This window comes from Ixodes scapularis, unplaced genomic scaffold (genome assembly GCF_016920785.2).
Source record: "Ixodes scapularis isolate PalLabHiFi unplaced genomic scaffold, ASM1692078v2 PGA_scaffold6__148_contigs__length_123643588, whole genome shotgun sequence".
Lineage (NCBI taxonomy): Eukaryota > Metazoa > Arthropoda > Arachnida > Ixodida > Ixodidae > Ixodes > Ixodes scapularis.
The window spans coordinates 98,215,358-98,287,446 of record NW_024609881.1 but is presented as its reverse complement, the minus strand read 5'-3'; the positions used below and the strand labels follow the sequence as shown (position 1 = coordinate 98,287,446).

The 72,089-nt window shown below is 44.9% G+C and overlaps 2 protein-coding genes and 1 pseudogene across 2 annotated transcripts in view; 1 reads left to right on the top strand and 2 right to left on the bottom strand.

Moving 5' to 3' along the window:
- LOC121838544 (Golgi-associated plant pathogenesis-related protein 1-like) overlaps positions 1 to 2,134 on the bottom strand; it is a 20,502-nt gene extending 18,368 nt beyond the window's left edge. The window contains exon 1 of the mRNA XM_042294859.1: positions 2,068 to 2,134. Within this exon, the coding sequence (XP_042150793.1) occupies positions 2,068 to 2,134 (67 nt within the window). The remainder of the gene's footprint in view (positions 1 to 2,067) is intronic.
- A 30,348-nt stretch (positions 2,135 to 32,482) lies between these two features.
- LOC115313254 (cytochrome P450 3A16-like) lies at positions 32,483 to 46,471 on the bottom strand. The gene is made up of 6 exons (XM_042294512.1): positions 46,398 to 46,471; positions 45,388 to 45,496; positions 42,627 to 42,715; positions 37,326 to 37,466; positions 34,349 to 34,514; positions 32,483 to 32,583 (listed from the first exon to the last, which is right to left on the bottom strand). The coding sequence occupies exons 1-6, from the start codon at positions 46,445 to 46,447 to the stop codon at positions 32,506 to 32,508; spliced, it is 633 nt and encodes a 210-aa protein (XP_042150446.1). The 5' UTR covers positions 46,448 to 46,471; the 3' UTR covers positions 32,483 to 32,505.
- Positions 46,472 to 63,485: 17,014 nt separating this feature from the next.
- On the top strand, positions 63,486 to 67,549 carry LOC121838543 (annotated as a pseudogene).
- The last annotated feature ends 4,540 nt before the right edge of the window (positions 67,550 to 72,089 follow it).

The following is a 72,089-nucleotide window of genomic DNA, read 5'->3' as shown; positions in this document are numbered from 1 at the left end:
AAAAAAAGAAAAGCATGAAGGATTGTTTAAGATTATATATTGTCCACGATAATATACATTGATTGGATGGCACTGTATGCTAGAGCGCATCACAATAGGGTTCCGTGTTTTCGGTATCTATTTTTCGTCAAATGGGGGCGGGGGGATTATCAATGGGTGTTTATTTTTTTTTTATTTGAATCGGTATTTCACGATGTCTAATTTCAATGCCAGAGAGAAGTCGGCATTTATCGAGCTTGTGTCGTAAAGCGACTATATATTTACTGGAGAAAATATTATAATTTATGAGTTATAAATTGTAATATTTTCTCTAGTAAAGCTGCTAAAGATAAGAGAAGGGAACAGGGCAAGGAATGTAGTTTCGACAAAGATAAACAACTACAAGGACAGGTCAGTGCAGGTGTGTTCCGGTGAAAGGAAAAAACAAAATAGGGTAAACAAATACTTCCCGTAAAGCTGGCGTTTTTTTTTTTTCTCCTTATATGACAGTTGAAATTTAGGCTTTTTGGTTTTCACCGATTAAGAAAACAAAGTCCTTGTGGGTTAATGTTCGATGTATATCGGTATATACCGAACACACGGAAGCCTAAAGGCTAAACCCAATATCACGGTTGCGAAAAACGTGCTCGCGTATAAGGTTTAATGCAGCGTTATAGAATGGAGGGGGGGGGGGGGGGGGGGGGGGCGGAGGGCAACAACACTTGGGTTCCCGGGAGCAGCCTGGGGGTGTCAGATTGCGCATGCGGTCAAGTTCTGCACATGCTACGTGTGAAATGGTATAGAAGAGCGAGGAAATGAATCAAACATTTGGTTTCTAGGCTAGATGGCGCAAGCTACCGCCCCTTATAAAGAATACAGCCATCAACATCCATCCGCCCGCCCACCTAAAACTCTCTAATAACTGTTACATTCGGCTTAGCGTACTTTTACTTTAAGCTATATATATATATATATATATATATATATATTCTTTTCGTTCGAGTTTTCCTCGTAAGTTGTAACAATAGTTTTTAAAGGAACGCTGAACCAAACATTTCACTGTCCATAATAAGGGGCGCGCTCTCTTTCCATTAGCCAGCGGCCGCCAGTATGCGCGAGCACACCCACCGAATTTGACGTCAACATATCCCCCATTCAAGCTTAATAAGCTTGAATGGGGGATACGATGACGTCAATTTCGTTGCCTGTGCTCGCGCACACCGGCGACTGCTGGCTCATGGAAACAGATTGCGCCACTTATTATATAGAGTGAAAAATTTGGTTCAGCATCCCTTTAAGCGCTACCGGACACACCTTAGTTTATTCAACAGTTAGAAAGAAAAATAAAAGACGCAACCGATCATTAGCTTAAACCCTCCACTGCTACCTTGGGTAAATTATAAAAGAAAAGGCTAAAAGCACCTTTACGGCTGTGTATACTCTCTTCCACTTTCAGTCCGACCAAGCAGACGTCGCCTTGATCCGATGGAGGCAATCAAGGAGCCCCAAGAGTGCAACGGCATGGCGCTCATTGAAGAGTTTTAGTAGATCGTGTTTTCGGGCCACGCTGTTCGTAGCGGGAGCTCGCGCTGCCACTTCGATGCTTGCTCCGAAGCGCGCGCCCGTAGCGGTAGCGGGCCTTTGAAAACGATCTGCTAAAACTCCCTATTATCTCTTGAGCGTTTCGTATCGCGAACTAAACCGATCAAGCGCAGAAAAAAAAAAGCTGGATTGCGCTGCATTTCTTGTGCGTGATTGTTTTAGGCCATGGTGGCAAACGCACAAAAGCGACGGGCGCCGTGACGGTGTACTTTCAGCGCCGCTTAATTGATCATTTCGGTTCGTATAGCGCCAGCTGCGTGGTCGGACTAGATAGAGAGTTTTAGCAGATCGTTACGGTATACCTCCCTCTGATAATGATACTCGATAACGAAAAACGTCAACGCGTTTGCAAAAGGCGTCGCCGCCGGGGTATGCAGGGTGACGTTATCGCAACGCTCTACTAAATCTCCCTAACGTAAAACGGACCAAGGTAGGCTATATTTTTATCTTCAATTTTTCGGATTCGAACGTTTGAGCAGCACGTACGGGGTCTCATAACAGCAGCCGCAAGGTAGAGCGTCGAAAGAGCAGCATTCAGCAGGAACCTGTTCATGGTGATGGTTCTTCGGAGCAGGCCGTTGCAGTACATCACGGCTCAAAAACAGGTGAGCTATTTATACCCTTACCGTGGCTTCCCGGAATGGAAGTCGACACCGGGGAGCAATCAGAAGGTTCCGTGTCAGTTGAAAAAAGTTTGCATCACGTGTAGCAGTGGCATCGCAGCGTGTGCACGACTCATCGCCAGAGCGTAGGTAGATATCAAATGTGGAACTAGGACGCCTCTTGCCGTAACTTGGCACACGGCCAAGGCTGCGGTCCAGGTGAGCCAATGAGAGCATAGTAGGCAAACACGTGGCTTAGTCCATCTCGCAATTGTGGATGACAGAGAGGCTGGGACAAGCCCCTCCCGCGAAGCCCTCCCCCCCTCTCCACCTTAGCAGGGTGAACGCTATAGAGGAGGCGAGATCCTTCTTGCCTTCTCTCCAGCGTTCTCTCTGCGAAGTGCAAAGAGTGGGCGGCTTCGCAGGAGTTGCTTGTCCCGCATAGTTGCGCGAAGTACTGTTTAAGCCACGGGCGGGACTAAGAGGAAAGCCGCTTTCTTGAGTGCTGTTAGTGAGAGGCTAATCTCCGAAGGGGGAAAAAACGAAGTCTGGGACACGCAAAAGTTGGCCCGGGTAAGAGGAGACTTTCGCCTTCAATCTTCTCGAAGCGCTTAGGTGACGCTGTCGCCCGTGTACCTTTGATAAGGCCTGTCACGTGATTTGCATCCGTCGCTCTGATTGGTTCGAGGTGGTCGAAACGTTTACTTTTTGCCAAGCTTTGGTGAAACGAGTGCTGTTGTTAGCTTACGTGATAAAAAAAAAAAGAAACGCGCAAACCAATGTGTTTGCGTTAGTTTTGGAAGCTGAAGGACATGTACGCCTCCTTTTTCTAACGAACAACAAGGTTTAATATCGCGCGCACGTGTGGAAAGATAACCTAAATAAGCGAAAGTTCCGAATGGAGCACAACACAATGAATGCAAAATTAGAAAGAAAGTAAGCAGAACAGGTGCACTATTATTTATTTATTTTAATTACCATACCACAGCCACGAGGAAAATACAGAGGGAAGTTACAAGTGCAAGGACTGTCTTTTTTTTTTATTTCTGATAAAACAAATTTTGGGTAAAAAAACAACACGATCGTCAGTCGCCACATAGTTCTTCCCTGAGCCCTCATCAAGAACGTCTGTTCGTCTTTTCCAAAACTTTATGCAGTTTCCTCCATACATATGACGTCAGTGGCGAGTGATGTGATGGCCTTGTCGCCGGATGTCATGACTGAGAGCGCGGGCGGCCATCTACATTTGTGGAGAGCATCCAAAAGCTTGTCCTACGTCATAACTGCCTGAAAGTGTACATTTGTACATTGAATATGTGGAGAAGTAGGAGCACCTAATTGAAGTACATTCCGCGCTTATTAAAAGCCTTTTCATCAATCTCACCTTATGTTTTCCTCAGTTTATCGGGAGTTAAAGCAAAAAAAGAAAAAAAAAGCGCTCGTAACACACAACTCGTACTAGAATGTCAGATATGGCCCTGATATATTTTATATACGGCCATATATGATAATATAAGCAGTCATATAGGCCATATGCCGTCATATATGGGAGCAAATACGACCATATTTTGCCATATAAGTTGGCAAATACTGCCAGATATGGTCATATAAGTGCGTAAATATGGCCATATATCGCCATATACGCGGGCAAATATAGCCCCTGATAATCATATATGGGCTCGTTTCGGTCGAGCAAGCAATAAGTCATATGCTAAGACACTAGTTGATTGATCTATATTGCGTGAGACTCATGCAATTGGTTAACTATTGTTAACATTCTTAAAGTGAAGTTATTCCAGGTATTTGGACCAATTAATCAATTGCGTATTTTGAAGATTGAAAGAAAAATAAAATTTGGTTGTATGTTTGACGTGTGGCAATATGACGAAGTGCGATCGGAAAGCGAGTTAATCAGATAATGGATTTTAGATCGCAGCTTGTAGGCACCCGTTTCCAAGTTAAGCGGTGTCGGCGTCAAGATCGGTGTGACCGCCACACTAAATTTAGCGAGAAATTAAATTGGTACGTATGTGACGTGACGTCAATTTTCCCACTAAATCTAGCAGTGAAACTAATTTTGTTCATGTTTCCCCGCTAAATTAAGCGGGTAAACACGAACCGTTAGCTTACTGAAAATGCAAGACGCTACTTCGTCGTCTCAAATCCTTTTCCATTCGAACGGCCGCGAAGCCGTTGCGCCCGGAGTACAATACGCAGCATCTTTCAAAAACCGTTCGCGCAGCATCGCATCCGTTCTTTTGCGAGCGTCGGCGATTCATCCTGTGTTGAAAGTCGGAAGATATGCTGTCCGTGGTGTCCTTTTTACGTAACTCTTTCGTAAAGAAATGTGAAATTTAAAAAAAGCGAATCTAACAGTGTACACATAATTTTCAATTTATTTGTGGACATCGTGCACAAAACAATAGTCGCGTTTATTAGTTTATTTAAAATTATAATGTGGGTTACACAGCAAAAAACATAGTATCTTCAAACTCGCATGTTTTGGGTCACTTTCGAGCTGGACAGCTTCTTTGGAAGTTCAAAAGCTGGACTTCATAGAGCTGTATGTTCACATGATATTCACAGCAGGGTAGACGCTACGCGTGTTTTAGGCCAATCGTGTCTCCGGTTAGGGTCACGTCACTACAGTCTAGAAGCTGGTGATAAAGCAGGACATGGCACCTGCCAGGAGCCCAAGGCCACACATAGCATTCACTACACTGTCAACCTTCGGTACAAGTGACAAATCCCCTCATTGTGGCCCCACAAGATAAGCCTTTTGTTCGTACACTCCCGTTTTGGTCTTTCTCTTCTTTGCTCTCTCTCCCTAAGCTGAAAGCGTGGTAGAGGGCAGGGCCGTACCCACAAAAAAATTTCGGGGGGGGGGGGGGGGGGGGTGTTTCGGGGACAACGGCGGCCATTTTGAAAATGTCTATTGTATTATTTGCGCCTATGAATCATATGCATCTGTGGCATATAATGGAGAGTTATAGCAAGCCGGAGAACCGGTCCCGGTTTGGTACCCGGTAGCCGACCGGCGCCACTGCGCGTGCGCAGAGGTGGAGATTAAAATTGGCTGGCTGCAAGTACACCGACCGTACGCAGAAAAAAATTTCGGGGGGGGGGGGGGGGGGTCAGAACCCCCTGATGGGACGTACGTGCAAGACATGGATACCGTTTTTTTTTTTTTTTGGTTCTTGAAGATTTGCTTTAAAAGAAGCTATGAAAGCTACACTTATGCGGTTTATGCGAGTGAGTTATACGCCAAGGGGGACATTATGTAGTTTGCTAATCTTCGCGATAAGTAGGCTAATTAATTAAAATTCATTAATTAACTTTCACTTAGTGAAAATAAACATATGATTTCAATTAGAAACTTGCTGAGCGTCGTCGAGAACCCCTAAACCCGTAAATTTCAGAAAGATATTGAGCGCGTGTGAAGCGCAGTAGTGCGCCGAAGTTACCACTCGTGGACCAGGTACAATTAAGGCTGGGGATAAGAGACGGAGAAATTGCGAGGCCGCCTTAACGACACCGCTAGCCTTTCTGAAAATGACTGATATAGGGATTTTGGTCGACGCTCAGCAAGTTTCTTATTGGAGCGATATGTCTGTTTTCACTAATTGAAAAGTTAAGTAGTGAATTTCAAATAATTAACCGACTTATCGCAAAGATTAGCCATCCACATAATGTCCCTCTGGGGGTATAACTCACTCGCAAAAACCGCATAAGCGTAGCTTTCCATGGCATTTTTTTAAAAACAAATCTGCAAGAATAAGCAAAAAAAAAAACACCCTGTTTATGAAGGTTGGCCTATTTGATTGGGGCATATCTGCCCTGATATGCAAGTCAGATATACACCTATTTGGCAGACCCAGATATGAATATATAAAAAACTGGGCAGATCTGGCTAGATAAGGCTTATATAAACTGATGTGCTTGATATGGCCAGATATGCCCAATTTTTTATATAACCATATTTGTTTTAATATAAGTCCAGATCTGCAATTTTCGTAAGGGTAGTCTCTTCCTCCCTTGCGTAATCTCGCATATGTTTCTGGAACATTCAGCGTAGAACGTTCGGCGCGTCGAACATTCATACCTCAATCGTACGACAAGGTTCTTGAACTTACGAGAAAACTAAATTTAAAGAATAAATGAAAGATGCGTCGCTCCCAGGACTCGAACCGGTGGCCTCCGCACGATAGCCATACACGGTAGCCACTCGGCCACGCACGCGCTCATTCGGCTACGCGCGTGGCATTATCGCATGCTGAAAACACAGCTGCTGGAGTTGTTTGGACGAACGGAACAGCATTAAGACTTCCTAAACTACTTCGAGGCTACCTGGTTCGGACGACCCCATAAGGATCCCGGAATCGCAAGAGACATGTATACAAGCGGCGGGCGGAAGTCAGCCTTCCAAGAACGAGCAACAGCGTAGGAAGCTGTCACTGGGTATTCCAAAGTTATAGCGGTGTATTACATCCTACAGTATTAAAGCTGCTAGATGGGCTTCTCTCCGAGCAAGTCCGTACGAACGTGATGGCGATCCAGCTCGACGTGGGTCATGACTCATGAGCCACCGTTGTACCTGAAGAAAAAGTGCGATCGTTCAAACAAGCGTCTATGCCAGGTCCTGGAGGACTACAGCAATCAAGACCCATACAGCTTTCTCAAGGCGTGCTCGTGTTATTTTTATAACGATTGCTAATTGGTGGCATTCTTACCGAATTGTGTGCTATGAAGAGTTTATTAGCCTGAATTGATGTTCTGTGCAGGTGTGTTAAGTTAGTGTTTATATAAGTGGGTACCTGTAAAATAAACATTTCAATACTTTTTTTTTTAAATTTCTGGTGAACTTAGTTTTGGCAGGAAGTTTTCCGGAAGGGTTTCACGTGACATCGATTCCCGGTATTGTGGTTCTTTGTGGTTTGAAGCTTTACGAATAAGTAAATCGGACTATTAGAGCACCACTTTGGAACAACCACTCCAAGTAGGGTTCCAAGAATGAGAGGGGATATATAAAGAGGGAAATTAATGACTCTGAGCGGAATGGACTAACTTGCGTTGAAATCCAATATGGAGCCGTCTGTGGTCACTGCGATGCAAAATCCAAGCTGACGTTAGTTTAAATAAAAGGCGTCTTATTGGAGTGCAATATGGGCCTGTATCAGATATCAAAGAGTTGCCACTGGTGAAATGTGCCTGTTTTGCATGAACGTGATTAGGTTCGGATGCAGGTATTTCCAGAGAGGGGGGTGGGTTGTCAGCATATCACATGTGAGAGAAAACATATGCCCCCCGCCCTTTCCCCACCTTAAAAATTTACACATGTGATAATCAAAAGCGCAGTCTGGAAATCCGGAACCCCATCTGAATTAGCCACTGAACGTGACGCAGGAACGTAGCCAGTATTTTATTTCGGGGAAGGGGGGGGGGGGGGGGGGGGGGGAGTGCGGTCCCCAGCTGAAAGCGCTGCAAAGACCAGGAGTCCTGACCCTGAGCTTCAACATTTAATAGGACTGCGCAGCATTGGCAGCGCAGCTCACCGCAGCCTGTTCCCTTCTGCCCAATGAAGACCGACCTATTACGATGATTGGCATACGGCGAAGGCTATGGTCCCAGTTGGCCAATGAGCGCCTCGTAGGGTGACTCGCGGCTTACTCCATCTCCATGTAGTGGATGACAGGGAGGCCAGGACAAGCTCCTGTCGCAAAGCTCTCCACTCTCTCCACCTTAGCAGAGTGAAGGCTGTAAAGGAGGCGAGATTTTTCTTGCATCCTCTCCAGCGTTTTTACTGCGAAAGTGTAAAGGGTGGGCGGCTTCGCCGGAAAAGCTTGTCCCGCTTAGTTGCGCGCAGTGCTGCCCAAGCCACGGGCCAGGAAAAGAGGAAAGCCGCTTTTTCGAGTATTTTTAGTGAGACAAATCTTCGAAGGGGGCAAAAGGGACGTCTGGGGCACGCAAAAGATGGCCCGGGTAAGAGGGGAGTTTTTCCTTCCCTTCTTCTTCAAGCGCTTAGGTGACACTCTCGCCCGTGTACCTTTGATAAGGGTTGTCACGTGATTCACATCCCTCGCTCTGATTGGCTCGTGGTGGTTGAAGGGTTCGCTCTTTGTCAAGCTTTGGTGAAACGAGGGCTGACGTTAGGTTACACAATAAAAAAAAGAAACGCGGAAACCAAAGTGTTTGCGTTAGTTTTGGAAGGTGGAGGACATGTACACCTCCGTTTCCGTAGCAGCGAACAACTGTTGTTTCGAGGTTTATTTTTTGCACGCGTGTGGAAAGATAACCTAAATAAGGGAAAGTTCCGAACGGGGCAAAACACGATGAATGCTAAATTAGAAAGAAAGAAAGCAGAACAGGAGCATTATGTTTTATTTATTTATTTATTTTAAATACCATATCACGGCCAAGACGGACATACAGAGGGAAGTTACAGGCACGAGGACTTTTTTTTTATTTCTGATAAAACATGTTTTGGATAAACAAACAACACGATCGTCAGTTCCTCCCTGAGGCCTATCATCAAGGACGTCTCTCGTCTTTTCCAAAACCTTATGGAGTTTCCTGCGTACATATGACGTCAGTGGCGAGTGATGGCCTTGTCGCCTGATGTCATGACTGAGAGCTTCTACATTCGTGGAGAGCATCTAAAAGCTTGTCCTACGTCATAATAGCCTAAACCTGTACGATGAATACGTGGATAATTATGAGCAGGTATCTACAGTACAATCTGTGCATAATAAAAACCTTTTCATCAGTCTGTTTTTTTTCTCAATTTATCGGAAGCTAAAAAAAATAAGAAAAAAAAACTGCCCTCGTAACGAAAAAAAATTTGCCTTTTTGAAATAAGAATCGGAGAAACAGAAAAAAATGACACGCACATCACACAGAGCCTCAAGCACAGCTACGGTTTATTTGCCAGCCACACAGGTATGCTAAGTCGAAATTGAAAGTTTAAAAAAATAATGGCCGAACGATCTTCCGGGTTGGTACAGTACTGAAAGATGCGATTCGTACAGGCAAATGATGATCGCAATATTACGTTTGTTTGAACGGAGTTCTCTGATCGCGCCAACTGGGTGAACCTATAGCCTTAAGCAAACAGTGCGAGCGAAGCCTCCTGGGCGTAGCCGTGGCGGAGATGACTGACGTGTGCTTACCTCCACTCCCTCCCTCTCGTTCTCGCTTTTCGTTCTCAAGGAACGACAGTTTATTAGACGCCATTCTGTTGGACGTTATTCGCAGTGCATCCTCATGATTGGCTCTTACTTATTGTCTTCCATGAACAAAGCTCCCAATTGTGTGGATCGGATGTTCGGCATGCATCCGCGTGCATTTCACGCAGCTAGGGAAGCCAAAGCTATGTGTACGGCCCCCAAACTTCATCACAAAATCACTTCATCCCATGACACTTCATCCCAGACATTTCGTAGCAAAGTCGATTCGTCCCAAGGTGTTTTATCCCCCGACAGTTTATCTCATGAATATTTTATACCACCACATTCCACTCCGGAATAGTTCATGCAGTATCCACTGATTTTCAGATGCCTTTGATGGGCCACTCACTTCAGTGGATGTCACTTCATCGCAGGACACTTTATCCCAGACACTTTGCGCCAAAGTCGTTTTGTCTCAAGAAGTCTCAGCCCGAGACGCTTCATACCAAGCACATTCTATACCTTGATATTTCATACTAGAAAGCCTCCTGCCTTGAATATAAAGTTATGAAATCGGCTTTTCGCGTGCGGAGCGCGCATATGCGCTTGGTCCTTGCCAAGGCCTTCCTGCACACGGCATTGAGAATCCATCAGTCGAACAGCACAGCTGCAGCCCGACTGATTGATTGTCATTGAGTTGTTTATAGAACATGGCTGCCTTTTGGGCCTCTCATCCAGGTTTGCCGAAGCTCTGCTTCGAAGGCTACATCTACACGAAGCATTAAAGCGATGACCAGAAGACATGTAGATGCAAGAAATTCCGAGAGAGTTGCCGGGGACGCGCTGTAATAGCTGGTGAGACCACGACTTTGACGAAAGGCCACACATGCCATCTACCGAGTCCCAAAAATGACGCTGCGGCACGTTTACGAGATGAACACTTTGTCCAAGCGTTCCAACGACAGCCCCCGGAACGTTGTAGCCGCCTGCCTTTAAGGGGCAAGACCGTCGACTATTGCGAAGCTCCTCAAGCTATCATAACTAGAAAGGACAGTGAAAAAAGTCCAACTCAATACACACGGCGCTGTTCAAATTTCTCACAGAATCGAAAACGTAGGTATATCAAAACACCTGCGCTTGACAAGAATACTGTCTTCTGAAGGATTTCTGAAGAGTTTATTACCCTGAATTTGTGTTCTCTAAAGGTATGTTAAGTTTTAGCATTTATGTGTGCGGAACTGCAAAATAAACATTTCAAATTTTGTTATTTCTGGTGAATGTTTTCTTCGCACGATGCTTTTCGGAAGGGTTTCAAGTCACAACAATTCCCGGGATTGTGGTCCTTCTTGGTTTGAGGATCTTAAATATGTAAATCAGACTATATCGGCACCCCTTGAAGCAGCAGTCCAAATCGGGTTCGGAGAACGAGAAGGGTATATATAGAAGGAAGGTAATGACTCCAGACGGATTATTTTGACTTTCGCTAAAGTTCAATACGAAGCCGTCTGTGGTCACTGCGATGCAAAATTCAAAAGGACGTTAATTTATGTAAAAGGGCTTATTATCGTGGTTTAATCTGGTTCCGTATTGGATAGCACGAAGTTACATCTAGTGAAATATGCTTGTTTTGCACGAATGTTACCAGGAGCGAATGCAGGTATTTCTAAAGAGGGGAGGCGGGGGGGGGGGGGGGGGTCACCATATCATATGTTTGAGAAAACATAGGCCGCCCCTTCTCCCTAGCCTAGAAGTTTACAGTTGCTGAAATTAAAAGTTGGGTCAGGACGTCCGAACCCCCCCTCTGGATCCGCCACTGAACGTGGCGCGGGCACGAAGCCAGAATTTTATTTCGGAGGGGGAGAGGGGGGCGGTAGGAGTGGATGGGCGGAAGAGGGGGGACGCTCATGGGAAAACGCTATAGATTGGGAAGGTGGGAGAGGAAATCTCAGCAAAACCAAGGATTTCGGGTGGGGTCGGACCTCCCCCATTGGCTACGCGCCTTATGTGACAGCTATGGTGGTCCGCAACGAATAGTCTGGAAGATCTCTCCTTGCACAAGCTCAGCAAGTCGTGGGTGCACCGAATTCATGTGGTTCGAAATGTCTAGGTATTAGATGCCGCTGGCATAGAACGTCTTGTAAGAAATGTCTTGGGATGAAATGTCTTTGGTATGAAGAATCTAGGATTAACTGCCCTTGAATGAAGTGAGGCAGAGCCAATCCAAAGTATGAAGCTTCGTGGCATGTGATGACCATGGGATGAAACATCCGGGAATAAAACAATTTTGGTTTGAAGTGTCGGTGTCAAGTGGGAAAGAGCCCATCCAAAGTATGAACCATTCTGGCATGTAATGTCCATAGGACGAAACGCATTGAAATGAAACACTTTGGGGTCAAACGTCCTCAAATGAAACGATCTTGGGCTAAAGTGTCTGGGATGAAGAGTCTTAAAATAAAGCGTCTTGGGATAAAGTGAGCTCACCCCATTGGTATCCGTGCGCTCGCGGACCTTGAGCACCGATTACTGCTGCGATCGCGGTGATCCCTTCCTCTGAAATGCCAGAAAACGTTGCCAAGCATCGTTGCTCTGGGCATCGTTGCTCTGCGCAACGACACGACGACGACCCGTACGTGTCCCAGGTAAAAAAGGCCCTCGATATTTTACGTTTGTCGTGCAAGTAGTGTCAAATGCGCCAGTTGACGAGGCCCGTTTCTTGAACAACCCTTGGAAGCAAATGGCGACGCAGCGCTGAAACAAGCGGACCTTGCAGGGCCCTTTGAAGCGAATAGTGGTGAAGCACTCGTTCATGAGATTTCGACCACCAATTTGTACCCGAAATATCGGTTCAGTATCCCTTTAAATAGCTATCCCTCCTTTCCACTTCTGTACACCACTTCTTCGAAAACCAGGTTTTTCAAAAAAGAATTCTCAGCAGCAAGCGTGTGGTTTCAGTATTTTGACAGTTCCTGTGGACAAATTTTGTTATACTTTCAAGGCGCGTAGATATAAAGCTTTGCACCTCGCAGTATACTACTAACCGTACACACACACAAATTTCAATTAAATTCTTTAGTTGTAGACAAATGGGAAAGCACAATTAAGTTGACGACATGTGCAGAATGGTGTGCAAATCAAAGTGGACGAACTTCGGCATATGTTGAGCTGCAATATTCATTATTGACTACCTTTACGCGGCCGTGTTAATTGGGTATTAGACGTGCAGTGGTCCTGCTCTATATCTGCATTTTTTTTATTTTTTGCATGCTTGTCGTTGACTAGCGTTAGGGGCCCGAAGACCTGTCAAGCTGCGCGCTGCAGCTTTCTTCCTTGAGGCTCCATCACGATCAATGAAATAGTTATTATTATTATTATTATTATTATTATTATACTTCAATTTACACCTATTTCTCCCCTCTTTTACTTGTCCAGCTGGGTGTGATGGACGAAATTCGACATAGAACGTGAGAACGAGGCAAAACGGCATAGGGTATCCATTTTGACTGAAACCTTTGAGGACCCTAAATAAAGCACTCCAGGGTGACTAAGCTTTTTTATTTTCAGAACACTCCTTCGGATGCAATGTATGCTTCTGTGAGTAACACAAACTAAGACACTCAAAAACATTTTTTTTAAAAATAACAGTGTTCTTGTTGTTTCTTTACAAAAGGCATATTTGTGTTCACTTCCTTACAGATGGTTCTGTGTATACACGTTTGCAAGCATGGACCCTGGGCGCCGCCAACCTGCCTGCTGGGCTGCACATTAGACGCACCATAATTTGATTACAATGCCTTGCTAAGGCGTCGTAATCAGACTATGGTGCACCCCAGAGCGCACCCCAGCTAGCAAGATGGCGGAATTCAGGGGCCGTGCTTTCAACTAATTAAGGACTGTTTTCCGTTATGCCTTTACGAAAGATCTGGTTTCGTCCGTCTTTTAGCGGACAGTTCCACAAAGCCAAATACGGAAATTCTCCAATTAAGGAGCATATTCCGTTCTAACCTTTACAGAAAATCTTGTTTATCACTTACTGTGTCCGTACTTTAGCGGACCCCTCACTAAGTTGGATTACGGATGAATTCTTTGGCAGCACTTTTCGCCAGAGAAGTTCTCCGTAAAAGGGAGCCGATTAATTTACGATGTAGCAGGCGGGGAAAGCAATGGCGCTACATGCTTAAGATACAGCGACTTTAAAACGCGTAAACATCGTCCGCTGCAGTATGAAACATCTTTTGGCAAGCAGTAATGAACGAACCTGATTAAACGTATTGAAATGCTTACACTTTGAGCTGCTGCTAAAGTTGTCTGTCTACTTGTGTAGTTTTCTGGTATTTTTTGCTGGTTTGGCTAGGATTTTTGAATAAACATTGAGAGAGGCCGTAGTTTTTAAGAAAGCTTTCACTCAACATCTTTAAGATGTATGGTATGATATCCTAAGAATGTAGAATCTGATGTTACGTTTTAGAACGTATCTCCGTTTTGAGAACTGTAAATACGGCGTGTATGATCCCAAATTTACCGCTCAAACTGAGATATTGCAAAAAGCTCGAACATCCGGCACGCCAACATCTCAATCTCTTGAGGATGACGACTTTACTTTATCAGCAGTAATCCTACATCTCCCACAACAAGACGTTATTCTTGAGAAATATCAGCTGTTTATTCCAAATGTTCGAGAAACGCGAGCAAGCATAGTGACTAGATAAAAAATAAACACACACGCATGCAGGATGTCTTCTTTCCTTCGTATTATCTCACTTCCGCTAGATAATGCACAGGATGCGAGGCACCTCTGAAGACTCGGTATTGTGTGCGTTTTCGCGTTCAGTATAAATAAAGCTTACCCCAAGGAAAACTTTTGAAGGGATTCCAAAACCTCACCCAGCCGCAGTCATGAGGGTTCTTTTCACAGCCGTTCTTCTTCTCTTGCTGGGATCATGCTTTGCTAGAGGTAAGGAGCGTGATAATTCGATTTGTCCCTTGGCAACAATTCTACAGGTTAGTGATAAAATTATGCACAGCAGTAACCAATATAAGCTGGCTCAACCACTGCATAACTCTGGTGTTTGATTTTGCGTGGAATATTCCTTCGACCTTCTAAGGCATGTCGGAAATTTCTGTAATTGAACAACTTTTACAAACTACAATTTTTTTTCAAGCCGTCTGACATCAGAAGCACTCGAGGCTTCTCGGATGATATTGGTATAACTTTGGCTAAAACTCAATTAAGCCAGCTTATTGCAAGCGTGCAAAAAGACAGTAGCGCCGTAGTTCGGATATTGCAGTAGCATCTCGCATGGATATCCTGTGTAGGAGACGACCTTATTTTCTAATCAATGTTAACTTCCTTGAGCACAACTATATCAAAATATAAGGGACCAAAGTTGGCGCAAAAGTTTTTTTACACATGACCTGAACATTTAGAACACAGATTCACTCTCTGCACTGGCGAAAATAGCCGCGATCACCTGAATCCAAGTAGGTCGATTCAAACCTACAGCGGACGAGTAGCAAGCTAGCAATAAGAGGATCAAAAATACTCATGTGGATTTTATCAATTACTGGCCCTGGGGATTGTTGCCCGCTAGTGATTTTTGGACCGTAAAACACAGAATGCTTTGTAAAGGCAGATTCTAGTGCAGATACGCAAAAAACATGGAGTTTTATTGGCGTCGTTCCTGCTTACCTCTGCCGGGACGAGATTGAACCAGAGTTTTGAGCTACGCCTGCGGGTCGAATAACACGAGAAAACAAACAGAGCAACGCTGGGTGCAGATAGGTTTTCGAACGTTGTGCCAAAGCTTTACACAGGAGGGAGAACGATAGACGCGGCCAATGGAAGATGCAGACCCGGCCAAATAGCTGCCAACGCATTAGAAGAGGTCGGAGTGGGCAGCGCTTCACTATGCTACGCGACATGAATGCTGTTGTTGGTGGCACCGCCAAGGCGGCGTGGCGCGCCCCCTTTAGGCGCAGCACGCGCCCAATACTGCTGCCTAATACAGTACTTCGTTGCGAAGTTCTATGCTACGAAAACGGCGCCTTCTGAAGAAGTGAGAGGAAAGAGCATGATAATTCGCAATGTGGATGTCTAGACAGCGTTAAATTGCTACGGCGCTTTGAGGGTTGAAGTGAAATTTACTCAAGTTAGTTCGACTACTATCCTGGCGTCTTTAATATACAGTGCTCCCCACTATTTATATTAAACACGCAAACTGTGTGTTTGTGTGTGTTTCACGGGGACGCTGTCATGGAGGCAGCACAACAAGTGCTACGTTACGTAGTAATCTCAGATGTTCCACTAAGTGTTACGTCCCTCAGAGATAAGCTTTGCTACCGCCACGATAGCACTCCCACGATAAAAAAGAGATTTCGCGTGTTTCTACAAGTTTGGTGAGCTGTGTACATTATGAATTAGTGATGCACAAACTCACACCAGCACGATGCTCATGCAAATTGGAACGAAAGAGGACGGAAGCAGATGCAACTAAATTTCTAACAGTATAACTAGCGGTGCAACTTTTAAAAATGTAGCGTTCAAAGAGTTGCTTTATTACATTTATCAACTTTGTCACCAACGATTAATACATTAGTTCAGTCACATAAGAGACAAACGTACTTTGGAAACAATTTCTTAACGGATGTTTTAGGCGCATCAAATTTATAATGATAAATGGCGGTAAAATCAACTAACGATGTCTTAGATACGTGCTTCGGTACTACTCCATTTAGCACCTTCTTTTTAGTGCGCAGCTTTTAGGCGCCCGTTTCCGCATATAGCGCCATCGCCGTCGCCGTCGACGTAACCCTACTAAATTTAGTGGTGAGACAGACGTCACATGACCTCTACACCTATTCAGTTACGCACTCTAAATTTAGCGGAAAATTGAATTGGTGTTGAGGTCACGTGACGTCAATTTTCCCGCTTAATCTAGCGGAGAAACTGAATTTGTTCGTGGGTAACGGGACACGAAGTCATGTGACGTCATTCTGTTCGCTAGATTTTGCGGGAAAATTAACGCGTACGCGACCTCAACATCAATTCAATTTCCCGCTAAATTTATCAGAGATACTTTATTTGTGCTGAGGTCACGTGGCGAAACTTTTCCAGTTAAATTTAGCGGGGAAACTGTGGGAGGAGGGGAGGGTATGGAGGAGGAGGATGGGAGGGTACGCAGGAGGAGGAGTGGGTACGGAGGAGAAGACATCTATAAATTGTGAGGACGAGGGGAGAAGCAGGAGGACGAGGAGGGGAGGAGAATGGGAAGAGGAGGGAAGAAGGAATAAAAGGGAAGAGAAGAAGAGGATGGGAGGAGGAGGAGGGGAGAAGGAGGAGGAGCGGGGAAGTGTCTTCCATACCCTCCCTTCCTCCTGTCCTCCCCTACTCCTTCTTCTTCGCCCCTCCTCCGTATCCTTCCCCTCCTTTTCTCAATACCCTCCTCATCCTCTGTACCCTTCCCTGCTCCTGCGTACGTTCCCGTAACGTCATATCGCAAAATCAATATACCTCAAGAGCTGCGATCTAATTTCGTATTACAGAGATTTGTAAACGTATTTCAAGCTTTTTTCTCTTAAATTAGTGCATTATCATTCAATACAGTGCTCTTCACGTTGCCGTGTTCTGTAAACCACCCGCCATACACAACACTCACAGTGTGGTCGTTCAATGATGCAGTAGACCACGGTCACGGCCCCTGCGGTCCAAATGAGGTCTTCAAGAGATGCGTGGGGAGCAGCTGCGCAGAACACAAGTGCCATGGCCCTGAACGTCTTTTTTGCACCAAGGACTGCGCCACCGGTTGCTTCTGCGCACCTGGATACTATCGCAGAAACGACCGTCGGTGCGTCTTGAAGAGCCGCTGCTGAATGGACGCCAGCTACTGTAACCTACAAGAAAAAATATATTTTAAATTAAAATTATGTTCCATAATTATAAGGACAGACGATAAATAAATATTTATGTTGCAAAGCATGAGATATCAGGTTATGCTTGTCAATCATTTCGAATACGTTACCTACGACTTTTAAATCTAACCTGGTTATGACGGATGTGCAAACGTGGCCCCCAAAACAACAAAACAAGACCGATCTAGAATGAAGGTGAAGCACAACACAGAGCAAGTAGAGAAGCTGGTTATGAGAACCCTAATCTACAATTTACACTTGCGTCTTAATATAACGATTTTTTAACAACAATAACAACAAAAACTTTTGAAGCATTTGTGGCTGTTGAGGCAAAGTAAGGCGAATTTGTTTCAACTTGAGCTGCTTTTTGGTGTTGCCTGCCTACGTATCGTGCAAGAACGATGGGTAGGCAGGCAACATGCTTGGAAGAGCACCCGATTTAAGGAATCGCTTCGTTGCCGCTGGATTATAAGCGGAGTCCACAAAATGCAGACTGCAAGTGGCACTGCTGCGGGATCTGTCATTTACCACAAAATCGTATTGTGCAACGGCTTCTAGCTACGCCTAGCAGTGACCCTTATCAACAAAAAATTTATTAAAACTAAACTAAATTTTTTTTTCTTTTGTAAATTGTGCAGTTTGGGACACAGCAGGACGTGATTGCACTGAAAAATAACATTCAGTAGAAGTTGTAATCTCAACTATAACAAAATAAGAAACACACTCACCCAACTCATCTATGGACCACAGAAAATAAATTATTCGTAAGTACGCTATTGCTTCAGTGTCAAAAGTAGCGATGAGAAAACGAATTGGTATTGATGATAAATACGCTTACAAAGGCGCTCCAAAATATAAGGAACCTGGAAAAAGCAACATCAGTTTAAAGAATTAATGTTGAGAGCTGGGCTAGTTGGTATTCGCTGATCATAATGTAAAAACAGCGCAAACAAACACGGACGAAGGAGAAGGAACACGCAGACGTGGCAGCGTTTGTCCCGTCTGGGTGTCTTTTCTCCTTCGTCCGTGTTTGTTTGCGCTGTTTTTACATTATGATGATCAGTTTAAAGGTCTACACACACGACGCGTACTTGCAAACACCACGTTCCTCTATAAGGCGATTCTATATTTTGCAGCTTTTATAAAATTTGCAAGACGCACATTTTTAGCCTACTAACGAAACCCACGCCCCATTTCCCTTAACTATACACAATGGCCGGGTCATTTGAAAACACTAGAAACACAATCAAATACGACAACGGGCCAAGTGCTTCCCAAATTCGCGATTTAAAATGTAGTCATCATCGAGTTGCAATAAAAACAACCTCATCACTGGACGACGCGCCCAACTCCGAAGGCAAAAGAAACAAAGTAAACGATAGGTTACGCAATCCAAACATGTTCATGATCATGCTACTCTAGCTCCGTCGTCGGCTGACCAACTCGGCGCGCTTCTGAGACCCACCAAATCCAAAACCACTGCGGACAAACCACTGTTTATGTGCAAAATAGAGCGAATAGAAAAAATAATACACCAACGGGTTAAAAGCGCCGTGAACTTTCGCGAAACCGGCCTATCGTGACGGCGTTTGCAGAGACACCGTTTTGGCTAGCTTAAACGTTGATTTGTTCTTAGGACACAGCTTATTTTCAGTCCATGCTCAAGAGGCCGCCAGAAACCTTGGTCGCGTTTCTCTCACATTCCTCGACGAGGAGATTGTAGAACGGTAGAATGTGGGCAGAAATAGCCCACGTGCCCACGTCTCTTTGTTTGAGACTGGAAACTCGCACAGCCATCACGCCGGTGTGGTGAACACGGCTTCGAGTTTCGATCCAGAACGTCTTTATTGATCCAAAATATTACAGCGTATAGCTTCAAATAGCCTAAAGCGGCTGCCCTCTTCTACGACGCCCCGACAATGAATTTGCTGCTCCTGGTAGAGCTTGATATTTTGTACTAACGATGCAGATGCATAGGAAGGGTAATGATGGGAAGATTACCCTTGCTTGACTGGGTTCATGAAGTCACTTGCAGAGAACGGAGGAGTTAGCATGATACGCTCCTCCTGCTGGGGACTGAGTCGAATGAAATGGCTGGTGGAAAATCACAGAGGCCATGCACTCACGGCCACCGCACGGCACTCCTCCCCATTCTAGATCCGCTCAGTAGACTTAAAGTCACTGCGTCCAGAGCCGTGTATACAGAGTTTGGTCAATGGGATGCTTGCCCTGGCTCTGCGCGGGCAGAGCCAGGGCAAGCATCAGGCACAGAAAATGGTGCTGGCATGCTCTCTTGGCCAACCAGAAGCTGAAAACAAACCCCCAGCAGCGGTAGCGAGAAACTGTATTATTCAAAGGTTCGTATATAGGCTCCTTGCACTGACGTCACATCGCATACTTTTGAACACCAAGTAAAAGGAGGAGAGGGAAGCTGCTTTTGTAAGAGTTTTGAGTGGCAGGTTAATCTTCTATAATCTTCTGGGAGAAGAATAGCGACGCCTATGTCAATCCGGGAGGCACAAAGGGGGATCCTGATAAGAGGGGAGCTCCCCTTCCCCTTTTCTTTGGAGCTCATCGGAAATGACGTCATGTGCAAGGCACATATAGTTTTAATAAGCGCGTAAGAGTGAAGTGTTGTAAGTCTTCGTAGCTGAAAATGTGGTGCCCGTGATGTTTCGATCATGATCATGCAGAAAGATGTAAGAAATGAATGCGCCATTCAACCCTGTTTTTTCTCAGACAGAGTGTGACTGCTCGGGTGGCACATTCCCGGTTTTCGGCGCTTGGCGTACGGATTATGTCGATCGTTCCGCTAGTCGCACTCTTCCACCATGATTTTGGATGACCGTGATTGAATATTACATGCACCCTATTTTCAGTCACCGAGAGTTACTCCGATGCACTTATCAAGTTTGCTTCTCGCGACTACCGTAAGGGTATTACTTCCAGCTTCTGGTTGGCCACATTCGGATTTCTGAAGACGCCCTGGAACGCGCCCAGCCCGCTTTCGTCCAATGGCGCCTCCTCATTTGTCTCCTGTACGTCCCAACGAATGGCCAAAAACTCTCTACATATACGGCTCTGACTGGATCCTGGGAAAGTAGCGCCATTACCTTCCCTACCTGCTAGCCGGACACAAACATATACTAACATACAGCCAATCAAAACCTCGCAAGGCGACTACCTAATCTGTCTACGTTGCCATGGAAATCGCTATTTCGGTTTATTTAAATCTTCTAAGCTTCCAGAGCTTCGTTCTAAACCAGTCGCTCCAAGATCGCCATGGAGCATCATCGTACTGGAAGCGTTCCTCGCCAATATAAGCGTCTTTGGCACTGTGTACGTAATCAACTTGTCGATTATGCCCATCTCTACGGATATCTTACAATTTTGCTGTTCTTATTGCGTATTTCAAAACAGTACAATTATTTTTCAGTGCCTCCATGCACCGACCTAGCATGTGGTGGTGGTACAAAGATGTACGCTTGTTTCGCCGGTGTGTCGATAGCAAAATCTCGGTCATAGCCTCCTCTATACTGACAAAGCATGGCAGATCGTCACTTGACGCCGCCGCCGAAAGTGAAAAGGTAAAGCGGCAAACAAGAGTCATGTAACAGGCGCCCCACCGCGGCGAGAAACCGAAACACACTACTCCCGAGCGATGGAATGTCCGCTCGTGCTTCTCGCGTCCTCGCGCTACCGCTTCTTTTCTCGTCGGGTTTGAAAACCATGTTTCGGGTCCTCACCGCTGCAAAAGCTGTGCGCTGAATACCGGACTCTCCGAGAAATGCTCTGTGCTACCAGATACTCGCGCTCCAAATCAGCGACCGGGCACTCTATGGCTCCGACATCGAACTGCGAGGCTTTGCGAGTATAGAGGAGGCTATGTATCGGTATACATGAAACGTCCCCATAAAGCTACCCGTCACAAGCAAATTTAGATCGGCTCACCAAGAACGGAAGGGCAAGGAGAAGGTGCTCATTTCACAGACTAAGGTGGCGACCGTACGGGGAGCTTGGAGCTACTAAGCTTGGATCCAGTTACTTTAAGACCAATCCCACTAAGCGGTCCACGCATGCGTGACACCACCATAACTGTTGCCCGCAGGAGGCAGGCTACAGTGTACTAGAATACTTGGGTAGTGTTGGGACCGAAGGGGCTCGCCTGAAGCGCGTGGTATTGATCGCGACAGGTGTCGCGTCCGGCGCCTTATCCGGAAGGTGTGCGCATGCGCGGCTGCACGCGCGAAAATATGAATCTTTGGTGCCGCTTTGGTGGAGTGCACATAGGATTTCTGATACAGCTACGACCTGACAGCGGTCGTACCGCGGCATCAATTACGCTGCGGCACGATCGTTAGCAACATGATGCTTCAATGTATTACACGGTACAAGCTACATTACCCTTCCTTTACATAAAAACAATTGCGACTTTAAAGAAGAGGTTTCGGTTTGTCGGATGGTGAGCATTTTAAATGAAATGCCCATTTCCTTGGTCGCAAATGCCGAACATTAGATATTTGAAAGGGATATCTAAAACTCGGAAGCAGTTTATTTTTTTTTCTATCTAAATTTATAACGGAACGAAACGGCACATACTAAAGTTCGAGATTGTTTTAGTATGTTTTTAATACCCCAGGTTAACTTATCTGTCTTCTTTTCTGCCCGTCTTCTTTTTCTTGACCTTAATCAGCTCGCTTCACTTGTCACTCATTCTTGTGTCCATTAATGCGACGAACCACCCAACCGACGGTCGCAAAGGGGTGAGAATCTTCTATTTCTTCGTGGCTGCCACGACCATCCGGGAATCACCAGACGTTCACTTGTAAGAAATGGCTTATAAGCCGTGACAATTTTTATCACGCGTTTTAACATTTAACTTAAGTCCAAAAACTGAGACAATGTGGGCTGAACAAGTAATGCTTTATAAGATTCAAAGAAAACAAGAAACTATTTCACATCATTTTGAGCAGAAAACATGAGCACACGTAGATCACGCAAGGAAAACGTTGTAATAGTTTACAGCACGGCATTGAAATAATGGCTACAATGTGCAGCGCATACATGGTTACAATATGCAGCGCATTATCCTCTTGAGGGTAAACCATCTGAAACCTACACGCTCACAACAATACATTTAACCGACAGCTGCTTCCTGACAACCAGGTAAGTCTCGCCTGAGCTGGGTATTTGAAGGGAAACACCCATGGTTCACGCACACATTCAGGGTGTTTTTGTTTTATTCTTTACAGAACTTTACATATTTTACAAAAAAAGGATGTGGCAGATATGTGGATGCCGTCTTTCGTTATATCTGTAGGGCTCGGTGGACAGTGAATGGGTGAATAACCGTTGCAATATTTAATAATGAACCAAGATCTGTTAGTTAACTTGTTTATTAACGGCTTAATTGGCCATGGTGCAATTGCAGTTTTAAAAGGAGTCATTATTAAAGGCAAACACAATTTCGACAATTCGCAAAAAGGCAACGAGGTTCGCAAAATTAATCCTAAAAGTTTACCTTTCTTCGCTTGATTCAGAAACCGCGTTATGAAAATGATACGTAGAATAGTAACTTAGTCGTCTTGATGTGTGGCGCCGGCGAGTCCAGCGAAGAAACGCTGTCGAGTTAGTGACGAGGGGACAGAAACAACTGCGTCATTCTTCTACGCATCAATATCGGCACAACCTCATTCGCGCTTTCAGCGCGCAGTTTTTTTAATTAAGTGAAGAAAGGCAAAAGTTTAGCGATGAATATCTCAGGACAGAACGAGCGGGTTGGTAGAGATAATTAAGCTTGAGGAAGAAACGAAAATAGACGGACAAACACAGCAAAAACGAACGCCTTGTTACTTTCGCTCAAAACTCGTTGTTTGTTCGCGAACTTTTTAAATTAGGTTGGCCTTTAATGATGGCTCCCTTTAAAGCTGCAATTGCAACATGGCCCATCAAACATTTCATTAACCCTTTGCCTACCGCAAAAATTAAAAAAAAAAAGGTTTGAAAATACCGATTTTTTTTTACGTGCCCTATACTCTGTTTCACCTTGTGTTGTACCGCAGGAAAGGCTACAAGCGCGAGCTCCTTGCTCTAGGGCACATCTCGGCGGCACGAGCTCCCGTGCACCAAGGGCAGCTGCCAACGCTGTGAGCTCACGCTCCTAGCTTTCGATACATGCACCGCTCAAAGTTAAAAAAGAAAAAAAAGAAAAAAAAGGCGGGCTGCGCGAGCCGGATAACTCGACTACAGCGCCGCCACGAACTGTAAATACACGCGCCCTCACGAGCTCCCGTTGCTGAGCCGCTCCGGTCCCAACACTACCCAAGTATTCTAGTACACTGTAGGCAGGCGGTACAAGACAGCTTGCGCCGTCTCGTGCTCTGATCATGCAGATTTGCAAAAAGGTCGTCGCGCATGCCGAAAGAAAGCGGGCACGTGATTTTGAGGCGATTTATTTCTGCCCATGTTTAACATAGCCTCGCGCTAGTCTTGACAAACCACACGGGGCGCGATGAGTTTCACGCATTGTTAAGGCTGCGGTCCCACGGCAGCCATCTTGAACAAGGCGTTAGTTCAACTAATAGATGGCGACACGCACCCGTGGGGTGGCTGAAAGTTTGAAACATTGGTTCACAGTGGGATGGCTCGAGCACCATCACGTTCCCCTCGTGGCCTTGCTCGCGCCGCTGCCAGCTGTGCTCAGCTAGCTAAAGTAGCGTGGCCCAGCAAACGGATGTATGCGAGAATGTCAGGCTGGGTATAAATTGTTCTCTGATATAGGGACATGCGGTTCGGCGGTTGTAACGGGCTTTCGCAATAAATCTTACCAAGAAATAATCAAATCTTGATTGACGGGTCAATATTCTATCACTGAAAATTTCCTCTGCAGGAATGCACGCTCAGTAGACTCAATCTTCCAAGACACCAGTGGAAGCAGACGTCAAGTAAACTGCTTCGCGATTCACGGTACCTACCTCACCATTTTAATGACGACTAAAAAAAGGTGACCAAATATTATGTTTCACGGGGTCCGGAAGATGTTGCAAAAGTTGTTCCCAGAAAAAAAAAAAAAAAAAAAAAAAAAAAAAAAAAACGCCGTTGCAATATTTTTGGAAGTACCGACACACATCATGTTGTAAGTACAGCTTAGGAGGAATATGATGAAAACCAGCAGACGAAATAGGAAGACGTTTATTTGCAATGAAGACGCTATGAATGAACGGCGTTTAGCGACGGCAAGTTATGAGCGTTCGGGAATTTGTAAGTTGACGTGATTGCTAACTATGGGCATGCGGACAATGAAGAGCGGTTTTGTCGGGAGATGGTGTTGCGGTGATGACCTGATATCGGACGACTCATGGCAGACGAACAAGCAAGTTTCTTCTCAGCGAATGGTAAGTGTCCAGTGTCAAGCACAACACGTGGCTAGCGACGTTTTCGACGTTTCGAACACTTACCGCTTTCGACAAAAGTTCTGGCACCTGGGCTAACTTTGTGGAAAGACTCGAAGTCTTCCTTGAGTTCAACGCCATCATGAACAGTAACTGAAAACGATCCACTATTCAGTCGGTGGGTGGCGAAACGAATCCACATCTGCGGAGTCATGGGCGATGCGTACTCTAAGTAGCTGGAAGTTTACACGATGCCTGCCACGACGTCCAAACACGTCATTGACGTTCTGCGGTCTCTTTTACCTACTTTTGCGCTACCAAAAATACTTTTCTCTGATAACGCGCCAAATCTTGCTTCAAATAAAATAAACAAGTTTTTGAAGAAAAAAAAAACGGCATCAGGCATCCGATTAGTGCACCATACCATCCTGCAACTAACGGGCAAGCAGAACAGATGCAAGAAAAAAGGGTGTCGAAAGGTGTATTCTTACACCCTTTGTCCCATATAATACACCCCAGATTTTCAATTCGACGTGCAGTGCCCTACAGCCGAACAGAGGGCCCGAAATATTACGAGGGGCTTGATAGCCGTGTGGTGCAACATTTTAAATAGCTAAAGTGCATATCAAAAACCACATAAAGAAAACACCGAGTTTTTACAGTAGGGCCAAGAAAACCCGGACTATTTTTTTCGTGTTCAGTAAAACGTACATTAGTTATTTTAATAAGTTGTACCACACGGCTATCAAGCCCCTCCTAAAATTTCGGGCCGTCTCTTCGACTCTAGGGCGCTGTATGTCGAATTGAAGTTTGGGGGTGTATTACATGGGACAAAGGGTGTAAGAATACACCTTTTGACACCCTTTTTTCTTGAGAGTGTGGTGTGCGAAACGAAAAAAAGCCCTTTTGAAGCTTACGGAAGAAGCAGTTCAGTGAAGAATCGCCAGGTTCTTGTTCCGGCAGCACGTTACGGTCTCATCTTACGCGGAAAAAAACCCGCCGAAGCAATATTCGGCGGACGGAGCCACACCCTTCGATGTCATGATACTATGGCCTACGAACAAAGATCGAGATATTCCCAGATCGGGAGTAATCGCAGTTTATTCGGTCGGACAACTCGTCTACGTGAGGAATTTCAGCGGAAGTCGGGCCTTCCATGTAAAACTTGAGTAGAAAAGGCTCTATGTGGGTTGACCAGGAGGTGTCATCTCTTTGAATACGTTGGATATCAATGCCCTTAAGTGTAAATATAACTAAATCAGAAAACTCTCTTTGTGTATTGTGTAACTGCCGTTGTATTTGATAGTAGAAGCTGTGGAGGTGATTTGGACCTTTCACACCACGCTCCTTTTTCTTATTTTTCGCCTCATATACTCCTTTGCGGTTTAAGTATTCTTCAAGAATCTTTTGGAACGGGGACACTTTACGTCAACGAGGCCATTTGTTCGAAGTAGTCAATCAGGGAATGTTTCTAGAAATCCGTCCCTCATATTAACGAATAAGCCGCACTTCTGCACAGTGCAGTTTTCCTGTTCCACGTACAGTTGTAAAGCAGCATCCTCATATACTGTTGCGGGTGAAGAAAGTCTTTGGGTTCACGATACTTGAAACAAGTCTGGCACTGTACGTTATGGTTCGACACCCACTAATGTCGTCGTCCTTATAGAACCTCATAATTTAATCATTACCTCGTCACCTCATGTTGCTCTTCATCAACAGTAAGTACAATAGGCTACCGCCATATTACAATTCGAGATTGAAAAATTTAGTCGTTCAGTCCTTCAACAAGTTTATTATTGATATAATGTTATTGCGTTACGTTACCTCGAGACGATCGACGTCCATCGTCGACCTTCAAATACTTATGCCTGTATATAAATTAGACGCACAAGGGGGGGGGGGGGGGGGGGGGGGGGGTCGGTGGCCGAGTGCATGGTCTAGCGCACACCAGCTCTGAGCACTTGGAGCGAAAGCTCGCGTTGCAGACCCAATGCCCTACACATGGCATTGGGCTGTCCGCAAGATAGCGCCAAAGGTCGGCAGCTTTGGCAGAACATTGGCACCCTGGGACTCGACCTACACACAGACCCGACGCAGCCAACTCGGAAAGTCACGGGCGGATGCAAAGACACACCACCAGAGATCACACTCGGTCACTGCTTGGACGCAGAATGGCACAACCTCCTGGAAACTCTGGGCATTAACCACTACATCTAAGTGTTCTCCTGAGACGAGTCCCCACGAAGTCCAAGTCAGAAGCTTCCCCCGACTCTGGTACCGGTACATATGGTACTGGTACATCCACACTGGTGCCCTCGGGGCTCTGTGGGCCCCTAAAAAGCTGCAACATCACGACCCAGCCTCTTTCTCACTCTCCTACCTCTGTCTCCACTGTAGTGAATTTCACCCCGTGTGAAAGGGCAGCAGCCAGCCACATAAACTTCCCAGTTTATTTTTTTTACACCGTCCAGAAGTCATCGGCTCATCCCTTCAATCCTTTGGTTAGCCTCAATCACCCGCCTCTGGATGTCGAGAGACTGTCCTCTGACAGTTGGGGTAGTGCATATTTCCATATGCGCCCCCTCACTGACGGCTCTTAGTTTACGCATTCCTGCCTCTGTCTGCTTTCCCAAGTTCTGGCTCCTCCCATTTAACAGGTCGTTGAGTCCTAAGTGGATTAACACTAGGTTTTTCCTTCCATGTTGTCAACAACACCTCCCCTGCTTTGGCAATACATCGACCATGCGCTTTCCTGCTGGGCCTCTACTTGAACCCCTTTGTCCCCTTTCATCTTGCCTAGCACTCCCTCCTCAATCCTTGCCACGTTGGAGTCTCCAACTACCAGGACTCTCCTAACTGACGGCAGCTGCACGCCTTCTCCTGGCACTACGCTGCTACCCTGCCCTCCAATTACCACCCGCATAAGATTAGGCTATAACAATCCACGTATTTGTTTCTCATTTCTCGTTGCTTCACTATAGGTCCTAGAAAGTTCCTTCGTGTCAGCACAGCTGGCTTTCTGCTCGCTAGCCCTTTGCACCTCCGGGACTACTCTCGCTGTCGTCTCCCTCTTCATCTCTTTCCTCTGTGCTTCTAGGTTGACCCTCTTCTTGACCTCTACTCTGAGAGTACCATTCAATTCGGCCATCATTTTTTGTCCTTCCTCGCTATTTTCCTTCTCTTTCTTAATTACACCGATGAGATGCTCCACTCTCTCCACACACCCCCATTCCTTGTTTCGCTCTTCTAGCACTGCGTTCCACACTTCCTCCTGCCTGAGCTCCTCCACCTGCTTCTCAAGGTCGGCCCGCTCCTCCCTTGATTTGTTAAGCTCAGCACCCATCTGCTCCAGCTTGGCTTCGAACTCCTTAGCCAAGCTCCAGCCACCTCACTTCAGGCTCCTCCCTCTTCAACTCAGTGACCTGCGTCTCGAGCAGGACCCCCTTTTCTGTCTCTTCCTTCAGTTTCCCCTTTATATCTCTTAATTTAGCCTTCAACTCTCGTTCTAGCCTTCTAACGCCTTCCTCGATCTTCTCACAGAGTTGGCAAGCGAAGGTATTTTTTTTTGCGTCAGCTATGCGGCCGTTTGACGTGAAACGTGCAAAACCCCTCCGCGATCGAGACCTTCTAGCTCAAGTAAGTCAGTAGTGCTTGAGCGCCTAAAAATACGAGGTAGACATCTGCTATTAGTTACGACCGATTGTGTTTTATTTCACGAAAAAAAATTTAAATGTATAATGCGCTTTTCAGCGATGGTAGAGCAAATGAATCAATTGCGCCTTAAATTGGCAAACCACGTCGAATACAAGTTAAGATGTTGTGGAAAGTTCTATTTTTCTTTCAAGCAGAATTCCCTATGTGGCACATATGCGATGCGGGATGGCGAAAGCGTCACTGTAAAAGAACAAAGCTTGAGTGGAAGTGTCGGTGTTGGCACTTCCAAATTATTTTTGTTTCACCTTGTCATTCGTGACAATATGAGGTAGGCCATGGTAACCGAGATAGCTGCTTCCATTGCGGTGCCGCTTGTCTACTTGAAGCGGAACTGAACGATAAGATAGGTGCTTGTGAGGCATAGCTCCAGTAGACGGCAGATCTCGTCAACGGACAAGAAGGTTCGGTCCACTAGACTCGTGCCATTCATGAGTGCAGTCCTCACCACGGTACATCCAGACAACAAAGCGTAACATCAACAGGTCGCCGGCACTCTCAGAAACGTCTATGTGTCAGGGCTTCGTCGCTTAGTGGAAAAACCCGGACGCAGCAATCGCAACCGGCCTACATAAGCGACTTCCCCCTCTGTCCAACCCACAGTCACCACAGTCATTAAGGGACCGAGCTGGTCCTGAAGCGTTGGGGCATTTGGTTTTATTAATTTTTAGTTGCAGTGCTTGCAGTGCTTCATGGGCTATCTTGGGACGCAATCTTTTACATCCGGCGAAAAAACGAGAAAATTGATCGATTCATATCTCATAAACCATTTTTTTCGCAAGTTCTTTAGACTGTTCTGGTCTCTAATGGTAATCCCCGTCAGTACTGCAATTCCAACATGGCTCCCAAAACAAAGATTGAAAACGATTTAAGTTAATAAGTCAACCTACCGTGACGATTATTGCCTCATATATTATCCGCCGAGGCCGATCAATACCTGAAGAAGACATAACGTCTAACCCAAACTCCCTATTAAAAAAAAAATATATATATATATATATATATATATATATATATATAGACTGATCCAAGTCATTATAGGCTTGATCTGAAATCAACCCCGAAGTTGATACCTGCACGTAGCAATCCAAACTTTTCGTCAAAGGTGTATTTCACAGGTCGGTCTTTTCTTGTAAACTTACAGAGCGTAGCCGTCTTTCTGTAAAAAAAAATAGGGCCAAGAAACTGGCCAGGATCTACGGCGGGAGGCGACGCAGACGACCAAGACCAGTAGCCGGGTGTGTTTACAACTACTGCTAGATTGTAGCCATATGCACCAAGCATTTCTTAGGTCGAGTGCCCAGGGATGCAGGAACAGAACACGCAAGTACCCAGTCAAACCAAACCTCCACGTATATCTTTATTTGTCATAAAATACTAAAATCCCAAGATCTCATTATAAGTATCCGGGAACCTTACACTAGAATAATTTTGGGATTCAGATATGAAATTCACGTAATAAAAGAAAGTTTAATAATATGTTCAAGCCACTATCTTATTAACACAAAGACTAAAAAAAAAACTAAAAAACTAGGCAAAGCTTAATTACATTTTACGATGACCTACAAGCGTGCTGGGACTGTTTAATAGAATGCAGTTCACGCACTTGTCGGTCGTGTGCAATCTTTGAGACGATGCATTTAGTTGCCGAGGTAAACTATTCCAGATGGCGAAAAAACCGACAAAGAATACATTTCAAATCCTAGCCATTTAAAAACAATGTGATAGTTTATTGATCTGAGCTGCGAATTCGTGATATAAGACAGGCGCACCGATACGTATATTTCACAACATACACCAAGTGATGCATAGTTGGCTCGTGATTGGACCTAGTGGCCTGTAACTATGGCTGTATTTCATCGTAGGGCAAGTCAAACTATGGTAAAAAAACAACAACATGTATGTGTCATTTCTCATATGGTTTATATCATGGTGAAGATTAAGATTGTGGCAAACAGGCGCCATAATAGCCCTGTGTGTGCCGTAATATCGTGGGTTGGAAAATGTGGTTACCTATAGTCATGATAATATTAAACAGTGCAGCCACATTCTACTATAGTGCAGAACGAGAAATGGCGTGTTCTGTAATTTGGAGAAGAGAGGAGGCGCAGTTTCCGGGTCATGGAAGTACGCTAGAGACGCTGGCAGAATAAGAACGTCAGGGCGTGTCTTTCGAATGCCCGGCCTCCAGCATGTGCTTCGTGCCTTCCGTCGTGCTTTGACTGCGTGCGCACGCTCAAGGTGCACGAACGTTGTCGAAGGCTCGCCCTGGAGGCGGGAAAACTGAAGCTCCTCCCTGCCGCTTTCATGCTGTCGGTAACTATACAAATTATGCATTGCTGTAACGCAATGACTGGTACCAGGGACGAAATTCACTACGTGATAAAGGCCCGCCACAGTTTGCACACACATAACGTTTCCGTGAAAGACAACAGTAAAGGTCGCAAGGTGCCTGGCGGACTTTATATTTGTCTAGCCTTCAGAGATCGCAACTAGCGTACTTACGTTTACTACACATATTACCAGTCGTAATAATAATTATTACCATTTTATTCATGAAACATTATGCAAAACGTTCTTGCCAACAAAAGCAAAGACTGCTTAACTTTTTCGTAAGGCAAAACTACGAAACACTGACGAACATATCGAAAACAACTTATTGGTACTGATTTTTATTTTATCTCAGAAGAAACGCGGCACAGCAGAATGGCAAGACGCCGGTACAATGAAGGCGTGTGGCGCCGCGTGTAATAATAATATAATTCGATATGTACTCCTTTAGCATTAACCAGTTGTTTTTACCACACTGAAAAAAAAAACACAACCTCAACAAAAACACTTAATTGCCAAATGCAGGGTGAAGAATGCCAAATATTGCAACCTAAAGCAATTAAAGATCAAATACAGAAGACAACAGGTTCAGGCAAATTCATCCCATATTCTTTCCGTGACACCAGATTTTCAGCTTGTCTTTAGTTTATTTATAGGGGATAAGCCAACGAAGTCATTTATGTATTTGAGGCTCTTATCGCGTATATTGATTTAAATATATATAGTTCGAAGATAAGATAGATTGAGAAATCTGCACCCTTAAATATGTTCTAGAGTATTACGTCTAAACTCACACTGACACCTCGAAGCCCCAAAGCTATAAAAAAAGTCTTTTTTTTTTTTACATTTTCAATTAACGACGACGGAATGCATACACATCTGCCGTGCCCCTCCACGCCGCTCGTTTCCTTAATAATCGTTCAAAGGCACCCTAGTTAAACGATAAATGAGACATTCATTTAATTAACCTGAGCACATTACAATAACTAACACGTTTACGAATGTTCGGATGAAGTGCATTCTTTTATTTATTTTTTAATTCCTTGAAGTTACATATCTAATGAACGATCTTTATTATTTAGGCCAGCGGTGGGCAACCTACGGCCCGCGGGTCGCATGCAGCCCGCCCCCCCCCCCTCCCCCCCCCCTCCCCCCCTCCCCCCTTCCACTGCAGTTTCCCCGCAGACCTAAGGAACACACGGAAGTGAGGACCACAAATGGGGATAGACAGGAACAAGGAGCAAATCCAATTGGCATTGTACGGCATCCCCATACTTGAACAGAGAATGTCTTCGATTTCGTTTTGCTTGCTTTTTATTTCTCCGGACTTCGTTACTTCGTCTAAGTTGCCTCGAAAAAAATAAGGAAATCGTGTCCAAGCTGTTTCTTTCTGGCATTCACGCGAATAGCTTGGTGAACATTTTTTCTCAAGCCTGGTTCATTTCACAAGTAACACCTGAGAAACAGAACCAATGAGAGTATCGCGGCGAATGCTTCGACGATTGTTGTGCGAGGACGGCTCGGAAAATATTTTTTTAGGGTTTTTCCCATTGCCTATTCCAATAATAATTTTGATTTCTGTGCATGACATCATGATCGGTATAAGAAATACGTACCGGGCTTCTGTAAAAGTGAATATATAAAATATACAGCTGAACTTCGTTGGATTGCTGAAGAGATAAAAAAAGGACCGGCATTCTGAAGTTGACGTCTTCATCGAGCACCCGAGTCCAGACACTCGTACATTCGACGACAATTTGCTTGACTTTTTTCGGGAGTTGCGAATTCTTCCCTTCAAGAGAATAATCCACGCCGATGGCTTCATATTCTTTCCACCCTCACCCAAACTCCCTCCTCGCAGTAAGCTAGAATGACTGGTGCAATGTAGTTGAGAGTCCTCTGCAAGGAAACCAATAAATACGATGAAATTAAGGGCGGCATATTTTCAGTTTGCTCTTGAGACTTAGAAATTCTGTGCGTGGCGAATTTTGAGCATCTAAGTATCACTCTGGAGTCAATGATATATCTGCAGCAACCGAAAAAAGAAACCCGCCAAGAACGTACCACAAAGCAAGTGTGAACATAATGCCTAGACTTTCTTAAAGAGACACTGACACCCCCTAAAAAAAGTTTTTGTCATTTTTCGCCAGACGATATAATATCGTGTCGGGAGACCAGCCAACAATATTTTGCTGGAGAGTCACGTATATTTTTAATAAAGCCAAAAACCTCAACTGCTCGAAACCGAAACACGAGCACGGAAGCTCATGGCCGGAAGTCACGTGGCCACACCCGACCGCGTTTTGTTTCTCCGCCTTTTCGCCGTGCGAAGCAGACGACGACGACGACGACGATGAACTTGCGTGTACCGTTCGTCGAACCCATGTTTCGCACTTCTATCCCTTCCGCTCGATGTTCTGCGCTTGATGAACCGATTGGCCGGAACAACGAACGACAGTTCCGAAGTATCGTCCCTATGTCCGTCGCAATGTTGGTCCGTCGTTCACCGCCATGGCGTCGTCCAGCCCGCGGTACGTCGCCATGTTGAAAATGGCGTGTACAGGTACTTCCTGTGATTTGCGCAACATTTTGTTTTCGGTCAACGCATTTTCAGCTTCTTGGAAGCCACGAAAATTGAGTTCATATTCTTTTCTATTCTTAATAAAAAATGTGTGCCTTCGATGACCCACGACTTTGAGTATACTATTTGGTACACATCGTTTGAACGCCACGTGACCATGGAAAAGAGAGTGAACGCAACTGAGGCCGGCCGATTCTCAACCGGCTGCTTTCGGGCGGAAAGAAAACGAAGTTGGAGCTGAACATTGTATTCTGGATAGTTGGGCTCTAGTCATGTTCAAGTAGAAGCTCGGCGAGCATGAATACCCTGCCAGTGTCCCTCCAAGCTGTCATTGTAGTTAGACTCATGAATATTATGAGGCGACATGGCACGTCCTTCTCATTAGCAAAGGGGAATATTGGGAGTGCACCGCACCGTAGTTTTGAAATTCCCGGGTCCGATCGAGAAACCGAAACCCGGTTTATCGGCGCGTACAAATAAACTATATGCATCGCAGAACACTGAAACATCGCGTGAATGGGTCGCTGAAGTGGTGGAAAATGAATGCATAAAGTTTAAGAACACGACGTTAACTAAATCAACACACACGAAAAAAAAAACATTTTGATGAGCTAATATTATTAAGCTCAATATTAATGAAACAAATATATCGCATGATGGCGTGAGTAGCATTTATTTTAGTAAAAATACTTCGTCAACATCAAATTTGATACTGTTATCTGTCTTACCGATAAGTTGATTTCAACAGAGGAATGCGACAGGCGTTGGGTGACGTGACGTCAATTTACACGCTATATTTGGCGGGAATGCAGGGACGCACAGACGAATTTTGGTGACTATAGTCACCGACGAAAACGCAGGACGTAGTGAGTTCCGGGAATCTTGTTATTCCTCCGCAACCAATGAAATTCCGTCATTAACTGATGCAAGGGTCGAAGAGGCAATCATGAAGCAAGGCGCTTAAACATAATGAACCACACCCTGCGTTATTTTCTTCTTTTTGCTGTCACTGTTTTTAAGTGATTCCGTTAAAAAGTAAAGCACCGTCCTTTAAGATACCCCCAGAAATTAAAACCGACTCGCCTTTTCTGGTTCGTCGCAGAGATGCAGCTTGAACTTGGCCACAGTCTTGGCAATGATTAGCGAGAGCTCAAATTCTGCAAGCCGGGATGCGGGGCAGTTGCGAGTTCCGATGCCGAAAGGGATGTACGCCATTGGCTCGATCGTCGACTTGTTTTCCGAACTGAATCTGATGATGAAAGAGGGAGAGGAGACGAGAACACGCAGGGCAAAGTTACTGGAAATATTAGTGGGTAGGAGCAACATTGGCTTCCTTTGTCTCGAATTCATGTACGAAGGCGAAGGCCGACCTTCGGCGATCAGCCTTCGCGTTCGAACAGCGGGTAGACGGGTCGGTTTCCTATTGGCCAGTCTACCCGTTGCTCCTGTGGTATAGAGTGTTGGGCTCATAATCATGGGCTCGGGTATACGATTCCCGTCGGGTTAATTGTGTTCAGAGTTTTGCTATTTCTTTTCAACGCAGAGCGTAAGACCGTCTGCTTCTTGAACAGGGGTTGAGGTGACGCCAGAACACAGGGTTCTGATTGGCTCCGATTGGAACTATGGTGGGTAAATCTCAAGGAAGGTAGCCTTGAGATCTACCCACTATATCCCTCCGTAAGAGCTAATGAGAGCTTGGCGTTCTGACATCAGTGCAACCCCACAGCGGCCTTGTGCCAGCCTCCCTCCCCAAAGGATCAATAAATAAATAAAATGCGTTCTTCTGTACAGATTGCCCGCTGAAGTACGATCTGCACATTTTGTAACTATTTTCGTGGGGTTCCGTGCACAGCTCTGGCAAAAAGACCCTGATACCGCAGTCAGTTGCACTCCGTTTCAGTCCGAGTCCAAGAGCATCCGACGCGGAAGTCTCAAGGGCCGCCCACACTAGCGAGAAAACGCGCGTGGCACGCCGATCGCGGGAAGTAACAAAAAGTCACCGTAGCACAGTCAGCGCCACGAGCGCGTGCAGAGACACGCCCTTTATCTTCCCGCTCAACCGGTTTTGCGGAACGCGTTTTCAACGCGATCGGCGCGCCGCTCGCGTTTTGTCGCTAGTGTGGGCGGCCCTTGATGGAGCCGATCCAGTAACGCCAAAAGGGCATAATCGCGGCGCTCGTGGTCTACGCGCGTCTATGAGCAACTAAACCAATCGCGCGAAGCAAACTTTTTTTGATCTCGCGTTTGTTAGGGGCGAAGCTCTTTAGGGTCTAGCCTTGTCCGTCCGACGTCCGTGCTCCCATCGATTGCCATCCCATCTGTCTTCTTCAAAAAAGAAAAAAAATGTTTGCGCAGTCGACAGGATTCGAACCTGTGCGGGGAGACCCCAGTGGATTTCTAGTCCATCGCCTTAATTACTCGGCCACGACTGCGGGACAAGTAGGGGGCTCTGAGATGTGGTAGTAATTCAAGAGCTGGGGATGTCATGGATGAAACGTTGCATGTAGACGCTCAACGTCTATTGGCGACGTGCGCTACCGAAAGCATCGCTGTGGTCGGCCTTCCACGACTGGCCGAACGCTGACTATGACGTAAGAAAAGGATTTATCATCGACGGAAATAAGATCAATGTAAGAGCATGAATTTTGACGGTGTTGCCAGTGTTCATTTGAGAGCGCAATAAGTTCAAGCTTCCACCATGCTATTTACAAACACCATCGAACTTGTTGTTTGCAAGGTAATAACGTCACAAGGGGGAACCATAGGAAAGCGCCACCAAAACATCTCGCCGCTAATACAGGAGAGGGCGCTGCGGTCAAACGCGTATATAATCGCGTTAAACTTCGCATGCATTGGCTCAACGTTTATAGACGAGAGGAAGCTGCGGTCAAATGCTCAAATGCGTATATAACCACGTTCTACACAACACATTCTTTTTCTGACATGGACCGTTGACTTAAGCGGTGGAGATGCGTTCCCACGGCTTCTAGCGGATCCAAGCTGATCCGCTAGAAGAACCACCGGCTCTGCATTTCACAAACCATAAAGCAGTAATAATGAAGTCGAAACGCAACCCGGAACTCAGCTCTACCTATGAGCAATAAAATAAAAATCAGCACCATGAGCACTACCTATGAACAAAATCAGTATCATCAGCACCACCAGAGCTTCGCCCCAATCAACATCATTCACCACGTGGAGATGCGGTCATTTTTTTGTTTAAATATTTTTTTTTTATGCGCGATTGGTTTAGCCGGCGATAGCAAACGCATGAAATTAACGAACACCGCGACTATGCACTGTTGCCGCTGCATGACTATCTCGATCGAATTGTAGCGTTGGAAGCGCTCGAACTCGGAGTGAGACGGAGTGTAGCTGGGTATTCGGTGGGGGAGGATCCTGGTTATTGGGACATTGATCCGTGTTCTCTTGTGCCTGATGTTCCGCGCTGCGGAATGTGCATCCATGGTACCTCCAATTTGAGTAACTACGCCTCAGCGCATTCATTAAAAAAAAAAAAGACACACACACACGCACACATCAATAAAGAAGGTGAGGTTGTGCAGTGTTTAGCATACTTCACGGTATACGACACGACCGGGAGTTTATATCCCAGCTCTGCCAAGCTTTCTGTTTCGATGACTTTAGAACCTTCGTTCCCATTTCATCTGTAAGTTTTATTCGTGTGCACGTTTCTTGTCGCGCGTCTCCTAGTCTGCGACTTGTCTGTAACTGCAGGTATAAACGGCTCATACTCCTATAGACCTGCAGCTCTCACGTAATGAGCAGCGCCCCTGGCGAGAAAGCAATTATTTTTAGGTCGCGTTTCCGTTGTGCGTCGCGCAGCGCCCTTTCAAACGCTCTGGTCCGTGGACAGACGCCGAGGGACGCTGGCAGAAGCTACTTTGCGTCCATGAATCGTGCCAGGTGCGACGCTAGGACGCCGCTTCACGCCAGCATTAAACGGTCACGCCTCGCTGACGCTGCAGCACTCCATGGGCCAGAGTACACAGGTTTATTCAAAGACAGAAGCCTTAAAGAATGCTCGTGGACATTTTACCTGTCAGGGTTGAATTTCTCGGGGTCCACCCAGTATCTTGGATCGTGGTGCATCACGCGTACGGGAACTACAAGGTTCGTGTCTTTTGGAATTCGAAAGCCGTTGAATTCGAAGTCCTTCACGCATCTTCTTGTGACGTTTCTGCATGCCAGAGTTATTTGAAACATTCAGTATGCATTCAGAATTTCGGCACCACCCAAGTCGGGAAGCAGCCGACGCTATGTGCTGGTGGTACCGATCAGACATGCAGCGTCAAAAGCGAACTCGCATGGTGTCTATCTTATTTATCCATTTTATTTCATATCACGTGCCAAAAAACAACCATCGGGGTCTCCTATTTGGTGCACAAATGTATAAATATAAACGATAAGAAAGAAAAAAAAAAACATAGTTGCAGGTTTCCAACTCAAAGCTACAACCACACAATATTTAAAGTTCGGCAACGAGCATTTTAGCAGCGTTTCCGAACACCTTAATGTCACTGTGTATATCAAGTTCGGCATTTTCAACATTGGTAAACAGAGATTGTATCCGTGACAGAAGAAATGATTTACGGATGGTGGGAATGCTAAAAGTATCGCGGGTCCTATTGGAACGAGGAGGGACATGAATGTTTACATCACGTAAAAGCGAAACACTTTCAAATACGCTGGTTACAATTGTGTACAGAAAAACTAAGTAGCGCTCTGCACTTCTCTTGGTCAATGGTATCAACGACATCTCATTAAGCACAAAAGTGTTGTCAAAATAGAAACGATCTAGAAGTAACGATCATAAACAATACGTATTAGTTTGTGTTGCACATTTTCGATGATTATTGTTTGTGTTCTTGATAACCAATTGCAGGCCACAGAACCGAACTCAAGCTTAGACCTAACTAGGGCACAAAATAAACGAATAATGGAGGCCGGGTTCTCGAATGGCTGAGTGATGCGGCATGTAATACCCAACATTCTCGTCGCCCTACCAACAATAAACGACACGTGAGCGGTAAATTTGAATGCATTATCGAGATACACGCCAAGGTATTTTACAACAGATGCACGCTTGATTGTCACTCCGTCTATAATATAATCGTAGTTTACTATACTGCGACGCCTGCAGAAAGTCAAAACATTTGTTTTCAGGCGATTCAGTGATAAGCTACTTGCTGAACACCACTGGACAACTCGTAAGACATCATGTTGCAGAACATGACAGTCAGCAAGGGAGTTTGCACTCATAAAAAGCTTGATGTCAGCAGCAAACATCAGTAACTCAGCACTATCTACAAAAGCCGCTAGATCGTTGACGAAGATTAAGAACAAAAGGGGCCCAAGATTAGATCCTTAAGGGACTCCAGATGTTGAGAAGAGAAGGTCGGAATAACTGTTATGCATACGAACACTGTTTGGACGAGAGGATATGTAGCTTTCGAACCAGTTGCACAGCTCTGAACAACAACCGTGTGACAATAATTTGTGTAACAACAACTCATGACTTACTTTATCAAACGCTTTCGACATGTTAAAATATACACAATTAACTTGGCCTCTGTTGAAAACAATGGGGGCACAGTAGTTTAAAAAAAAAGAGGAAATATTGGTTTCAACCAACCGTCCTTTCAAAAAAAAAAAAAAAATACATGCTGACAAGATACGAACTTTTGGCGAAACTTTTGGCGGGCCCGTTCAAAAACTTTAGAAAATTTCGTCAATAAAAATATGGGGCGATAATTACTTGTGACGGAACTATCGCCTTCTTTTAAGATAGGTACCACAACCGCTTTCTTTCCATAGTGATGGGATGACACCGGAACTCGGAGAGAGACTAAAGATGTGCAGCAAAATGGGTGTGAAAACGACACTGCAGCCCTTTATAATAAACGATGGAATACAGTTTTCGCCTGTAGATAACTTTGGTTTTTACTGTTTAATTGCTTTTTCGATTTCTGTCGTATCTACTCTGAAACCAGTCAAGAAGTCATGGCAGCTGGTTTTACTTCCAACAGGCGGGGCAATACCCGGGCTGGTTGAATAACACCTATATATTGAAGTAAGTAGCAAATATATTCGCAAATTTTAAAGGACATCTAACATATAGCTCGCATCGTTATCTGCACGCAAACAAATGCTGTGGGTAGAATTATGAGTGTGCTTTTTTTTTTGCAAATCACCAAAAGGTTTTTGGGTGCCAGTTTCAGCTACCTGGTCAAGGTGTAGGCGCTTGCCTCTCGAATATAATTTTTTCACTAAGGCCCTGCATATACTGAACTTAGTGTAACATAAGGAAGAGCCCGTTTGATTGAAAAGCCGATGAAAGTAGTCTTTCTTCCGCATGTACGTTTGCAACTCCGCGCCATAGAAAATCGGACACGGAGTTACGATGACTTTCAAAGCGTCTGAAAAAATCAAAATTGGCGCGTCAAGACAGACAGCGCCACCTAGTTTGCTCGTAGACATCTACTTTTTCAGTTTCGGTTTTGGTTTTCATCTTCTGACGTGAGACGGCGCTGTTAAAAACGAAACTTAAACCAAAAGTTACCGCGTAGTCGGGAGCCATGGCGTCAAGTTTGCCGCGCGCACCTCAAAAGCGGAAGGCTGTTGCAAGCACTTCGGCCGCTTTTTCTGCCGATTTTTGTGACTCAAGCAGCAGTGATGACTCCAGTAACAATGCAGGGTCGTCAGATTTTAGTTCTGACAGCGACACTCCAGCTCAAGGTCCGGGAACGTCAACAGGAGCTCGCAGGTGTGTTTCGTTTTAGCTTGCACACTGTATTTATACAAACGCGCGCTTTGTATTTGACGACAGCGTTTTTTCTTGCATGTTTAGAGTCTCAACAACGTACGGCAAGGATACTTTTCCGAATGCGTCGCGCCGTATCCAGTTTTCGCCCAAGAGACAGCCCGGTGTCCATGTTGGCGCAGCACTGCGGAGCGACTCACGGCGCTTCTCAAGAGCACTAGATTTTTTTCTTTTGTTTTTCACTTCCGAGGTGGTAAGGACTTTGTGTGAGAACACAAACAAATATGCTTGGATGCACATTTTGGACCGGCAGACATACGCTCGGCGTGACGGCTCCTGGGAGAAGGTCACACCGCTCGAGATGCTGCAATTTATTGGGATTCTCATCTACATGGGAATGGTTGAAGTTCCGCGACTGCACTTATACTGGAAAACAACAGGAATATTCAGAGGCCTTCTACCACCAAATATTATGCCAAGAAAGCGCTTTTCTGCGCTGCTGGCGTTCTTACACGTATCGGACCCGGAGGACTGTGGAGCTGCAGCTTCTGTCGGCAAAACCTGGAAGGTATACTGGCTGTTGAAGCACATCAATGAAAAATCAGCAAGTTTTTTCCAACCACGGCGTGATCTCTCAGTCGATGAACGCATGGTAAAATCTAAAGCCCGATCAGGAATAAGGCAATACATTCGAGACAAAGTGACGAAGTGGGGATACAAACTCTGGGTGGTGGCAGACTCAAGAACAGGCTACACCCTTCAATTTGTTGTGTACACTGGCAAGCGTGAGACACCAACACCTCACGGTCTAGCTTTTGACGTAGTCACCAAGCTCTGCACAGAGTACCTTGATCAAGGGTACAAGATTTACATGGACAACTTCTATACATCAACGAAACTTTTCGACCACCTCCTTGCGCGCAAGACGTTTGCATGCGGCACATCTCGCAAAGATCGCCGATGTTTTCCAGCTGAATTGAAAGATGCTAAATGGGAAAGAAGAGCTCAGCGGGGAGATGTTAGATGGATTCGTGAAGGGAACATCCTCTACATGCAGTGGAAAGACAGGCGTGCGGTAAACCTGATGAGCACGATGCATACAGCAAACGAGCATGTTTCGGCCCAACGAAGAGAAAAAAGAGGGGACAAGTGGACTTTGAGGACCATCAAAAAGCCGCTTCTAGTCCACGAATACAACGCTGGAATGTTGGGAGTCGACAAGTCGGACCAAATTATTGGAACATACAACGTCCTGAGGAAATGTGTGCGTTGGTGGAAGACGCTATTTTTCCATTGTGTGGACATTGCATGCGTAAATAGTTTTATACTCTTCCAAGAACACCGCAAAGAGAACCCAGACGTCCCAGAACTTTCCAGAAGTGCCTACTTTGACCAGCTGGCATTTAGAGAAGAGCTAATTCAGCAGATCTTTGAGTACGATGGAGCAGCGCAAAGTGGTACCCCCTTCTCACCTCATGTCCCTGCTTGCCACCAACCAAAAAGAATGGAGAGGAGAAGAAACTGCAAGCTCTGCTATCGAAAGACAAAATCCCAATCCAGAACAAACGTCTTCTGCGCCACATGCGAAATTTATCTTTGCTTCCTACCTTCACGTGACTGCTTTTCTGAGTGGCACAGCCTTCAGAACCGCTAACTTTGCTGGCCACGAAAAATACAGAACACGGCGCACAGAACTGGAAGATATTGAAATGATGGCTAGGGCCACTTGCAACATTTTGTATATTTCAGAATTTCGAAAATAATTTTCTGGCTCAGTACAGCCACTGATTTTTGTTTTGTTTGTACTTTTTTTGTCAACTTTTTGTTCATTTGACAAATAAATTCTCTTCACTGTTTGCACTCATAACACTACAGTTTATTTAACTATGATGCCCAGCTAATAACCTACAGTTTGATAAATAGCAAAGCTTAATGCGGCTAGTAGTCGCAGAGAAAAAAAATATTTTCTAGAAGCACTGAAAATCAGTCATTTTTCCGCGGTAACGAAAGAGTTAAAAAAACGCTCAGGATATATTGAAGGCTTTTCAATGCGCTGCGGCACAAATAAATCAATCCCGTCTTTAACCACAAAAAAAAATGTTCGTTAGTGAAAGTGTTCGTTCAGATTCTGTAAGAGTTATGCCATCGCTGAACTAATGATGTACACGAAAGGCCCAGTGACTTGCGCTTTTGATACTGTTTGATTGGTCCTATTATTTCGAAACCTCGGCAGCGTTCAGACATAGGGTGAAACGAAGTATGAAACACGTTTACTAACAAGAAAACTCACAGTCAGTTGCGGATATATCACTCAAAAAGAACTATAAAATACTTCGAAAGGACTTCATTGTATTCCAAAACTAAAAGTTGGTTCTAAGTACCAACATCCCGTTTAAAATCTTTATTAATATTGTTATTTTTTTAAATGTCCGCAGCATTTGCTCATTTGGGCTATGTTTTATTTGAGCAACGTTTTTTTATTAATTCTAATTTTGATTTTGCTACCGAAATATTTTTAAACTGTATAATTTCGGACGCTGGTTAATAAAGAGCTGTAATTCAATTGGGTCACAGTACCCTGGCTGTGCGGGATAGAATCTTGAGGATTCTGCAATGACTTGTTTCAAGTACTGCAGGCTGAAGAGGTTGTCGTAGTTGAGATTTCCCTGAAAGAAAGATTAACGAAGAAACAAATTATTTTTAGGATTTAGGAGCACACTCAAAGATACTTACAAGGATACCCAAAATATCGAATCATGACTTGTGAACGCCTGAAGCTACACATCCCCACCAAAATTTAATTAACGGTTTATTCAAACATTTGTGTTTTATTGAGTTGAGTGGACTGCGTTTTTTTTATCCGCTTAACACGCTGGCACCACCTATCGGGAAGCCCTGGAAAATTCCAGACTTATGTATAACTAAACTGAAGGTTTTGCATTGTTTGAAAGGTCGAATGTACATATACAGCATGTAAACTAACGCTTAGAAGGCACTGTAGACGACCCGCAAAAATGGGTTCTCCACGTATCGCCCTGCGATTTAGTACAGAGATGCACGCAGGTGGTGGAAGTCTACCGTGAAAAAATGAAGAAATGAACTTACGTCGTTCAAAAGAAAGAAAAACAAAACAGAGAATCCTGTTCTGGACAATCTACGCCGCCCCCTCGCAGACGATGCACCTGCAGTGAGCAGAACTGCCGAAAGATGGCGTACGCCGCGTCGGAAGAGCGCCGGCGATTCAGGTTATGATAGCAGACGATCCCGCAAAATAGCCGCAATCGGCCGGCGCTCCCTCTACCAAGCGTACGCCATGTGAGGGAAGCATTTCTAACTACGCGTACATCAATTGGCCAGAGCAGGTAGTACAAGTGGCGGCGTAAACTGCCCAGAACAGGATTTTTTTATTTTTTTTTGAATGGGACAAGTTTTTTTTTTTTGTGTGTGTGTGTGTTTTTACTGTAAACTTTTACCACCTGCTTGCACCTCTGTAGTAGCTTGCGGCGCCATACGTTGAGAAACCGATTTCTGTAAGTTGGCTGGACTCTAAAGCGTGTTAAAAGCGTGAGTTTACATGCTGTATATGACAAGTGGTCGCCTATAACCTCGTGATATTTATTTCATGCCTACGATGGAAGAAGGATGCGTAAACAAATTCATGATAATATAGTTTGAAAGTGCTCCAGAGCTAGCGGATAGATAGAGCCGGTGTGCCAGTGTGCTAATCGGGTCATAATATTAATTTAATCGGGTCAAGATAAAGAATTAAAAATAAAAAAAATGCATAAAAATAAGAAAGGGGCCTGACGTCCGTCGACGTTTCGGCAGTGGAACTGCCTTCTTCAGAAAAAAATGAGGAAGGGACTGTCACTGGGGAGTAGAAATGTCGACGGACGTCAGCCTCCTTTCTTGTTTATATTTCTTATTTTTTATTCTTTATTATTTATTCTATTTTTCATTCAACAATTTATTTTTGTAAGTTCTTGTGTTTTAACTCTGACTTTTATTCCGTCCTTTTTTCAAGTTTGCTTCCCAGATAACTTGCGTTCTTGTGCCCAGCCTTTATTATTCCCGTAAACTAATACAACTTGTTTTCGGCACTTCGCCCTTTTTTATTGCGTGACTTTTTTCTACATTAAATTAGAATTGTATTTTTATCATCCGACGGCTGCTCTGTCTACGCAAGTTACTTTTGCCTATATATATATATATATTTATTGGAAAATGTATTTGTCACTCGTACTTAAGCACTGAACATTCAGTATTTGAAATCCGTGATTTGAAGTACTGCCAAATACGATTTTAGGTGCTCTTCTCTAAGCGAGACATGCACAGAGCACGAGATGCATGCTCTTTGAACATAATAAACTCTGAATAGTAAAGATAAAGAGTAGTGCAATGAATAAGCGGAATGGATATAATTGCTGATTTTTGGTTGAGTGTTCGTGTGTTTTTTTTTAATTTTTTTAGGCGTTCGCGATATGTATTGGTTTCACACACTATAAGACTTTGAAATTAAGCGAGCACTAAATACAGTGTATTTTCCCCGATATATCCGCATATCTCATAAAAAAAACACATATATATATATATATTTTTTTTTTTTTTTTTGATGCGCAAGTTTATTTAGGCACTTGTTTCTAAGGCACTGTGTATTTTTAGCACGGTCTTTTTTTCAAATTTTACTCCAGGTTTTATTTAAGTTTCAGATGTTGAAAATGGAATGAAAAATGTATTTCTAAACGTGTTTCAGTTGATAAAACGCACTTGTTGTATTTAAGTCTCTTATCTAAATAGTTATCTAAAAAGTGTAATTGTAATAATATAATTAAATACATTTTTGTCGAAGTTTTTGGAAGCGGCATTCGTGTCCAATCATGCGTTTGCTCACGACTGCTGCGTCAGTGATAGAGTGGGAATCTTGTCCAATCAGCGATGACACGAATCTCATGCGAAATGCAGGCCTTATATCTTATCCGTACTGAGAAAATTCAGTCCTACGGCCTTGCTATATAAAAGGCGTTGACAATACACGACTGCTGCGTCAGTGATCGAGTGGGAATCTTGTCCAATCAGCGATGACACGAACATCATGCGAACTGCAGGGCTTATATCTTATCCGTACTGAGAAAATTCAGTCCTACGGCCTTGCTATATAAAAGGCGTTGACGATATACGACGACGACACGTATACAACTTAACTATATGCATGCAGATCTGCGTGCACAGTTGCTCGTTCTGGAACAAAATTAAAAACTTTTTTTTTCTTATTACTTAAGGCTGTTGTTTAGAACGTAGAGAGCTTGGTGGTATCTACAAAGCTATTCCAGGGCCTTACGTCTTTCTCGAGGAGCGATTTCACTTCCGCCCTCAGTATGTCTTGGACGTCTTGATGCTTGGCCAAAAGGTGGGCGGTGAAAGACAGTGCAGAACTGACCGTCTCAAGCCTGGAACAGAAACCGAGTTTAAGGGCCCGTTCACGCGCTTGCCTTTGTCTAGAACCGAGCTCTTGTGATATATTACGATCAGGCTGAAGCCTAGATTAAAGAGCCCAGATTGAAGAGCCTAGACTGAAGAGAGGGTTCATCTATGACCATCGAAGACGCACCGGCTTTAATGAGAGTGTATACAGCATCATTTCGAGTGGAAGGAAAAAGAACATAATAATTATCGCAGCAAACAAAATAAAAATACAAGAAAAAAGGCAACGATAAATTGTTTTTGCTTACAGCTAAAGAAGCGAAAGGTCTGGCTTTTTGGAGAGTTTTAGTAGATCGTTCCCATGACTCCGATAACGATATCCCGATACTCCGCCACCGCCTCCCTTGCGCATGCATAGTATCGTTATCGGGGCTATCGGAGGTATCGGAACGATCTACTAAAACTCTCTATTGTGTTAGTGGTCCTTGCTTCGCGATTCGGTCATTTGTGTTGTTATCGGATAATGCTACAATTTGATTGTTTGCGGGACGATAATAAGACGGTCTTAATTGGCCACATCATGCGTTCCTTAAGCTGTAACTCAAGCTAAAAAAACATACTGTTACGTTAAACGACCTTTACGGGGCGCACACCCGCCGGTAATATGAAGGTGAACACCTTACCTGGTTTCTTGCCTGTTTTACGGCTCCCTGAATCTATATATTAACTCTCAACGTCTCAAATGGTACGCGGCTTAGGGTCTAAACTTTGCCTTCTAACCTTCTTCTGGAACAAAGCTTGTTCCAAAACTTGCAGGAGCGTCAAAAATAAGAAGAGGGCTGTTCACCTTCATATTGCTCACGGGTGTACCTTGGTACCCTGTCACTTATTGGCGTGTTCTGAATAATATTTTACGCTAGACCTCACCCTGAAATCATAAAAAGTTCGGCATTGGCGACTGTTGCAAACGGTGTCATCCTCGGCACCCTATGTGGCGTGTGAGCTGCAACAAAAAGCAAACTGAATTAGTATATCTGTGTGATACTACCCTGAGATGTAGGTTGTAATACTCAACGAGTTACCGCACGATTAAGTACTTAATAAATTGGTCGACAAAACGACCTGCAATCTCGGTCTTGCGGTATTTTAGCAATGCAAATTCGCCAGGACCGATATTTTTTTTTCTTTTTTATCATTTTATTGTTAAATATAATGATAAGACCTGGAGCAAAGTAATTGGAAATAAAATATTTGATTTAGGTTTTATTTCGCAGTGTTGTTCTAATTATTTTTATCTCACGAGTTTAGAAAAAAAAATCAATCTTAAACTATGTTGTCTTGCTTTGGCGAGCATGAGCAAAAGAAGGTGTCACAAACAGAAATGACTAGTTTCTCAGTGTTCCACGCATTTTATTGACTGTATATGTATTTATTCTTACAAGCCTTGCCCTGTAAACAGATTATAATCAGCGAAAATATGGTGTCTGCGCCTCCAAGTTTCGCATCAAAGAAGATGGTCCCTCGATTTCTGCCTGATGACGTCATTAAATTATCACGCTGTCGCCGGCCGCGATCCTGGCGGCGTCACAGCAGTGATGGTAGATGTGGCAGACGCCTGTCGTGCTACCCGTCGCCCCCGCCCCCCCCCCCCTCCCCCCCCCCTCCCCCCGAAACAATATCCTGGCTACGTGCCTGGTGCGCTGAAAGCTACGATTTCAAGCAGTTTTGCTTATTTTCAGTCTGATATTCGAATATAGGTGACAAAAATATAAACAAAGCCGTTTACAACTAATTTTTTTTTAAGTGCTTCATGCTCCCTTTAGAGCCTACTATTTTATTGTTTCGGTCACTGCCTTATTGGTGTGTGTCGTCCTGGGTATTGAGAACAGTCACAATAAAGCAACGCAGTTGACATGTTCACAGAAAGCTCAAAGCTTCGTGATTGGTTCTTCGGCGTTCTTGTCGGCAAATTCTACAATCTCATTGGCTGCGGAGCCAGAATAAGATGTTCGTCATTGGTCGCACTCTGCGTTTCTTAAGCGGTGCAGTGACTATAGATGGCGAAGAATTCCTTGGCCTATATAAATTAACCCGGCCCACTTCCTCACTCTGGCTACCCGGCATAATGCACCTCAAAATGTATACTTACAATTTGCCGAGAGATCAGCACCATTCGAATGATTGGTGCGATTAAGCTTCGTCTCTGCGGCGGTTTGTTCTTCGGCGTTCAGCAACAGCTGAAGCAAATCATCATTCCCTGTCTGTCGAATAAGCACACGTTAGGGATAAGGACTTCCTTCGAGGTCTCTTCGGTAGCCCCATTTCAGAACCCCAGGCAACATTGGTGGTCGCCATTTATAGGTCCGCGCCGAACGCAGACGCAAAAAACAAAACAAAAAAAAAAAAAACACTCGTGTTTAATGCATGTTCAGAGTTCGTTCCCAAACAAAATGGCGGCCACGGCTACTTGGTTCAGCAGGTCGTAGATTACTCGCACTTTTAAAAAGGGGGGAATTACGATTGGCCTCCATGAAGACCTCGCAGCATGTATCGTTCCCGTGCTCAGTCGATCGGCATTTTACTGCGCCATATGGGTTTCGCGTTTGTAAGCCCCAGTGATCTTTATTTTAATTCTGTTTTATTATTGTGCTTTTGGGGTGTTCTTTATTTGTCATAATCATGGTGCATTTTGTTTCCATGAAGTAATTATGACCACCTGTCGGTTTTGTAAACCGATTAAGCAACCGTGATACCAACAGACATTGAATATTTAAGGCTGGTTCACAGAATCACGACTGCTTACAACCGAGTGCCTTTAAAGCACTTAAACTTCTTACGATGGGTGGATGGATGGATGGATGGATAAATGGATAGGGTTGAGCTCTTTGAGTCGGGCGGTGACTTGCGCCACCTTGCGAGTGTTTCTTTGTTTTTTTTTCTTAACATTTACTCAACGTAGAGTTACATATCTTCATACTGATTGTCTACATATATAATTATAAGTGAGCACACTAGCGCATCTATTGGGTAACCGTGAAACACTTGCAGTTTGTACATATCGCCTATTCTTTTGTGCATCATTCCTTATAGGCTTGGAAAACGTTTCAGAATATTACAAATGACCATTTCTTATACATTTGATATTGCAAACACCGTAAAAACCTTTACTCTGTTGAAATAAATTTCAAACGTCACCTCATAGATTGCACCACCGTGCCAGTGCACGTACTCTTCCCTTTTTTGAGATTGCAAGAATTCGGACCCAAGAAAACACAAATGTGCATGAACGAGCCTTTAGACACACTACTTCAGAAAGAACAAAAAAAAGAAAAAAGAATACCAAGCAGAGATTTTAAGCGTCACGCGAACGCGTAAACGTGCCTTATAGGTGCGCTGAAGGGGTTACTGAGATCGTCATTTTATGGCGGTAATGCGATTTACTCGCTGGAAGCACCCCATTAATCTAAAAATTACAGTCGTGCGTGGCCTATTACACTGCTAAAAAAAAAGGAAGAAAGACCTTTACAATTCTTTGTAATGCCGAATGAGAGCACAGCTCTAGAGGAGGAGGACCGGAGGGCACGGAGGCGAGGGTCATGTGTGACATCAGACGTGACGTAACGTGGGACGTCACAAAGGTAAAAGTTTTCCGCAAATTTTTTTCCGCTTAACTCAGCAAGAAAAATTTCCCGCTAAATTTAGCGGAAAAAGTTCCCTACCAATTTAGCGGGAAACGTTTTACCCTCTTGATGTCACGCGTGACGTCACGTCTGACGTCACGAGGGTAGAAGGCAAAAACCTACGAAGCGTCTCCGGAGTAGCGCATCCTGGAAAGTCCGCGTCTACGCACACACTCGTTCAGTCGATCGCACGAACGTTAAACATGCACACCAACACAGGTACACGATAACAGCGCACGACAGATGGCAAGAACGTTGGGTTCATACCGCAGAAAAGAGCGTCTCACACACTCCGACTGCTCCAACTGACCCCAACATCCCCAGTCCCGAATATGAGGAGCTCGCACAAGAGATTTTGGGAAAGCGACCGTCGTCAGTGTGCGGCAGGTGGTGCGGGGTGAACGGTTTGCTTTTCCGTCGTGAGCTACGCCAGCAACGCCAACGTGCGCTGGGCTGCTTTGCGCTACGTCGTGTTGGGCGTGAGGCTGGACTGCAGGCTTGTACAAGGCACTCACTAAAAGTATTTAAGTTAAATACTGATTACTACCAAAAATAGTAACTGAGTAGGGCAGGCACGTAGCCAGGAAGGGGGGGGGGGGGGGGGCCATGCCCCCCCCCCCCCTGAAATCTTCTATTTTGCTGGGACCTTCTTTCCCCCCTCCCCCTCATACAGCATTTTCTCATGGCCGCCCGGCCCCCCCCCCCCCGAAACAAAATCCTGGCTACGTGCCTGGAGCAGGGTACTAAATACTGAAAATTGTAAAGTAATTGAGTAAAGTACAAAATACTCCAGAAAAGTAACTACTCCAAGATACTTTCAAGTTACAATTTTCTCTGCAATTCATTGCCAAGCACAACCAAAGTCAGAATGGAAAATTCGAAAGGCTGCTACGCTCGCAACATTCGCTCTAACAACGTGGCTCAATGCTGTTTTTTTTTTGTTTTTTTTTGAGCGGGGGGGGGGGGGGGGGGGGGTGCTGAGTGCAGGTGCACTTGAGCCCGAACGGGGGCCCTGGCACCGGAGCATCGAGTTGCGCTTGCTACGCTCCCTCGAGCTACGGTAATCCAAATGTTTGCCTCAGCGGAAGCGTTCATTGGAGGCGCGGCGCTCGGCTCGCAAGGTCACCTATCGTCTTGATTATCGTCTTCGTTCGAGCCTATCGTCTTGATAGTATCTGCCTCGTGTGATGTGCTATTGAGCTCGGCTTGGGGAATACCTGTGCTGTCAGAATGCCCCAACCTACTAATTGTGGAGCGGACAGTCCCTGAAAAATGTCGGTCTATAGACCTTTCCGTCGCTTATCGCCAGGATGAAAAATGCGGTCATTGAGCTCTGGACGCGTGCGGATCGCCTTATATACCGCACAGCCAAGCAAAAGCGCATGCTCAGAAAGCGCTCTAAGGCACAGCAGACAAAGATGACAGCGCGCAGGCGATTGTTGCAAATGTTTGTTAACGCAAGGTCCTAATAGCCAGGGTGTTCTTAAAAATGCTGTTCAAGTTTCAGTGACTGTTGTATGTTATGCAGTAAACACAAAAGTTCTTCATCTGTTACACTAAATACTTGGATTAACTTGTATTTTTCCTTTTACATGTTCAATCTCGTGTTTATAAAACAAGAAATAGCTAATCAATGAGTTGTAACGCGCTCATGGAGAGGTACAGAAGGCAGGCTCACTCAAATAAGCAAAATAAATAAATTACAACTATTGTTCTCCTGTGGGGACAACCGTAGGGACATTTGCACACCCGGGTATGGTTAAACAGGGACTTTTTGGCGCAGATGTGGGGACTTTCCGGTTCGGCCATCTGACAACACTGCCGTGGTGGGCGCCGGCAGTCATTCCTGCTACCGAAAACAATGCTTCGTACGCCGCGAGCGATGCGCCGCCGGATTAGAGCCTTGCAGTCGCTCACGTCTTACGAGTCTTGTGTGCGAAGAGAGCCTAGTGAAACGAACGAGCGGTGTGTGCGACTGCCTGCTGATGCAAAGGCATTTCTGAAGCTGGAAAGCTTGTTTTTGTATGCTTTCACTCCATAACGTAGAAAAATAAACTCCGGTTTACTGTCGACTCTTACCAGACACTTATAGAACCCACCCTCTCTCCGACAGAAGTGCCCTCCCTCTGGCTTGTAGCCTTGTACACATCTTATACTTTCACCCGCATGCCCTACTGCTTCGGAATCTCTGTCGCTCTTCGGCTTGGCCACACACAAATTGTAAGAAAATGTGCTTTGACGTTTTGCCCAGTTAGAAGACACAACACGCCTCCGCTAGGCTTAAGGCTACGACACCTGGTTCTCCGTGTCACCTCTTTTAGCAGAAGCAGGGAAGTGCACTTTATTACCTTGGCACGAAATGTATCTGCAATGGCAGGGCGCCTAGCCAAAATAACTGGAGTTCAATCTTTTCAAGCTTCCCACCTTTAAAGAAAATAAAAAAAAAAAATAGAAAGTAACTCTAAAGTAACTTTAAAATGAGTACAGGTTAGTTGAAAAAAGTATTTAAGTTAGAGCACTAAATACTGACGTTCGAAAGTATTTGCAAGATACCAATTTACTCACAAAAGTATTTGAGATACAGTAACTTGAGTAGACTATTTAAGTTAATTACAAGTCTGGTATGGAGGGAAGACTCCCATTCGCGGCCAGCCTCGGCCGACGCGAGAGGGGGCGTGTGCGTGCACTTGTCGACGCTACAACGCGCGACGCCGACGGGTGCAGCGCGTTGAAAACGAATCGCGACGGCCCGCCGCGGCTAGATGGCGCTAGCTACCGCCCGTTATAAAAAGTACGATCGATATCCATCTATCTATCCATCTATCCGACGGAGTTCGGCAAACTGACAAGGAGGATAGAAGTGTAGAAGAGGGCATGACGTCAGCCGCGTAGCCTCCACAAGCCATGCTCCCTTGACGCCTCGCCTCTCTCATTTTCCTCCTTACCCTCCTCACTTATCAGCCCAACATGACCACATCACGTGACTGTAGCTAGCCTTCGTCTAGCCTTCGATCTGATAAAACCTACCAGACGGAGCGCGCGCAAGCCTGCAAGGAATCCTTCTACAATCAGCCATCTATCTCGCACGTGATATGTCACGCGCAGCAATCGCCAGAGAAATCTGCTGTCACTTTGGGCACAATATCGTTTAAACTTTTTATGACTAGGCTTTATCAATATTGCAACGTGCCCCCTCCTTGTACTTATAAGCTCCTTGTCCACTAATCAGTGATTGACGATGATCTCAATGTCAATTGCTGGATCGCGCTTCCCGCTCCGGCGAGTGAAGCCACCGGACGGCCATTATGTTCGTAGAGGATTTGCGGTTTTGCTAGCGTTACAGAAGCCGGCGGCAGCGTGCTGAAGACACGTTTTCTACTCGTTCGTCGTCATTTGTCGAAAAAGGTTTTTAAGACACTATGTAAGGGTTGAGACTTGCCGTTGAGAATACGTGAAAATTTTTACGAAAGCGCAGTGCAGCAGGAAAAGGCCACAAAAATAAATAAAGATTTCGTACTACAGATTTCATTTATTCATTCATTTATTAGTTCCCCTTAAGACCCACGAGGGGTATTACAAACGGGGGGACATTGACAAGAAACACAATACAATAATTTCATTGCCATAAGCGTCTAGCAAACAAACAAACAAAACAAAAAACGCGCCACTGATTCCGTTCTTCCCCCCCCCCCCCCCCCCCAATGGACACGGGATGAAGCTCGTTTCCGGACCGCAACTGCCGCAAGTTACAAATACAGTCAGATTAAAAGTTAAACGCTGCCCAGAGGTACATATGGCTTCACGCACATTGCACTCGCAAAACACATCCACGTGGCGCCGAAACGAATCTTGATCGGTTTTAAAGCTTGGGAAGGCGTGCCAAGGAAGCTTCAATCAGGCCGGGAGACCGGTGACACTTGCTTTCGACGAGTTTTGCCTTTTTTCCTGTGGCACTGCGCTTTCGTAAAATGTTCCACGTGTTCACAGCGGCAAGTCTCAACGGTTACACACAGTCCTAAAAAACTTCTTCGGCGAATGACGACGAATGAGTAGAAAACTTGTCTATAGCACGCTGGAAAACCGCAGCAAAACGTTAGCAAAACCGCGAATCGTCAACGAGCAAGATGGCTGTCCGGTGGCTTCACTGGCGCTGCAGCGAACAAGTTAGGAAGCGCGATCCAGCAGTTACATTGAGATCAGCGCGAATGGTTTCGCAGCCGTCGCGAGGCCGCTGTCGCCTCAAGTTCCACTGCGTCGACGGCTTAAGATTCCATTCCGAAAGAAGAGCAGTTCGCTCGTTTGGAAAGCCACCGCTGAGAACAGAAGCTACAGCTCCGCTGCTTTTCCTTCTTCACCAGAGTGAAAAGGCAGATTTTTTTTTTGCGAAGACTTACTTGTTTTTTCTCTTTACGTAGGCGCACCAGCCCTGCGATGTGTCTATGATGGATGCTGGTATTTCTCACGATTAGGTATCCTTGCACAATGAAGAACAATTTTTTGATCCAGAGCCATAACGGAATGGCGTCTGTGAAACGAAGAGGAACAGTACGATGGGATTGATATGGGAGACCAACCAGGCAAATTTGCGCTAGTAATTCACCGTGTCTACACAGAACTAGCAATGGTGTTACAGGCTGTGCTTCCTTACTTCACCTCACAAACTTCTGCAGTGACGACAAAAGCACACGCGCATGTGCCTAGCTCAGCAGCATGCTTTTTTTTGTAAGAGGACTCGAACTTAAGAGGCACTTCCTAAAGCCTCGCGCTCATGCCCATGCCTTTGTCTTCACTTTATATGTTTCTATACTCCGTTTCAAACATAGCGTGCAACGTAGTCAAAGCTAGCGCGCCGGTTTGCACAGCCGACCGCGACTACGTTCGCTCCACAAAATAGTGCGGCCCCTGAAAAAAAAAAAAAGTCGAAAAGTGTACATCTTTGTAGCTAGTAACTAATAGTGGCGTTATGATTTCGAGGGAACACCGATTCTTTTTCAATAAAAAGGAAAAGATAATGTAAACTACTCCAAATTATTTTCCGTTTTCGTTCGTGCGGCACTCGCACTCGCTTCGGGTTTTCGGGTTGTGCGGCTGCCCCTGCCTCGCCGGTTTCGCGAAGATGGCGTCTTACGCGGGAAGCTTTCTTTTCTTGCTCGGATATTTTCGAAGATTCGTTGTGTGAAGATCTCATCAAAATTGCAAGCAGGTGATCGCCAACGTGTACGCGAGTTCAAGAACGTGTTTCCCGGAGACGTCGGTCCGTGAGGTCCTGGAGACGGTCAGTAACGACACCGGAGTGTCTGGCAAGGTGGCGTCCCCGAAGCGAAGACCTCGCAACGTGAAAGTTCCGAGCACGCGGACAGTGTTGTGAACTGCCACCTGTTATTTCTGGTGTTGAAATCGGCTTTATGGCTTCAAAGTGAAATAAGCCTCAAGAAGGAACTTTGTCGGTGATGAATCGTGCCTACGGCTCCGTCTGCTTGCGGGACCTTACAGCAGGCGGTGCCCGTGATTGCATTCCGAAGCGTCTGGGTTCTTCTGCCTGCGGGACCGTAACCATAGTCGGCTCCGTCTGCCTGAGGCACCTTAACCTTGGTCGGCTAAGTAAACGACGCACATGCCCGTGCCTGTATTCCGAGGCCCCCGCTTTCCTCTAAAAGGAAACAACACTCGATCCTGATCTAGAGTGCCGTGTGTTGTGTACGCGTCTATTGTGAATCACTCCCGGTTTATGGGGGCGCCGGCACCAGAGCGCCGAGATACTGCCGTCTGGATGACTTCTTCCATACACCGGCGAGTATTCTGACTCTGAAGGAAGCTTCCATGAAGTCGCATCACGTGAGGGAATGCCAAGCCGTCTGAACAATGGCAGTGCGGTCCCCTAATCACAATATTCGTTATATAAAGGACCGTCCACCACACTCTCAAGGTAGTCTCTGATTTTCACGCTACCATGTAAATAAACGGCTTTAAATAGAGACGCCCTGGATCTCGACCGTTCTTCCGTTTTGACGAGGCCGGCGCAAGTTCGAGCGGAACACCAGCCCCTAGTCTACCTTCTTATAAATAAAAATCAACAAAAAAAGAGGAATTGAAATATGCACTTCCGCAATACGCACAATCTTGCACAAAAAATCGGTGGTGGAAAAAAAACAAAAAAAAAAAAAACCTTTGCGCCCTAGGTGGATTCGAACCACCGCCACCGAGATGTCGGCATCGCCGGCATCGCCAGAGCAGCGCCTTGTACTAGGGATGCCGCGAACTTTTTTCGAATCGAAGTTTCGATGATCGAATCAAGCGGTTCGAAAGGTTCGAAAGATTTCGATTTTTCGAATTGTCTACATCGTAAAATTCGACGGAGGTCGAATTTTCGAACTTGTTAAGCTAAGAAGTTCGACGCTTTTCGAACCGTCGAACTTATTACGCTAAAAAATTCGATCTTTTTCGAACTTTCGAACTTATTGCGCTGCAAGGTTCGATGCTTGTCGAACTTTCGAACTTGACTGACCAAAAAATTCGATAAATTTCGAACTTTCGAACTTATTTACCAAGAAAATTCGAAAAGTTTCGAACTTTCGAATTCTGAAAAGTCAGAAGTTCGACGAACTTCGAACTTATAGGGTAAAAGTTCGACGTTCGTCGAACTTCGAAAGACCGGCGGACGGTTTCATTTGATTTCAAGTAGTGGGGTACATTCGTAATTTTTTTTCTGGAACTTTTACACGCGGTGCTGCGTTCCTTACGAAAGACAATGTCATTTATTTCAATGTTCTGGCATGCTTAGGTTTAAAGAAATAAATCCCCGAAGGGGCGAAGACGGACGACGGGTTTTTGACGATTATCGTTTGTGCCAGATTTGAAGCACGCTGCAGCCGGAGCTATTATGGTAGATATGTTATACTTTTTTTTAAGAATGATCTATGTATAGCGTAGGTAAGTGCCGTCTTAAGATGTGATTATTGTTATTCAACGTGAGTTTCGAAGAAATGTCCAAACATGTATCTGCATGCAATTATGACCTAAACTTGATATTTATTTTCGTCTAAGTTGTTTGAGGTATCGCATTTAAATTAACACCACAGACAGTACATATCATTGCCATCTGCAGAATACAAAATAATATATTTATTGTTTTTTCACGTTAAGGAATAAATTAACTCATGGCAGAAGATTTCTAGTAGTGTTCAAGTTCAGCACGTCATTAAAAGAAAACTTTTTTTTTTTCGCTTCACGTTCCTGGGACGTGTTTCTTTTAGCCTGTACACATTTTGGTAAAAGAAACTTGTTTCGAAGTTCTGAACCTCTGAATATGCAAGAATAGAACACTTCCCACGAATTCTTGATAGTTTTTTTTTCTCCTGCTTTTTATTCCCGCATTTATTTTTTTTTTTTTTTTTTGTTACTATTGGCACAGGTGTTTAGGTCGAAAAGACAGCTTTGAACTTCCGAACCACAAAGCATGTGACAAGCAGTGCCTTCTGACAACGAGTTTCTAACAATGACCATCTACGCAACCTTTTATGCAGTGAAGAGCGACAGTAGCTATACATATGCATAAATAATTTCAGATTAAAATAAGCTCGACCACGCCCTCTTTCCCCGTATTGTTTTCTTTAACAGTCCGAAATACCTGCAAGAGGGAGAAGGAGGCTAAAGCCCCCCCCCCGCTACCCTCTTTCCCCCCGTTTTTCCTCTTCCGACGCCACTTGTATGGTAGAACTAGGGTGCCTACATGTTTCCGCTCCGGGAACATGTAGGCACCCTAGGTAGAACGCTCCTCGACCTCGAGTTGTGTCGGCTTTTGTGCTTTTTGCGAGGCGATTCCTCCGTCCCAGAAAATAAACCTCCAGGACAATTATAAACTTCACCGGATCGGATTACTACCAGCGTGCAAGGGGTGGCGAGCTAGTTTGCCAGGTCGCTTCAAGGTTTCTCTGAGCCTCAACCTCCTGCTCGCCCCGGGCCGTTTCGAACTGGATGAGTCTCGTAAAACAGTGTGTTCGTGCAATCACTACTGCGTGATAAAGACCCCCCCCCCCGGGGGCTGGCGGTCACAATTCTGCACTGGCAAATATTCTAGCACGTCCGGGACACTCGTCGTCTCATTTAATCGCCTTACCAACTTCGCAGAATCTAGATATCACACCCTAACTTTTCTAAACTTGATTTTGTGAAAACAAGTGAGTCGTGAAAACGTTATTTGAAACTGAAACTGTAGAAAAACTTGAAAATCGGACTTCAAACTTGGAAAACTTGGATTAAAAAAAATTCAAAATCTTCAAAGTTTTTTTTTTTTTTTTTTTTTTTTTAATTTAGCGTTAAAAGAGAATCGAAACTCTCGAACTTTTCGAACTTTATGCCAAAAGAAATTCGAAATCTTCGAATTGTTCGAACTTCATGTCTATAAAAATTCGAAGCGTTCGAAGTTTTCGAATTTTTTTTACAAAGAATTTCGAAATCTTCGAATTTATCGAACCTGAAGTAAAAAAATATTCGAAATATTCGAATTCGAAATTTTAAAAACCGTGAAAGCTTCGAAATTTTCGAATTCGAAACTCCGCTGTGGACAAAAGTTGCGAATTTTTCGAAATCGAAGCTCGGTCGGTACGAAAATATCGAAATTTTTCGAAATCGAACCTCAGTTCGCTTCGCAAATATCGAAACCTTTCGAAATCGAACCTAGGGTGGTTCGCGACATCCCTACCTTGTACCACTCGTCCACGAAATCTCGCGGAGTAACACAATTTTGTGTGTTTTTTCATGCGCACTACTTCAGTAGCTTTCCCAGCGTTGCACGCGATGTTTGAAACGGAGTATAAGATGGAGTAGTAGAGTTCCGAGACGAATACAAGAAGTGGCGCTTCACATAACCATATGCTCCTCACGAAGCAGTGCGTATTGCCTAAAAAATTTTGGGAGAGTGAGGAAAAAAATGAAAGCCGTTTACAACTCCCTGTAACGCCGAATTAGAGCGCAGCCCTTGAGGAAAAGGAGGAGAAGGGTACCGAGGGGAAGGTATATCCTTCCTCCCTCCTCCTCACCTCCTCATCCTGTCTGCTACTCCTCCCTCCGAACGGCGTCGCCGTCGCCTGACGAGGGTCACGTGACCTCGCGGGGTCACGTGACCCCTATGAGTTCACGTGACGATTACGTCATCAGTGACGTTACTGATGACGTCGTCATCACTAGTGATGTCATCAGTGACGATGACGATGCGGATGCCGATGACGTCATCAGTGACGTTACTGATGACGTCATCAGTGACGTTACTGATGACGTCATCAGTGACGATGCCAATGCGGATGCCGATGACGTCATCAGGGTCGATGACGTCCTCAGTGACTATAACCGCCATTTTGGAAAACGAGTGGCGCCACCTGTATTTGGAGTCGCGAATTGTGGCGTCAGCCGAAGGACTGCTTCCCGGCATAGCGCTCAATGAAATAGTCCGAGCAGGAAAGGCCACTGGCTCAATGTTAAAATCGTTGATGCACCGGGGATGGCTCAAACATTTGGCCTGCGAGGCGATCTACGCCTCTCGCCCCATTCAGTAGAAACGTCATATGCATACCGATTGAATCATCCAATTACTGACGGTTTCGGTAGTCACCTAGGCATCCTTGTGCGAAAAGAAGGCGATAAGTCAAAATGAACCAGCCGGCAAAGTTACTGTATAGTCCTCGGTTCAGTGAGCGGCCTTCCCTGCTAGGACATTTCTTTTGCGACGCTAAGGGACAGAGTAGTCCTTCAGCTGCCACCAGGATAGCTTTCCTATGTGAGCAGACGCCGTTCGCGTGCTCCAGGTAAGTTTGGTGAGTGTTGTTTTTGAGAAATCCATCAGAGCGTCACTATTCCGTAACTTTATAATAAAGTACTCACTCGAATACAGGATCCAGTTGAAGGCAGGCCGTCTAATAGCGGCCCGGACACCATGCAGAAGGCGTTCGGATTGTTCGGAAGCCGCCTGAAAACCTAGCCCAGTCCCCATCGTGAAACGCAAGAGGATCTCCGTGGAAAGTCTGCAGAAGCGTATGCTGATGTCTACCCCTTTGCGGTCCCCTACTGTCTTGTCCAGTATCTCCAGAAACTCATCAGTGCATTCGTTCATCATCGGAAATGCCTAAGAAAAACAAACAACAAAAGAAACAACAATAAGGGAAGGGAGTTTCTGGAGTTTCTTTACATGCGTGAAAACGACATCGGGTAGGAGTGTTTCTTCCTTTACGCAAGCTTACTGGCACTAGTAGGACCCAAATGTGCTCACACGCAACGCCACCAAAAAAAAAAAAAGAAAAAACCTTCAGCCTTTTCACTCTGGCGAAGAAGGAAGACCAGCGGAGCTGTACAATGGAAAGTAATGGCCGGCCGCAAGTCGGGAAGCCAGAGTGGAAAGGCTGTCGCCATCTATGAGCGAAGGGGGCAACCAGATATGTGGCTTGCCGTCGTCGCTCATAGATGGCGGTAGGTGTCCAGAGTTCAGTGTCTTCATTTCTTTGTGGGGGACACCATCCTATGGAAACTAGTACTTAAAAGCTTTGCTGTAAAAAAGGAAAAAAAGTTTTTCTGTCGCCGTGTCGTGTAATTTCAAGAGTAGAAGCTGACGTTTCCTTTCAGCCCCACAAAACTTGGTGACAAAACCTGGACTGAGCGAGTTGGTAATAGATTCAAAAATACGAAAGCGTCCGTCCTCTTTAGCTCTTTTGCATTCTTAAACTGGTAACGAAGTTCCGGGGATCGCATTGGTGGCGTTGTCAGCAATGCGGTCACCGGAGTTTGGTCATTGAAATTTCTGGTCCCAGTGGTGACAGTATTTAAACGCCGCTCATGCAGTGTGCACGAGTACTCCTAAAGCATTCGATGTAGGCTTGGGCAATCCATGCCTCACGATGCTTTCTGAAATACTCCGTTCACTATTAAGTTGAGAGTGCAGCCAATGCCATATGCACGACAGCTCGAAGTCGCTGCTTTGATGGGTTCCTCCGGAGAGCCAGCACTCGCGGTAGGAATGCACGCCTCAAAGCCAGAAGCGCGGAATAGCTCGCCCTTGTAGCTTTGGCTGTAGTCTCAGCTTAAAGGGGTTATGACACGAAACTTAAACGGATAGATTATTTTTGAAATGGAATGCTAGTAGGCTACTTAGTTTATACACCAAGATACGCGATTAATAGAGCCCTGTTAATTGCAATAATCAATCTATGAATTTTGATCATTTTCATCTGGCGACCAGGCAACACCGGCTAAGTTAGTCACACCATGGTGTCGACAAACCACGTGATCATGAACGCTCTCTCATTCTAGGTGCCCCCATGATCGCCCAAGCTCGCCCCAACGCGGTACGGCCAAAACCGCTCACGCAACTCAGAAACCCGAACGTTATTCTCGCTCTTGCCCCCGGCCCGTTGACCTTCCACCCTGCATGCGTCTGCGAGATCCCGTACAATAATGACCACGGCGAGTTCGTCCGTAACTCACCGTCGCTGGAGCTGGTTGCCAGCGGTTCGCAGTCAAAATGTACAGCTTCCAACATCTCTTGATAGCAACCACTCTCATCGCTACTGCGATCAATGTCGAGCACTTTGACAAGACGAGCGATGCTGTAGACGTAATCGTCACGGACCGCATGCTCGAAACGTGGAAGGTAAACGAGGAAACTGAAGCTCGTGACGCCAAGAGAGCAAAGAGAGCCGAGTCTGTGAGTACGTGCAAGGGGACGCCGCGCGGTTAGCTGATGGCGTCACCAGCCTCCAGCCTCGAATTCGGCCTTTTCGAATGGGGCGAATCCGAGGGACCCGCATATAAATCGATTTATCCACAAAACTATCGTGTCATTTTAGAGCGCAGCTCTTAGGCGCCCGTTTCCTGCTCGAGCGGCGTCGGCGTAACCGTGATGTCACGTGACCCCCCCCTGATGTCACTTGATCCCCCCTCCCTCCTCCCCCCCCCCCCCCGAGGTCATGGTCACTTGACCCCTTTGAGGTCACGTGACCCCCCTGAGGTCACGTCACCCCCTTTGAGGTCATGTGACACCCCCTGAGGTCACGCGACTTCAGGGGGGGGGGGGGGGTCACGCAGGATGACGAGGTGAGGAGGAGGAAGGAAGGGTATACCCTCCCCTCAGTACCTTCCCACCCTCCTCCTCAAGAGGTGCGCTCTAATTCGGCGTTACAGGGAGTTTTAAACGGCTTTTCTTTTTTTCAACAAATTTAGCAGGATCATAGGAACATACGATGGGTCCTAGCAGTCCAGTTATCTCACATTTTAATTCTGGCGTGTCATAACCACTTTAAGGGTGAACGGAGTTTAGCAACGTTGTCTAGTAGTCGCAATAAATCACTTATTGCAGACGAAAACACTACAGACTCTTCTGCATATGCATATTTCAAGAAACGTACATCAATTAGCGTTTCTGAATGTTGACTATTTCGTGTCGGTAGATCAACAACGCTTTCACCTCCGCACAACAGCATTATTTTAAGTAAATTTATTTGGATTAAGTTTCTTGCCTTTTTTTTTCGCAATATAAAAAAAAAACAGGTGATTGGAAACGACAAGGTTTATGAGACGCGTATTATTAATGCTAGCAGCATATTTCAGTTTTGTACCACAATTCACCAAACGAAACTGAGACGAAATATATAATGAGCCTGGCCTGACAAAAAAGCTTAAACATAACCTTAGAAACAATACCTAAAAATATAACATTGCATTTACACGCGCTTTTGTTAAAAAACGCGGAAAGGCAAAAAATAAAAGATGACACCAGCATTTTATAAACGTATTAAACGCGAAAACTGGCTGTTCTTCCCATTCTCAGAAACAAGTTACCAGACTCAGGTCGTCAAATTATATAAATATATATATATATATCGGAACAAATTAAACATAAATCTTAAAAAAGCAAAATCTGTTTATTATATAAAAACATATTTTCCCTAATCATTCATAACCCTAAACTGCTCTGGGCAACTGTTAATGAAATGCCGTATTTTCCGGGCTGTACTCCGCACTCAATGCACAGTCCGCAGGGGCAAATTTTGGGTCATAAATAGAGGTATTTGCATAGATAGTCCGCACACGGTACATGATCCGCATTCCGTGCGTAGTCCGCACTTAGTGTCTAGTCCGAACTTAAAAAGTATCAAACACGGCACACCTTGTCAAATGCGTACTGTATTCGCTCACAAAGAAGCTTTATCATACTAAAATCAACCTTAATATAGTCCGTTACTCATAAAATCCTTCTCGACTTGTCACAGTGAATGATCTAGAAAAAAAAAACCATCGTATAGTCCTCACCTGAAGATAGTGGAACCGTTTTCTTCGGCGCATCACTTGCGAACCAATTTAACGATCATTTCTTGGAAGCAGGTGCTTCCAAAAGCACAAACGCAATGGAAACTTCAAAATCTGCTACCTCATACATTTTACCTACTTACAATGATTCTTTGTAACGCCTACCTTAGAACAAGATATTGTATCCATTGTGAACGCATTAAAAATACGTGCTCGCCAGGCGACGACGATATCAGCGCGCTGACGATTAAGACTGCTATCGCATTTGCCACCTCGCCTCTCGTTTACGCTTTAAACCGAATGCCGATCACTGGCATCCTTCATAATTAAATGACAATCGCGCTTGTTACCATATTTTGTAAAGGGGAAATTAAGAATGACTTAGGCAACTATAGGCCGATTTCTGTACTGCCGCTTTTTTTCTAAAATCGCGGAGCGTATTATTTTTGAAAGAATATGAAACTTTATTGAAGCGGAAAAAGTAATTACTAAACAGATATATGCATTTCAAACTGGTAAATTCGCTGAAGCAGCATTATTAGACCTTAATTGACGTATACTCCATAACATACAAGAAGAACTCTTTGCTGTCGGGTTTTTCCTCGACTTCCGTAAAGCATTCGATTCTATTAGGCACAACATTTTGATAAAAAAAAATAGGCATATATGGCATTCGTGGAGTAGAATGTAATCTTGTAAAAAGTTATCTCTCAGGAAGAAAGCAGTACACGCAGCAACATAAAATTCAATCCTTGATAGGTGTAATAAAATATGGCGTTCCACAGCGGTCCATTCTCGGTCCCTTACTTTTCATCCTGTACAAAAATGATACTGTCAGCATCCCCTTAACCCAGGATATAGTTACATACGCTGATGACACTAACGTGTTTTTTTTTTTTCAGCTACAGATATTGTTTCTCTTGAAGAGCGTTTAAATGTACATGGCTCAGTGAGCTAAATATTTGGCTTAAAATAAACAAAATTTACGTAAATGTTAAGAAAACACGGTTTATCATTTTTCGTCCAAACAATAAGCCTTTGCGTTATGATGTAACGTTGCGCATCAACAGTTGTGAAATTACGCAAACAAACGCATGTAAATTCTTAGGAGCTGCCTTTAAATCTGATTGAAGTTGGATTGATCACATTAACAATGGACGGATAAAAATAGCCAGACATATTGCATTAATATACCGATTAAAATGACTTCTACCACTGAGTGTAAAAAAAAAATTATACTTCTCCTTAGTTTACTCCCACCTTGTGTATTGTCATCTTATCAGGGGTACGTGCAATAAGACCGGATGAGATCGACTTCTTTTGCTTCAAAAAAGGGTCTTACAAACAATGTTTATTCGTGAAGCTGTTGCTAACAAATGCGCATATAAGAAATTTGTCATATTATCATTTGCTGAGCTGTATAGTTTCTGCCTAGCTACTTAAACCTATTACATATTTAAACACGACTTGACCTAGTTTGCAAACAAACACTATCAAGAAACATAGCATAAAATATACGCACAACAAAACCTTGGTGGGGTCCAGGTCCCGAACAAACCATGGTACCCAAACTATTGATAATCAAATCATAGCCTTATGAAAAATGCATCCTTCCGTAATTGAATGTACTCAAGCAAGTGGAACAATCTACTAATTAAAAAAAAACCTTTAAAACTCCATCTTTTGTCTACTCTTAGCTATACCCAATAAAATGAATTTGAATATTTCAACAGTAACTCGACAATCATCATCTCTTTTTCGGTTTGTGACGTTAAACCTTATCGTACGTGTTGTAATGTTCTCGTTTTTGTTTATTAATTGAGCTGTTGGCTCCCCTTGCATTGTGCTTGTGCTAGGAAAACATACAAATACATTGCATATATTTGTGTTTATGTTTTACTGTGTGATGTGCAATCTCGAGGTGACGGCCTCGTCAGGTTGGGGTCCTTTAGCCGCCCCTCAAGGACCTTCGTACTTTGTATTTATGTCCGAATAAACTTTGATTGACTTCGATTGATTGATTTCAACACAAGTTCTTGAAAAAAAAAACAATCCCTGTGCGCTCGTCACCTGTAGATTGCCAGTACAGGGTACAGTTTAAACTCTTAAACATAGGTAGTCCCCGTGCTAGAGTCCGGTAAAATACGATATTCGATGGAATGGCCTCGGAGAGGATGCATCGTGGGAAACTTGTCTTTTCGCACAAGGAGTTTTGAAAACGTTGTTGTCGACATTTGGAAAGCATGTTGGCCCTATTTCCTGCCAAAATACAGGCCATGGCGTTTGCTGTAGGTGCCTAGAACCCGTTTCCGACTGGTGTGTTTACTGCGTCCTAAAAAGTGTCCCATTCATTAGGAGTGTCATATTGACGCCGGCCGCTCTCATGGCTGTGTCAGAGTAGCGATTGCGGATGTGCAGTCCACGGAAGCTTCGGCAACCATGAGTTGAGACTCCGCCGCGACAGCGACACCCACACTCCCTCGTATTTTTTGCCGGAACTTCCAGCACCAATCGCCAGGATCGCGACATGCGACAACATGACACGCCGGCTTCTGTGGCACCATTTGTTGCCAGTTCGAAACTACTTTCGCAGTATGTGCGTGATATGGGACGCTAAACACACCAGACGGAGACGGGTCCCCAGGCAGCGTTCTCGGCTAGCGCATCCACGTACCCGCTTCAGCTTGCTCGAGTTGAAGGCCGGCGATATGAGCGTCCTCAGTTCCCGCCATCTGCGACCGTAAAGCCTCGAGAGTTTCTCCTCGTTGACTGGAATGCCACTGGACATCTCGACGTATTGCTGCAGATGGAGGGGGTAGGTGAGCGCCATCTTTTGTAAGCACTGAAACCTTATTGTCATCGCTAGGCACCTTCACTGATGTTTTTTTTTTTTTGTATTTTACCTATTGTAAGTGTGTCTCGCGGTGCTGTACACGTACTGTTATAGTGTTTTGTCCTAATTATGATGTGGTGTACAGTCGTCTAGAGAAACTAAATTATATAAGCTTAGGAAATACTCATTCAGCGGCGGTCAAGCCCGGTCACACCCATACAAAAGACAGCCTGCAAACTATTTGTGAGGCCTTCCTTTGATGACGGTCAAATTGGACATACATAAACTGCCTGGAGACATCTTTGAAGCGCACATATGTATAAAGCAAACACATGCTTCAAAGATGTTTGACACGTATCCGCAGATAATCCTCTCATCATGTGTACAGCGAACACCATGAGTCTTTTGTACAATGGGTGAACAAGGTTTTGACTATTGGAGCGTTGCAAAGACTTCATCCTTGACCTTTATGGATTGAAACACTACCAATGCATATCTGCAATCATTGCAGCCACGAGAGTGCCGGCGTTCGTGAACAAGCGGCACGTTTAAGATTCAATCTGCAGACATTATTATTGTGTGTCATAGAAGAGATACGTAACAAAAATAGGCCTCAGCAGCTTCGGTCAAGGAACAGAACTCCGAGTTCTGCCGGGCGTTTTTGATTTTTTTAAAGATTATATTACGTTAAAGTGGTTTCGTTTCGAGTACTTCGTAGTGATTATCGTTCTGGACTTCTGCATTGACAGGATTAGATGGACCAACAAATAGAAATGCATTATAATTTATCTAGGGTTCCGCTAAAAATTGCAAACGACCACACAAAATTTGGTGCGCTCGACAGCGGCAACTGTTATGTTCGTGAAAGATCTGGTTTAGGATATTTGCTTCGGGAGCTTTGCGTTTGGAAGAATGGTTGTAGGAGATGTGATTTTGGTTAATGTTCTTTTTTTTAGGGGATGCACTTTCATGTCGTGGAGTTTACGAGATGCGCTTTTACGTGATGTGTTTGTATGAAATCTGTTTTTGGGAACATGCGCTCTTGGCGACAAACTGAGACGTGCTTTTTAGTTGAAAGGCTCGTATGGGATGTTTTGTAGACGCGCCGGGAAACCTATCAGGGACACGAAGTGGCAGCGGTTTTGGAGACGCTGCTGGCTTGGTAACAACGAGAGAGAAGGACGACAAAGGGAGCGATATCGCGTCTAGTCATACATGACGTGGTTGTTCGAGGGGCGACGGTGGTGAGGAGGGAGCGATAGTGCGGCGGCGACGGGGCGGCGCGTGCTCCGAGGCCACCTGCGTTTTTCATACGGACGCTGTTGGATTTCACCGGGAAAGGCACTAACAGCTGCCGCTGTAAAATGGGACTTCAGTAGAATGGAGCAAATGGGTAATATACTTTTTGATTGGCACAGTCGCGCTCCATAAAATCATGGCAATCTGTAGGCGAGCAGCAATTGGACTCGAAGTTTTTCAGTGTTGCCAAGTTCATTAACCATAGCAAATCGCCTGAGTTCCGGTGCTTCTTAAATTTGCTTCGTTTTGTCGTGGGCTCATGCTCAATCATATCCACGCTAAGAACTTGTAGAAAGCTATAGCTTTGCATATCGCGTTTCCCTTAGTTTTAGATGTATAACACAACATAAGCTTGCAAGCGTGGGAAACCATTTCTATGCTGAGTGCAAGTTCGTCTGCTTCTTTTACAGGGGTTGCGGTGACGTCCAAACGCCGAGCGTTGATTGGCTCGATTGAAATTAGGAAGAGTGAGTAGACCTGAAGGTAGCTGGCATTGAGGTCTATACACACTGTCCTTCCAATCAAAGCCTATACGAACTCGGCGTTCAGACGTCACCGCAACCCCTGCACAAGACGCAGACGAACTTGCACTCCGTATAGGCCTACACACTGTTTAGAAATAAGTCAGCCTTTGCCCCAGGAAAACGTCTGCGCTTGCTCCATGCCGAAAACAGCACCATTACAGCGGTGGTACGTCAGGGCCATGTTCAGGTGTTCAAAAGAGCATGTAGCAGCACCAGAAGGAGGAAGAATCCCCTCCCCCAACGCACTCTGCAATCAAAGATTGGTAATTTCCTCCTCTTCGTCGTTTTTTTTTTTTCTTTCGCTAAGGTGAAAGTAAGAGAGGCTTCGTGAGTGGAGATTGTCGTGCTGTCCTTAAAGGGGCCCTGCAATCATATTTAAGCGTCTGCCTTTTTTTGCGGTTTCCACATCTCTTGGGGTTCCGGCAAGCAAGCGGGCACGGAGAGAGTAACTAAATATCAGTGCGTCATATTTTAACCGGACGACGCGGACACCTCCTCCACCTACGGGGGCGACCCGCGGTACCGAAAGCGCGCGAAATGTGAGGTATTTGGTCCTGGGATTACTACTGGTCAGAGCCTCTAAAACCCTCTTTTTAGTCAAAATACAAAATATAAGTGGCGCGAGCCGTTCCAATTCTTCATTAAAGTAGTTTTTGTTCAGTATTTTACATCAGAAAAGAAACAAATGCAGTTTATAAAGTCCGGAAACCAGAAATGACCCGTCGTCGTACCCGCCACCAAGCGGTAAAAAAGGTGGCACATACTAAAAACGAATAGTGGGATCAGGCTCCGACGAGTGGCGAGCGTAGAAAGGTCCTGGATGTACGCGGCGGCGCTGCGGTCGTTTATGGACTCGAGGATCCGACCGGTTCCGAGCGTTCCGAGAGCCTTCGGCGCAGGTTTGGCTTGCTGTTCGGCCGTTTCGCGGTATGGCAGCGCGAACTGGCTCCCAGGCTTAACTGATCTTTATCCCGTGTTTGCTGTCGTTTGTGGCCAATGAAGTGTCATGCCGAATTATACTTTAATCGCGCAGCAAATGCAATGCGACCCGCCCTGGCTACCCGCTTCATACAGCCTATCCAGCACAAGCCTTAGTAGCGCCCTCTCGAGCCGTCGACACGGAGTGCGTCAGCCGTGAGCGCTCGCTGAGCTCACTACCCCTCCTCTAGTTCACGGCCACTGAAGCGACCGAGGACGTCATGACGGAGGTTATTTTTTGCTTGTTTTTGTAATTTTAATTTGTCTATAACTTTTAAAATAAAGCGAAGTTCGAGAAATTTTTTTTCATTAAATTACTACGTTTAGTGCGTTCAGGTTCGGTGCAAATTAAAAGCCAGCAAAAAAGTCATTTCAGGGCCCCTTTAAAAGGTAAATGCAAACAAACAAAGAAGTGTTTTTAAACAGCCTAATTGGGACATGCATGTCACAAAACAAATGTTCCAAGAAAAAAATAATTTTTTTAGGAATATTTGCGCCACAGGACGTAATTTAGTCGGAGTCAGAGCCTCTCCACATTTGAAACTCCCGCTCTTTCGACCCCCGCGTAAGAGGAGGACGCCCCGCCCCTCGCTCGTGGATTTGCTCTTGGGTTGACTTGGCTGCGGAGTTGAGCGACGCAGCGTGTTCATTTCCGGTGAGATCTGGGAACAACGCACGTTAAACATGGCGCCGGCATTGCTTTGGTTTGACGGGACGCGAGAAGCTGCGCGGTTTGCGAGCACATAGCGAAGACGTGACCGGAGAAGTGCCCCTGTGATGTTCACGGAAGACGGAAAGTATCATTCGTAATCGTCGTGTGTTCATTGAGAGCGAAGGAAGTCACACCAGCCAAGGTTCACGACAGCGCTGCGTTGACTTCGGCGATCTCGTTCTGTTTGGTGCAACACTGCGATGCGACAAAGAACTGAAACGTTCGTGGTCTGCGTGGTGCAGTGCTTGGAAGTAGACACTGACATTAACACGGAGCGCAAATTGGTTGTTGTGGCGTTGAGGTTCAACGGGTTCAGTCCCGTCGTCGTCAGCTGATCCAGTCAAACTTGTCCGGGAGGACGCAGCGAGCGTTTTTAAAAGTAAATCTTCCTTTGTTCCGTTCCAAAATGTGAAAGATTCCCGACGCATATCGTGAGTAAAAAGCAGCGGGCGTTTGCAACAAAACTACGTCGTTTTAATTGAACAATGGACTCCGAATCGTTGTCCTAAATCTGCCGTCTTTATACTTCGTGTTGGACTGCGTTTGCACAGCGACGTGTTGCTCTCATCGTGCGGTGTGAATAAATTTGGGCAAGATTTCCTACCTGCCCACGGATGCATGAACTGAGACCATTTTCTTACGTAGTGAACATTGTGCTCTTTTTTATTTTGGGAAGACGCGTTGTGCATTTATTACGGTACAATCACTTGAAAGTTCAGAAATTGGGGAGGGCGAGCAAGCTTTCCGAACTTTGTGTTTTTGCTCTCCGGCACTGCCCCTAGTTTCAAGTTGCAGTTTCAATACACATACCTGCCAGCAGCCAGCAGGTACACTGGGAAGTCGGGACGGTGCGGACTCCGTGTTTCGCGCTTTTCGCAAGCTGACTGGGGAAATGCTTTTGCAAGGTGTGCGGAATATGCGGCCGATTTTGTTATGCCCGTCGTTTGCGTCTCTCCAGCAAAACGAATAACATAATGTACAAAGCCGCATTCACAAGCCAAGATCTACGATAACAGCACACATTCATTCAAACAACTTTACGTAAGGTGGTTCGGAAGCCGAGAAAAAAAAAATCTGTCGGCCAACGCAGAATTCGGACGTTCGAAGGCTTCGGCGGACAGCTACTACGTAAGCTGTGCCAGGAAGGCTCGCTGTCGGGATCACTCAACTGACATCTCCGAAACGTCAGCAATTGCACGCGCAAACAAAAAAAAAAAAAAAAGAAAAAAAAAAGCACGCTAAGCAAGCAAGGAGGAAAACGAAAGAACCGCGCTATGACAGCCGAAACCCCGCGTCGCTTCCTGTCACCCCTGACACCTGCGACAGCTGCTAACCACACGTACTTCACTTCAGGAAGTCACCTGGGTCAACACGAAGCACTGATCACTTCGGCGAGATGACTAGTCGAGCTATGCGAGACAGGTGGGAGCATAGACTTCGGCGGCCATGAAAGAATGGCGAAGCTTTTGTTTGTTAGGGTATGAATCCAAACGGAAGTGCCCGCCTTGTAAACCTTTTGCAAAGAATAATAACTCTCATCGCGTGGGTTATTTTTTAAACGTAAAAATATGCCACTCAAAAGGAAATTGCAACATATAACAAAGGTTTAACAACCAACATTTAAGCTGTCAATCAATCTCTTTGCCAATAAGAAGTATAGCAGCCAATCGGTGAAAAACGTCACAGAACACAAACTTCATTGTTTATTTTACTTTATGTTTATTTGACGTGCCTTAACAATGTGTTCAACTGCAATGAATTCGGATTTAGCGAGCAATATCACTTCAAGTAGTAATAGCCAGTATAGCTTCACAATGCGTGTTCTCACGAAAATTCGACGTTTTATGTTTGTGCAATCTTCGCGATAGCCAAAAAAATGTGCCTATTATAAGATGAATTTCGCACCTGTCTTGCCGAGAAGTTCTCAAAGTTTCTGATAAATATTTGCCTGAGCAATTCGGGGTCACGTATGATCATCACGGGTCTGAAGCCATCAAAGAATCTGAAAGAAAATATAACGATGTGATTGGCAGAAAAGCAATGGGTCATTAGAATACTTTTTTGTGTATCATAGTAGTGGATTAATGTTATTTCCTTTAACATTTCCCAACGAGAATAATTTGCTACATTATTAGAGTGATTCTTAGTGGGGGAATGTTGTACCAAATATGACAGCAAGCGCTTTTTTCAAAATTATCTTTCGGCATTTGTGTGTTACCAGGCATTTTAGTTATCCGATAGCTAGGATGTCCACAAGGGGCCTCTGCGCTCTCAAACAAACCGGAAACATCAGCGCCTGTGCATATAGCAAGCCTAAACTTTTACTGAATGTATATTAGTGGATTCTTCTGGATGAAATGTTAAGGCACAGCTCTCTTCCTCTGAAAAATTACACCACAAACCTCGTCAACATCAACGGCGGACGACAGAGTTGGCGATATTTGTGTCGCTTGGAGCTATCTCCCAAAAGGCGAAAAAACAACACGTCGACTGCAGTTTGCACCCTTCGGGAAATGATTGGACGCGTTACAAGTATCAATAACTCGGTCGTCTGTGGACCCGTGTGTCATTGACCCTGGCAAGTTTTTTGGTGTATTTTTGTGAAAGAGAAGGAAGCTATGATTTGATATTTCATCAACGGGAATCCACCACATCAATGTCCATGGGGTAAGAGTTTTGGCTTCCTAATGTCCATGCACTGATTTTTCCCGCTCCTTTCATATCACAGAGATTCATTGCAGACACCCCATACCATAAAACCGGCACTTTCGTTAACCACTGCTTCCCAATGTGCCGACAGACATCTGAATATCTGAATAGTTTCCGGTTCGAGCAAAGTAAAAAATAGGACAGAAGAACATGGCTTTCCACGCTCTTTTTGTTTTTCTTTTTGGAGGGAACGACATTGAAACCTTCAGGTGGGGAAGGTCAACGATGTTACTACACCTGACAACGAAGGTGCACACTGCTTAAGTTTCGAAAGAAGAACACTTTGGTTTCCGTTTTCATTGATGTGTCACCTAAACCAGTTAACTTTTTTTATAACTTTGTCTTGAAAACACTTATTCTTCGTTCTTTTTTTAGCAAAGACCAGACATTTACTTCACGATGTATACAAAGAGAAGTTTCGGCAAACAAAATAAAATATGTTCATCTACAGTGACCCTGAGACGTAGGAACAATAAAAAAAAATATGGACAGAACAGCGAAGTTTTATTGTTTTATTGTTCCTACGTCTCAGGTTCACTATGAATGTCATTCACCAGTTCGTCTGCGTTTTTTTTTACCTTTCTTCACATGTTT

What these genes read in the sequence shown, in the direction of transcription:
- LOC115313254 (XM_042294512.1), bottom strand. Translation starts at nt 46,447, where the DNA reads ATGACACCGTTTGCAACAGTCGCCAATGCCGAACTTTTTATGATTTCA. An exon ending in GAACTTTTTATGATTTCAGG is followed by an intron (nt 45,497 to 46,397) that starts GTGAGGTCTAGC and finishes TTTCTGTTCCAG; the next exon opens with GCTTGAGACGGTCAGTTCTG. An exon ending in GAGAAATTCAACCCTGACAG is followed by an intron (nt 34,515 to 37,325) that starts GTAAAATGTCCA and finishes TTTCATCATCAG; the next exon opens with ATTCAGTTCGGAAAACAAGT.